The sequence below is a fragment of the Parasteatoda tepidariorum genome, chromosome 2, assembly GCF_982258835.1.
Source record: "Parasteatoda tepidariorum strain Cologne lab strain chromosome 2, Ptep-v5.0, whole genome shotgun sequence".
Classification (NCBI taxonomy): Eukaryota; Metazoa; Arthropoda; class Arachnida; order Araneae; family Theridiidae; genus Parasteatoda; species Parasteatoda tepidariorum.
Window position 1 is genome coordinate 91,014,703 of NC_141756.1, and position 72,089 is coordinate 91,086,791.

The window sequence follows — 72,089 nt, forward strand, 5'->3', positions numbered from 1 at the left end:
GGAATTGAACATTAGTTGTCGTAAACACAAAAAAAATTGGGTCGGGTGTTCAACGACGGTTATTAAATAAAATATAAAAGCCTGAGCAAAAAAGTTTTTTTTTGCTGCATTTTTACAGGAATTCATTGAATTTGTTCCTAAATTTTTACAATAATGCTTCGACAACACCAGCACGTCTATCCCTTTCTCCATTGTACCTAGAAATTCTAGTATTCTACAAGATGGAGTACATTATCCTTACTCTTTAAGTATCACACTTTATAGTATTCTACAAGTATATATACTAGTTTTCCACAAGTATAAAGTATCGCTCCTATTCAGTATCACACTTTATATATTAAACATATTCAACAACGTTTTCTTTAAACTATCAGCTTTAACTCGTATAAAATAAAAAAATAAAGGCTGTTTTATCAGCTCTGGATAAGAAAAATCTTCCCTAACTATTAGCGGAGTTTTTTAAACCGTGTTTTTTATTCTAGTAGACTTGATTCCGATTTCATTCGATTTACTTCGAAATTCCGATTATCCGCTCCGTTCGGTTACTCCGATTTCATTCGAAAATATTATACCAAGTATGCCATTAATAAATTTTCCGCTCTAGTTTTTTTATCAATCTTATTTTTTGATTATTTTTTTTAAATGTGAAATTCAATTATTTCATCGTAAATTAAAAAAAATTTATTTAAGTTTAGTGGTCCATTATTTTCAGAACATCCCGCATTATTATAAATCATATAATATAAATCATATTATTATAAAGCCTATTCGAATTAATTGACAGATAATGGTTTTGGTCACCAATTAATATTTGAGCCAAAACTTCATTTAAAATTGACGAATTCTTATCAAGGAAGGTGAGATAAATTGAACAATCGAAACCTGTTTGATTGTTAGAGTAACATGAAGGGCGATAATTAGCCAATTGTGGTCGTATTTCGATGATATTGTCGATCAAAAGCAGATGGCTGCCACAAAGGGTTAAAATCACTTTTAAGTTTTATACCACAATGATTCTGAATGCGTTTAATCTTGTTTTTTATGCATATTGACTCATCAAAAAAGCACATAGTAAAATCTTGAACATATTCAGTGTCATGAAATGCAAATGTTAGTAAGGAAAAAAACTATTAGTTAATGCGAGATTGCTTTTATTTTAACATAATCTAATTGTAACATCAGTACGATTAGAGGGTATTATTTTTATTCAATATCAAAAAATGTCCAGAAAAGGTAATCTAAACGATTGCCATAACATAAGTCAATTTATCAAATCTGTTTTTCAGTGATTTCTGTTATTGTCATTTAACTCGGTTTTACTTCTGAATAAATGACTATTGCTGTCACTGAGGACATAAAAAAAACATGAGAAATAGATTATGTTTTCCCTATTGTTTCTCGCAGGTCTCCGAGGAGACGAATTTTCTAATAACCTTGCTTTTTTTCGTTCCCAAAATCGAACATACTTTAGAGAGATAAAAGGAAACAGGCTTGCAATGCTCCTATCTTAAATACTACGGTTTCTTATTATTTCATATAAGATGTATTGTAGTATACCTTAAAAAATAATCAAGTAAGACATTTATGAAAAATGATTTACAGCTGTAGATATTATAAAAGTTTGAAGAGTGATCTGATTACTATTGTTAAACGTTATAATAACGATAATATATAAGTATGCAGTAAGTGAAGTATTATATATTAAAGCGAAGTTTCCACAAACATCTGAGTCAAATGCATTAAAAAGTTAAAATGTACATGAAATATGTTATAAAAATGTTTAATAAAAAAATGTATATGGCCAAATGAAAGTAAAAAAGCAAATATATTAGAAATTCCGTCTCTGAGAAAATGGAATTTTTAATATCCTTGCTTTTTTCGTTGTCAAAATCGAACATTTTTTTAGAGAGATAAAAAGGAAACAATCTGATATCTTAAAAAAGACTACGTTTCTTATTATTTCTTATCAGATGTATTACACATTTCAAAAAATAAGCATTTATAAAAAATTATTTTCAGCTGTAGATTTTACAGAAATTTGAAGAGATTACTAATGTTAAACATTATAATAACGTTAATGTTATAGTATACAGTACTCGAAGTAACGTTTCCATAAATTTCTAAGTCAATTGCATAGAAAAAAGCTAAAATGTATATAAAATAATCAAAAAATGTGCAATAAGAAATATATATTAATTTGAAAATATTGTTTTTTTTTCTCTATTTTAAACAGGAGTTTGACATTATACCCTGTATAGCAAGTCTGCATGACTATTCTTTTATTTTATGTGTTCGCACACACATATCATCTAGCAATTATTTTTAAGGTTCTAAGTTATGTGAGATGCGTACAATATTTGACGCACTGTGTGATCCACCAAAGGGACCTAGGTTCCAAACTCATAGGTTCGTGGGCTTACAATTGATTTATGATATGGTAATCGCTTAAATAGCTTAATATCTAATAGCTTAAAAGTTCTTAATTGAAATACGAAGTGTTGTGGCTGTTCTCGTAACCCAGGGTCTTTTCCCTTAGTGGACATCCCCTCGTAGGCCCGAGTGACCATCAGATTAATGGCGTGGAATGAGGCAGAAGTAATCACAGGTTATACCGCACTAGAGAAGCACAATGTGCTATTGGTCTCCGATGGTCTGCGAAACATCCTTGAGGATGATCGAAAGATATGCCATCACAATTTTGACTTTCTGAAGAACTGGCAGGATGGCTTCCCCACTTTGGTAGCCCGATGGCCAGCACGTGAAGTCGAGCTCTTTACGGTCGAACATTTAAAAGGGCCATTCATGCTGCAGGTGAAAAGAATCGCGCATGTGAATCCGGAGATGCAAACGAGAGCGTGATTGGCGAATTTTTAGCAGGTAAATGTATTTAACTAATCAAGTTCTCGCTTTCATCTCAGAATGCATTGTGAGTGACCTTCGATATCGCACACCATTGGTCCCGCAGTGGACTGATCGTTAAGACACGGTTCCCAGCAGATCACCGAAGTCAAGCATCACTGACTGCGGTCAGTGTGCGGGTGGGTGACCACTTGGATCAGTCTCCGTAGGGACCGAGGGTGTGCGGTATTGGTCCTCGTTAAAATGTGTTACCGTAAAGTGCTCGACTTCGCGCGCAGGTCGTCGGGCTACCGAAGCGGGGGTGCCATCCCCTCCGCAGAGGATCAAAAATTGTGATGGCATGTCTTCGGATCATCCTCCGGGATGTTTCCCAGACCGTCGCCAATAGCCCATTGTGAAGTTCTAGTGCGACGTAAATTAACAACAACAACAACAACACACACCATTGGTCCCTTCGCAGACAGATCAAAGTGGTCACCCAAACGCTCACTGGCCGGTGACAGTGATGTTTCACTTCGGGGATCTACTGTGAACCTTGAGTTAAGATCTGACCACACGAGACATTCGTTCTCCGAAGTTATTGAAAAACTTTTCCAATTACAAGTTAATTGTATTTGAGCTTTACGAAATAAGACATCAACACTCCTTAAAAGCTAAATTTAAATTGTTGAGAAAACTAAGTACTTGCTCGTTTCATTTATTCTTCGTTGATTTCGAGGCAGGAATCGAAGAACTTCGTTCTTGCAGCTCAAGACGTTAATCTCTCGACCACACAGACCCATTCTCATCATATAATCATTCTCATACATGTGTGTGTATATACATGTATATACATATCTTGTGTGCTCAGTAGAAGGAACGATACAGAAACCCCTGTCGCGTGGAGAGACAGACAAATGTCACAAATAAGGAAAAAACAGGTCTAACTATGGCAGGATTTTAACCCGCAACCTCCACTCCAACAGCCTTGGTGGAAGCACGATATTCTTTAATCGTGAAGGACCATATTTAACAAAACAATTAGAGTGCAAAAATAATAATAATAGTAAATTAAAAATAAATTAATGAATCTGCGAAATTCCACTCATGTAACAACAGGCACACGATCTGTCCATGCATGCTCTAACCTACAACCTTACATCTTCTTTATACTCAACGCTTTCAAAACCAAGCTTTCAAAAGGATACGCTTAAAACTCAACGCTTTCAAAAGGATAAAAGTGAGAAGCATAAGATGCTACTACAACTTCAACATCGAAAATAAAACGATTCAACTCTGTTGCTGTCTTTGCTTACCAAGGTTTGTTGGATCATGGTAAGGATAAAAGTTCTAGTTTTGTTAACGTAATTCTTATTTGGTCTTCATTTGAATTTCAACTTTATCATCAGTAACTACCTTTTATTTATTTCCTGAAACTAAAGATTCTTATAGTTCCTTTAATTGAATTAAGCTTTCTTATCGTTTAAACATCTATTTCGTGAAATTAAATATTTTCATTCTTTTTTTTTTCTTTATTAGAGTTAAGCTTCTTATTAAGCAATTTATAAGAAATTTAAGTATTTTTAAATAAATTTTGACTTAATTTTAAACTTATTAACCCACATTCTGATATATTTGTGATGCTTCGAGTGCAATAATAATTTTATATTCTCATTATAGATGGGTACTGTGATTTGGTTATTGGTGGCTTTCTTTGCTGTAGGTAAGAAGAAATTTTGAAGTTTATTTGATAACCAAGATCTGTGGAAAAAAATAGTCTTAAAATATACTCTAAATATATAGTAGCACTGTGTTTTGTTTTGACTTCTGTGTTTATCTTTAAAATTGATGACATCATTAAATTAAGAACTGATCACAACTTCATGATTCTAAGTCGTAAGACATTTTGTCTTATAGAGAGCTGATTCTAATAATTTTTGTCGTAAATGCTGTGTTTTTTAAGCTATTAAAAGTGCTTTTTGAGAAGTATTTTGATACAAAAACTCAGGGAACAGTAGGATCTTCTAACTGATAAATGTTAAATCTTTCTAAATGTGAAAGTGATTTCTTTATGGTGATTGCCGCAGAATTTTGATACATTTATAACTTAATTTTATTAAACTAAAATTTTACAGAATCTGTGTAGTTAAATAAAAACTTCGTTTAAATTGTCAAACTATGTTTTTTAAACGAAATAAAAATCTAACGTGCATAATGTCAGTTTCTTTGTAATCTCTGTTTGAAAAATTATCATTTTATCACTGAAATGAATAAATTATTCTCTAGATCTTTTGACTAAAAGAACTTTCCCATGTCTTTAAATTAAAAATTTTTCCAATTTCTTGAATCAAATTTACAAGTCTAATTTCATGAATATTTTTATTTACCTAGAAGGAAAAGTGAAATTTATACCTTTTCAGAAAAAGCTAAAATATGAACTTTTATTTAAGTATGTGAATATCAAATTCTAAACAGTGAAGCGATCCTTTAATTTATAGACTAGTAGATTGGAGCTCTAGGACCACGAAGTGCCTTTAAATTTTTATGTTTTTCTCTCTTGCTGGTTTATTACATTTGGGTTTTAATATGAAAATTATCTAAACTTATGTTAGCTTTTACATAATTTTATTGTTTCTTGTTTGAAGCAATTTAGCTGCATCTAGTTAGTGCCACTGAAATTTTTTTTTACGTGGTGTAACTTTTCATGCGGTTTCAATTTGCATTTAAAAATTAATTATCCTTGCTACCATAATTTAATTCTGCATTAAATGTTTCAACTTTGTACTCTGAAATAGCAGAGTTAATGGAGAGGCATCAAATCATCAATTTTAGCTAAATCTGCTCTTTGTAGCTAGATTTTATTAAGCCTTCAACACTTGAACTTTGCCACAGTACCATTAACATTACTTCTGAGAGATCATATTTACAAATTACTAATGTTAACTTTTGCCTTATAGATGCAGTCGACATGTTTGGTAAAGATAATCTACCAAACTCTGAGTTGCCACCTGTTCGTCCTGAATCAATCGAAGCTTTCAAAAGCTTGCTACGCAAGGCTTTGAGTACGGAAGGAACTTATCACAGAGATCTATTAATAACAGCGGATATACTTAAAGCTCCTCCCGGTTACGTAATTCCCAAAGATGGTGGATCTGGTATACCTCAAGAAATACCGCTTTCTCCTGAAATGCGGGAGTATTTTAATGGGCAAATAACTCATGTATTAACATCGTTAGAAAAATTAGACTATGCTTTAAATAGACTTTTTGGAGAACGGTTATTAACAAGTCATTTTATGGAATCAAAAGATTCCTTGGATCCAAAACTTATGGAACATTTGAATTCTTATAAATCTAAAAACAAAGAATCAGTGGAATTTTCGTCAAATATTTCAAAAGGTAAACCTGATCTTCCCAAACAGGACTCTACTGATACCGACTGTGACGTAGAAGTAAATAGTCGTAGTGCGGCATGCAAAGAGAGCTCACCATCTATTCCGGAATTGCAGAGTCTTCCCACAGTTGATTTCGTAACGGCATCAGAGTCGGAATTTGCATCTGAAAAGGAAAGTGCCACATCAGCTTCAGTAGTGGATGAAATTGCCACTGAGTACATTAAGGCTTTCTCAGAAATGCCAGAACCTTCAACAGTTTCATCTAATCTTCATGAGGTTTCCCTTTCAGAACAAGCTGATGGTGCTGTTAGTTTTACAGCACTTGATGATGAATTCATAATGCACCTAATGTCAACCTCCATTTCTCATATCTCAAATAAACCTAGCTTTGACCCAGATGAGTCAAAAGCTCATTTTGAAAAAGAAGCAAAATATCAGACTTCAACAACAGACGCTGCAACAGATTCAAGCGAATCTGAAGCAACAACAGAAACTAAATCTGATTCAATGCCTCCATCGCGCAAATCTCGAAGAGTGTTGACTTTCGAGGAGGTTCAAATATTAGATAAATCACTAACTCTAAAACCCGAACTAAAGTATCACGTTATAAGTACGTTTCAGGAAGACCTTAACCCATTATCAGATATTTATTTCACCTCAAATGATGAAATCGATGACGAAACATCCAGTTCAAAATCTGTGGAGAAAAAAAGAATTAATCCACGTGGCATTTCTCTTGAAGATCCTATATTTTACCAAGCTCCTACACCACAAAAAATGTTTCTACGATATTATAGAGATATACCAGATACATCCTTTACATGCGAAAACAAGCCAATACCAGGTTTCTATGCAGATCAAGAGACTGATTGCCAGGTAAGATCTTAAGTATTTTTTCTATTTAACTAGAGGGATAAGGACTTTGTTAGCTGCCACTGACCAACCCCAATGATTGCTTCGCAACAATTGTTTCATAACATAAACAAGTAGAAATTACTCCATTAAAATATAAGTACTATCAAGAATTTTGTTTTCTTAAACTTGTTCTCGCAATTCCCACGTCTAACATTAATTTCTCTAAATTAAATACTAATTTTGAATCAAATTTGATTGAAAAATAGTATGAAACTCGTATACTATTTCCTTTAAGATTTAATTAAGATCTAATTGTAAACAGAAATAATTTTGCTTAATTATCATTTTCTTAAAATTCAATTTCAGATTAAAAGTATATTGTTATAAAAAATTCGGCGATTTGACGACTGCATACAACCAAGAAAGCTGATACATTAAACAAAATTTGTGCATGCATCATATTGTGTATGAAGCCGATGGTTAAGTCCTAACTGTTCTAATTCGAGAGAATACGAAATTTTGCACTGAGGGTTTTTTCAAAAAATTTTAAGAATGACCATTCGCAAATTCAAGCGTTAAAACACATGAACGTATTTATTATTCATATTTGTACATTACTGTATACTAGATCTTTCGGAGTTTTCAAACTCACAAAAAAAAAATTCTAAAAAGAGCTCGATTCTGTTATTAAATGAACAAAACCAAATATGCTAGTTTTAATGAATACAAATATCATTATAGTCTTTGTAAATAGAATAGGCAGTTACTGTATATTCATCACATTTTCTCCCTCCGTAACAGTGTCATCCCTAAATCTCACTTTTCCCAATCCAGTACAATATATTATTACAATAATAAACAGTATATTATATTCCTTAACAGCCTGTGAATAAAAAGTAGCATTACAGCCTGTCACATCGTTGCCAATAAGAAGCCTATTTTAATTACAAGGAGTATAGTAAACTATACTGTTTGTGAGTGGAATGTACGTGACAAGGTTACTATAGTTTGTCTACAAAAAGAACTCCCCTCGCCTGGAAGTCTAAGGCAGTCAGCTGCATTGGAAGCAAGAAGTAGCGCATTTCAAAGAGAGGACCTCTTTCTCCCTTGATTCCCTTTCTCTCTTACCGGAGCCAAAACCTGTTTCAACTTATGATCAACCAGCCATAGTTGAAATAGTTAAACACCGCAACTATAGTCACCGACACTACTCCAGACTAATGGCTTGGGGAGTTCTTCACATAGAAAAATTAGACTTCCTCGTTTAATACTAACCCTCTTTTTACCCCGGGTTTAGGAAAATCTTGATTTTTCTCTCAAGTCAATATATTCAAACTTCTGACTGAAACTTACTGCCGCAAGGAAAATGCTTAGCTACATGCTTTGCTTTCAGCAAGATTTGCTGAAACTATGATAACTGAGAAGGGGAAACCTTGATATGGCTATTCTATTAACACAGAGCATAATTTTATTTTTTTATTAGGTGTTTCATGTGTGTTGGCCTGGGCGAAGAGAAAGTTTCTTGTGTCCTGTAGGATCTTTGTTTAACCAACAAGTTCTGTCTTGTGATAATTTCAACAACACAAACTGCTCCCTCTCTCACGCATATTTTGACGTGAACACTGCCTTCCAAGAGTTCGATGATGCTCATGCTCAAAATGTCACTCCAATACCAGATCCAATGATGAAACCTCTTCAGAACGATTCTGGGACAACAGCCATTGTTACGAATAGAGCGGATATCGTAGAGTTATTCGAAGCTGACCTGCACTTTTCGGATATGGTCAACAAAACCAATATCACTGAGTTGTGGGACTATTTGCCGGTTAAAGCTAAAGTCTTTGTTTATCCGGAGCCCTCGGATCTTAAGACATTCCTGGCTCAGCACCGCCATCACAAGGTTAGGAAGTCGAAGGATGTGAGAGAACAGGAAAGTTCGACTGACTCTGAGGACTTTGAAGCTGGTGAACCGGATGATGTTCTCGAAAAACGGAGAAGAATAGAGGCCAATATTATAAGAGTGCTTAAAAAGTTATCGAGAAAGCATCGCAATTAAAATGAAGGACTTTTTTTTTAAATTTTGTAGAAGAATTTTATGTTTTAAAATGTAAAGTGATGTTATTGATTAAACTATCTGTGTTCACTTATTTAAATTCTTATTATTTCTAAACTTCATACGTGTATTTCATGCCGCAGCAAATAAGTTTCGAGTTTTATCTCGGCATTAGGTAAAAGAATGACTTTTTTTTCATCATCACATAAATGAAACGTTTCGAGCAGAAAGTGGTAGTTGCAACTACGAAATTCAACGAGACTGAAAATTTCTGTAATGTACAAAAACCTAACAATAATTTCAATTAAAATAAGTAGATTACTTTGTTGGTTTATAAGACTTTAAAGCTTAATTTCAACATTAAGAAACTCGCAAAAATTTTAAAACTCCAACTCTTGTTTTGAGCTCGTCACAGTTAATAAATTCGAAAAGTTACATATCTAGTGTTTACACTTGTTTATTAGATTAAAGTTGTTTATTCGAAAATTGTTTCCAAAATTCGAAGTTTACAGAACTTCCTTAAACATGGTTTTTCGTACTTTTTTTAAAAGCATATCGCGAAATTATTGAATAACCGAAGTCGCACAAAGCATAACTGAACAGACTCAAACAATTGAAATCGAAATTATTGAATAACCGAAGTCGCACAAAGCATAACTGAACAGACTCAAACAATTGAAATTCTTGCAAGTAATCTTATTTTACGATTACAATTATGACCGTGAATATAAGCAATCCTATCTTATGATTGCAATCATAATTGAAAATATTCCTTAGTTATTGCTACAATTCAGACTCAAATTGGATATTATTAGCACCTAATCTTCACTACAATTGCTTATTATCACAATTGAAGACTGCGGAATAGAGATGAACTCTTTAATTTTTATCTCTGCGTTCTTAAACTGGTAGTTGAGCTCTATTAAAAATGAGTTTCAAAGACATTTTTCATCAAAAGAATTATTTTACATTAACCGACTTTAAATTAATGAAAAGTATAAATATTTGAAAATTTATCACTTTACGTTATTTGAAAAAAAATTTTCAGGAGAAAAAGTATACTAGGTTGGATTTAAAGTTGAACTTCTCTATTTTCATTAGGGTAAACTTTTTCAGATATATCTGTTTTGACTGTATGTTTAACACTAAACATACCAACACTTTACAAAACAATACAGCATACGAAACCGGTCTTTTGACGTTTATACGTTATGACGTATTGAAACTGCATACGTTTTTAGGCTTGTGTGCTCAATAAACCTTTTGCAGTAGAAGGATATCACATCCAGGGTTATGGCGGCATTGAAACCCGCCACCTCCACGCTTCGCACAGCGTTTGATGGTGTATATTATATAAAAAGAAGGAAGTATTGTATCTCAAATGATTGAAATGTAGTATGTGGTCATGTTTCAGTAGTTATAAGGGGCTCGTTCAAAAGCAAATTAAGAAGCTAATATTTATTATAATTAGGTTCTTAAATAAAAAGCATAAAGTGTACATACTCCTTAAGAACGCTGTCAAAGTACAACAGCATCTAAATGACATTAATTGAATCTACCTTTAATACAAGAAAAGTATTAAAAGAATTTAAAATTTCAATTTTTTTTTTAAGAAGAAACTGTTGAAATAAAGCCTTTTGTGTATCAAGTAAAGTCCCCTAGACATATTCAACTAAGTAAGGTAATACGTGTACCTAAGTAAAATATCAGATCTGCATAAGTATCAGTTACGCAGTGTGGATTGAGGCACACATTCTGTATGCAGCAAACTTTGTTTTTAGCATATTTTGATAATATTAGACTTATATTATTGGACCGAGATATTGTCTGATAGACTTTGGTAATATTTCAGAATAGTTACTTTCTATACCCTAGGGAAAAAGGGGTGGCGGCATTTAACTATTCACACACCGGCTAGCGAGCTTTATACTAATAACCTAATCCTTGTCAAATAGAACAAGAGGTGCTACAAATTGAGGAAGGGCGGCGGCAGTAGGATAAAACCAGGATTTCGATGGGATTCGAACCTGATACCTTCGGGCTTAGGTTGTTGTTGTTGTATTTCATCTACGTCGCACTAGAGCTGCACAATGGGCTATTGGCGATGGTCGGGGAAACATCCCTGAGGATGATCCGAAGACATGCCATCGCAATTTTGATCCTCTGCAGAGGGGATGGCACCTCCGCTTCGGTAGAATTTATCCTGCACGCGAAGTCGAGGGTTTCACGGTAGAACAGTTTTTCGAGGACCAATACCACACACCCTCGGTTCCTACGCAGACTAATCCAAATGGTCACCCTCCCGCACACTGACCGCAGTCAGTGATGCTTGACTTCGATGATCTGCTGGGAACCGTGTCTTAACGATCAGTATACCGCGGGACTCTAGGCTTAAGAGTTATGGGGGAAAGAGCTATACTCTTTGACCATGGTGATCCCAAGTGTAATGATAATAGGAATGCAGGCTTGTAATACCAAGGTATCGATAGAAATAATAGTTGTGGTTAGAGAGAAATTATCTTACTCTTTCTTTGTCATCTGTGTAACAGCTTCATTCACAAAAGATAGGGCTGAAAGTCAATTTTAAAGTATTTTGCTTTGAGTGCTCCCCACTAAATGTACAAGTGGGGAGCACTCAAAGCAAAATAGAGCAACTAACAGAGGTCTGGGAAATCGACGGGTATTCTCTGTTCGCAAAGTGTTTTGAAACTAGAAGTAGCTGATTAATTTTAGCAGTAACTTTAAGTGTTTTAATCAATTTTTTACTGTTCTTACGGTTTATTTTCCGTAATGGTGTTTTCCATAAGACAATGGCGTACAAAAAGGATTTTCAACTCAGGTTATAATCCAGAAAATTCGATTTCATTACCGTCGTTGAACAGGCGATCTGATTTTTGAGTTTACGACTACTAATGTTCAACTCCATAGCCTTGTAATTTGAACCCAATCCAGAAAACAAGGGAACTCCAAGATCAAGTATTGGGAGAAATTTTACCTTCGTGGAGGACTTTTTGAGGGAACTCACCCGCAGTTGCGTTATATGGAGAGGAAAACTACGAGAACCCCCTACTGTTAGCCTGACGGCAAAGGGACTCTAACCCATCATCCGTCTACCACTAAGGATATTTAACGTCGGCACTATGGTTGCTGCAAGCCGGATGCGGATTCGCATCGACCAGCCATCCCTGGGATTCTAATCCGGTTCACCTCATTGGAAGATGAACGCTCTATCTACTAAGCTGTCGATGATCATTCCAGAAGATTCATATAGATTTTCATCCCCTCTGCAGAGGATCAAAAGTTTGATGACATGTCTTCGGATCATTCTCAGAGATGTTTCCCAGACCGTCGCCAATAGCCCATTGTGCTGCTATAGCGCGACGTAAATGAACTACAACAACAACAACAACTCAGTTATTCTATTTAAACTATTTGTATTGGACATCAGAATACAAGTCTACAGATTAATGCTTTCTTTATTATTCACATATAAAGTTGCCTGGTTGTGTGTTTATATGGCTCATAAGTACTCGTAGAATTGAATAAATATAGCACTAATTATCGGCAGGCATCACGAAGCGAAAAATAAAATAGCACCAATGGTTACAGAGGTAATCGAACGTATTGGTTCTGCGCTACAGACATTAAAGTGTTGGTTCTTGATTTGATTTGCTCCTCGTTAAGCTGTTCTACCGTAAAGTGCTCGACTTCGCTTGCAGGTCATCGGGCTACGGAAGCAGGGAAGCCATCTCCTCTGCAGAGGATCAAAATTGTGATGGCATGTCTTCGAATCTTCCTCAGGGATGTTTCCCAGACCGTCGCCAATAGCCCATTGTGCAGCTCTAGTGCTACGCAAATAAACTACAACTACAACAACTTGATTTGATTATTAACGTCATGCTGGACTAGAATTATACTAATGGTTGTATTGGTGACAATACGAGGATAATTCTTTTTGATGATTTGAAAACTGTAATGGCACGTGCCTGCCCAATACATGATCCCACTGTAGATCATAAAATGGTGACAATCTCACGAATTTCATGCCCCACTTTGCGAAGATATTAGTTTGTGCTTCAATTAAGAGCAAGTCATTGCTTTTCACTTGCAAGCGCTAAAGTACTTCATTGAGTTTGAGTCTTTCAATTTAAAACCTTGTGTCTTGGACACATTGATGTCTTCATGAAGAATACAATTCCTATTTATTTATTTATTTATAAACATGATTAGGCTTCTGTATTGAATACAAGTAGAAGAGTAACACAAAAGCACAAATATACATTCAGTGTTACAGTGGGAATCGAACCCACTACATTCAATTAATGACCGAGATGCAAGCATACATGCTCTTACAAATTATGGGGGTTTTTTGTTGCAAGCTTCGATTGGTGAACATTTATTTACGTCACTCAGTTTTCGAATTGCTTAGCATGTAATATAGATAAAAAGAACAGCTAGATCGTATTTGCTGCTTTTTCTGCTAAGTGTAAACATGCTGCTTTCACAAGCAATAGTAAGGGTTTGTAGAAATTCTATTTTTTTCCCACCTTCCAAAAATACTGTATTACAAGTTACTTAGTTTAGAAAAATTTAGCTTTTAAAATAAAGATAATTTTTTAATATTCTTTTTTTAAAAAAGGAGCCTTAGAGAGTATTATTAATCAAACCTCTTAACTTCTTTAAATTTACTTTTAACGCTAACATGAACTCAGAATTTTAAGTGAAAGTTTTATAATATAGGAACAGTTAGTTGACTTTAATTTGTTTTTCATTTCTAGGTTTCTGTTCTGGGATTTCTTGTTATTGTCGGCATTTCAAGTAAGTTAAAACACTTATTTAGGCTAATTTTTGCCGATAGTAGTTATAGAAATTTTAAATATTTCGTTTTGAAAATTTCTTCATGGTTTGAAACATTTTTGTCAGTTATTGAAACTTTTACCACACAATTGATAGACATATAAATCATATATTTCATATTGATACCAGTAAATGCATAATAATCATAACAAATAGTATTTGTAAAAGTTTCAGTGAGTGTAAGAGTAATATATAACTTGATGCTTCAATATGTTAAAAGTTGTTTAATAGTTTTCATTTTCATAAATAAAGTCTTTGCTGAATGCTAAGACTATCAATTCAAAGCTTTTAGTTTTTTTCAGATGTCTTTTGCATACTTATAAAATCAAATTCAAAAATTAAAAATTACGAAATAAGTTATAAACCATATTTAATTTTACATCGCAATTTTTTAGTTAAAATTACGAATATTTTCTATATTTTTTTACAGTATTTTATTTAAAAGTATTTTAAAATAACCTTGAATTAAAAGGGTTCAAAATTAATTTATCAACAAATAAATGTATTTTAAGAGATATGCATTTCATTATACATCATATTTGTGTATATAAATGCATTAATCAGAGTGGGGGGGAGGAGGGTAATCTTTAAATGTTAAAGACTATTTTTAATCATTAGGTGCTGAAGTGTTTGAAACTCCTGATGAAATTGCTGAAACTCGGTTAGGTGTTAAAACCGCTTTTGCTAAACATGTAATGGAAATATCTGATTTGCTTCATATGTTCATTGCTTTAATTAATAGAGCAGACGAGACAGAGGGTCGAGAACTTGGTTTACCAGAAATAACTACAACCGATCCAGCGAAATTAGAATCTGCAAGTTTAGAAGAGTTGTTCGATAGATTCGAAACTGCTGCTCAATCTTTCCGAACCAGATTCTTAAAGTATCTCAAAACTACGGAAACTCCTTACTTGAGGGTTACGCCTACAATTTCTACTATAGTTGAGCTTAATAAAGGGGAAGATTTGACAAAGTATGTTTATGAACATGAAAATGTCGACACAGATGGAACTGTTTTAAACTCTGAAACAGATAATGCATACGGTGCTTCAACAGTAAGTCCAGTTGGGAGTGATTCCACAAGTGAAAAGGCCACGTTATCGTTTATTTTATCAGATGAGGGGGTATCAGATTCAGAAATGGAACCTGACTATAGCACATCAACTATAGTTCCAGATGTAAGAGATAATGATCCTGAAATTGATGAAACTTCCGTTGCATTTATTCTGTCAAATGAAGAGGCTACAGATTCTGAAATGGAGACCGAATATCGGGCTTCCCAAGTAGTTCCAGATGATACTGATTCATCTGAGGATAAGTCCTTGGAATTTATACTATCGAATGAGGAAGATCAAGAAACTGATGAATCTACCCGTACTGTTGATGAAACCTCTGATGTAACTTTAACATTTGTACCAATTACAGAACAAAATGCAGAATCTTTTATTGATGAAACAACTTTTGAATCTTTTCTTAGTGGAAATTTTGAAAATCCCAAGCTATACGCGACAGAAGAAACGTTTGATCCTGAAGAGGAAGCTGATTTGAGTGAAAAGCAAATATTTACACAAACATCTGACAAATTTTTCAATGGAGAAGCTACTTTAATGTTTCAACCAACAACTGAAGATGAAGAGGCTGAAATAAAGACTGTAACTTTCCCATCAGCATACTCTGCCGAAGAAGTTACGCTGGTACCATTGACAACCATAGATGATACGCCTGAAGAATACACTCAGGCTCCATTTTCAACTACAAGAGACTATAATTCTGATGGAGAAACTATGGGTGTTCTGCCTACCACAGAAGATGATGATTCAAACGAAGAAACTATGGATGTTCTATCTACCACAGAAGATGATGATTCAAACGAAGAAACTATGGGTGTTCTATCTACCACAGAAGATGATGATTCACACGAAGAAACTATGGGTATTCTATCAACCACAGAAGGCGATGATTCCAACGATGAAACTATGGGTATTCTATCAACCATAGAAGACGATGATTCGAGTGAAGAAACTATGGATATTCTATCAACCACAGAGGACGATGATTCAAACGAAGAAACTATGGATACTCTATCAACCACAGAAGACGAGGATTCAAACGAGGAAACTGATGAAAAAACTATGGATACTCACTCAATCACAGAAGATGATTCTGACGACATTATAGTAGAAGAAAACTATGAATCTGACAAGGAAGCTACTTCGCGGTTTACAAAAAAGGATGAATCGTCAATAGAAGAAATGACTGAATTGGTCAAAATTCTTCGTGAAGCTGCTGAGAAATATGACAACGAAGAATCTGCCAAGAGTTCCAAGCTCGAGGATATTATCTCTAGGGACACTGAAAGTTTTCTTGATTTGGAACATTTTGAAAACAATGCTAAGCATACTCTGAAAGTTCCAGAAGCTTCCCTAGAACAAGTGATTGCTGCAATTTCTTCCAAAAGCGAGAAGACAGTTGCCACTGATCCTGTTTTTTTAAGGGATTCGTACTCTAAATTGATCTCTGAAGATGCTCAAAATCGAGAGAATATTTCTGAAAGAATTGGACTGATGCAAACCACACCTGCGAATTCATACTTGGATCATGTGATTGGCTTACCAGGAGAGGATTATCCAAATTATACAACTATTGCATCAACCTCTTTTACATGTGAAGGCAAGGAAAATCCTGGACTCTACGCTGATATTGAAACTCGATGCCAGGTATGTACATTTAAATTTGGAATGATTTTAAAAAATGTTTGTCTGTTCACTCTGGAGAAACATTTTTATTGTAGATAAATTGTAAAAAATTAATGAAATATGCTGAAAAAGTATTAATTTCCTATAATGCGTTAAATGGGGAATTAAAGCGTAAAGTTCGTAAAACAGATAGCTTTGTATTTATTTGAAATTTGTTAAAAAGAAATATTAGTCTGGCTAATCTTGAGTTAAACATAAAAATCCTTTTCCACGAACGAACTTTAATATGCATGAAACTTTTTACATTTTATAAACTGGTTTTATTATTTTGGAGTTAAAGGAGGGTTTTAAATTCATTGCGGGTTTAGTTTCGCTACTTTTGCATGCCATGTTTATTTTCATATTTCCGAAATTCGTTCTGATAGTTCTAAATCCTGTTAAAATGTTAAACACTTTAGAAGTTATTTCTAAAATGCTTCCGGTTGAATAATAGTGAAAAAAAATCTTTTGATAAAATATTTATTAATTACTATTAAGCATCAGACTTAAAGCATATGTATTTGCAATACTAGTAAATATATTAAATGTTACTTTTAATAAATTATGTTGAAAGCATTGTAACTTGTAAAGTTAAATAATTAACAGAATACTAAGTATAGAGAGCAAGTATTCTTTTTGACAGAGCTGTGCTAAATTTAGGGAATTTTATATTTAATAGCAAGATAAGAGTTTAATATTTAGAATGCAGTTTTATTTTTAAACAAATATTTAGAATGATTGTCAAATATTTTATTTTAAGTTTCAAATTGCTTTCAATCTAGTATTAGTTATTGCAAATGTTCCTACTTTAGATGTAAATTTATATTAAGGTGAAGTTTAAGCGGAGGTTTGACTTTGATACTTTAACTTATCCATAGTTTAAATGCTAATAAATTTGTTAGATCTTAAAAAATTTAACAAGAAATGCAATAGAAAATTACACGAAAATATTTAATATTTTACTCATTTTGGGAATTAGCTTCAAATTTACAGATTAATTTTTTTTTAAATAATAAAAGCGTTCTTAGACTAACTGTTAACACTTTTTCACTTGTATAATTGTCAGTTTTGCAAATATTTTGCTTAAAAAGTGTCGAGCAAAACAAATCTGAAAGGATAGTTTCTCTTATAAATAACTTTATTCCGCTTATTGTAAATGATATTCGCAAATATAAACTAGGATAAGTATAGGAATTCAAATTATTAAAAAATAAAATAGTTTTTTTTTAAGGTGTGCCTACTTTTTCCAAATTATCACTAATCAAGACAGAATTTCCTGCTACCTTTCTGTACCAATACTTTCACATCCAAATAAACATTGTTTCAAACTTTTGGTTTTGAATAAATACAGTACTAAATTTAAAATTATACTCTCGTTAAAATAGGAACTTATGTAGTCTTATACGTGAGTTCCATAAGCATATATTTATATAGTAAGTTTAATAATTTTTATAGGAATCTAACAAAACTAATGTGAGATGTTTTATTTCAACTCCTTTGCTTACAAGAAACTTTCATGCTTTCCCACAGAGCATAAGCTTATGTACGAGAAACATAGATCATCAGGATCAACAGGAAAAATTGAAATCTTAACTTGTTAATGTTGCATTAGTTTATAATAAAATACCAAATATAGTTTTATTTTTAAAATTAGTTCATTAAATAATAGTTATATTTGTTTTAAATATCCAAGCAAATATCTAGCGTTAAAAATATTTTCCCTAAAAGCCCATATTAACTCAGTGTAGAGTTTGAAAATAAAAATTTCTTTCTCTGCAAACACTGGAAGAATAAAGCAGATTCTGTAAGAATTATGGCTTTTCTCAAACTCCCGCATACTTATTTTACGCAAACAACGTCCTGTCTAGAAATAGCTCCAGGCAAAGTCTTACCGCTACTTTTGCAGCTCTGTGCGAAAGTACATAGAGGTTTTCTCAGCATTTGAGCATTTGGTATTTAATGCGAGCAGAGTGACCATTTCTGGGAAAGGCTACGTTTAAACCCTATTAAATAACAAAAGTCACCCTCTCGCGGTCAGCCCTTTGCTTGGAGACCCCATATTGAGTTGTGAAAGTGCACAAACTAGAATAAATATAGGAATTCGAATTATTAAAAAATAAAAATTCTTTTAAGGTGTGTCTACTTTTCCCAATTATCACTAATCAAGACAGAATTTCCTTCTACCTTTCTGTTGCAATACTTTCATATCCAAATAAACACTGTTTCAAACTTTTGGTTTTGAATAAATACAGTACTAAATTGTTAAGGATGACTTCTTACACTTGGGACTATTAATTTTGTTACACTTTAAGTTTTTACTACAAAACAAATTTATATTTTTAATTTTAGGTATTCCATGCGTGTTGGCCACAACGAACAGAAAGCTATCTTTGTCCAGTTGGCAGTACATTTAACCAGCAAATACTATCATGTGACTATTGGTTCAACTCGACATGCTCTCTTTCTCAAGATTATTATGATATAAACTACCTTCTGCAAGGTTATCAAGCACCAGTCGAAGATGGGTTAAATGAGTACTTGGAGGAAAATGTCATCTATCCGTATAATTTTCGATTAGAGCACTCCCACCCAATCTTTGAAGAAATGAAATTTCTACCATTCCTGTACAAGATAATCAATTATTCCACCAAAAGACGAGGACTAGAATCTGGTACAGAAATAGACTATAACAAAGCTGTAGAGATAGAATTCGATAAAAATTCACCCTTGCCGACTTTTGAAGATCTAGCTCAGCAAGAGACCACTACCGATTTGATTGATTCTGTGAAAGACAGATTCAGAGAGCTTGTAAGATCTTTCGTTGCATCAGAGGTTTCTAAAGGCGGTGAGTCTTCTGATGATGATTCTTCACTTTATAAAACGAAACTTCAAGAAAGGAAATCTGTTTACGAGAAAATGTCTAGACCTAAAATTGAAAGGTCTGGAATTTTACCGGAGGTCAAAATTCAGGAGAGCGTAGATGAAGAAACCACGTCATCAAAACCAGACGTGAAGCAAGATATATTGTATAAAAGCGCGCCATCCAAAACTGGTAAAGAGCAAATAGCACCTGCAATTGTATTCAAAGTGCTTGAAACTGCTGAAAATGTTGTAAGTAAAGGAATTCTGCCCATGACCAGAGAACTGTTAGCTGCCAACTATGTTAAGCTATACAAAAGAAAGAAATTGTAAATAGTTTTAAGCAGTTTGTTTTTTACATAGTTTATATAAATTTTATTGTTTGCAACTTATGTCATTAATAAACCCCACTTTCTTTATCTGTTTACGATTCTGTCATAGAGTTTACATTGTTACCGAATTTCCTATAATTTTTGATACACGAACATTTTTATCAAATTTCTCTGTTAAAAATGAGGAAATATTTTTGAATAAGTTTTAATTTTAAGAAAAGAAATATTAATCTGAGCCATAAATTTTGACTTGTAATCCCTTTTTTGCTTCTTGAAGTGAAACTTTTTAATGTCCAGCCACGTAGTGTGTCTGAAAATTTAACTCACTTTTCAGCCTCGTTGTTTTTCTAATTTTGATTTTTTTTAAATCTAGTTGCAGCTGCAGGAAATCAATATTTTTCTTTATTTGAATACTGATTTCATGTATCAATTTCTTTATATCAATATTTTTCTATATTTTTATTTATTCTTGAAATAAGTTTTTATTTCGGAAAATATCGAAAAATAAAACACGTAATAAGAGTTCAGAATTGGGAAGAAAAATATTTATTTTAGAATGGAACTGATGAGTAATTACCATTTTTAAAAGGACGCGTAAGAATCAATCAGAACTGAATAGTTATAATTAATAGCAAAATTATTAAACTTGATAGTCTTATAGTTAAGATATTTGAGTAGAAGAAATTGGAAATTCATAGTTACTCACTTATTCATATTTCCCCTTCGACCTGAATTATGAATTCAGCAGATAAAAAAAATCAATGACTGGCTCGAAACATTCATTATACGTATCTTTAATATGAAATATAATGTACCACTAATATTCCTAGTTTCCGGTTTCTTAACTGCGAATTATGCCAATTCTCTAATAAAAATCGTAAAAATGAGGAGTATAAAATGTAAGGTTGGTGGGTACTTTATTTACGAACTTTAATTACGTCGCACAAGAGCTGCATAAAAGGCTATTTGCGACGAACTGGGAAACATCCCTGAGGATGATCCGAAGGTATGCAATCGCAAATTTGATCCTCTGGTGAGGTGATGGGTCCCCTGCTTTGGTAGCCCGACGACCTGCTCTCGAAGTCAAGCAATTTACGGTAGAACAGTTTAACGAGGACCGATACCGCACACCCTTGGTCTCTAAGTAGGCTGATCAAACTGGTCACCCACCCGTTTACTGACCGCAGTCAGTGATGCTTAACTTCGGTGTTCTACTGGGAACCGTGTCTTTACGATCAGTCCAATGCGGAATTTAGTGCTCGACTTCGCTTGCAGGTCGTCGGACTACCGAAGCGGAGGGGAGCATCCCCTATGCCGAGGATCAAAATTGTGATGGCATGTCTTCGGATCATCCTCAGGGATGTTTCCCAGATCGTCGCCAATAGCCCATTGTGCAGCTATAGTGCGACGTAAATGAACTACAAAAACATTAAAGCTATTAAAAATAGGTAGGTACGTATTTTATTTACGTCGCACTACAGCTTCACAATGGCCTATTGGCGTGGTCTTGGAAACATCCATGAGAATTATCCGAAGACATGCCATCTCAATTTCTATACTTTCCAGAGGGGATGACTCCCCTGCTTTGGTAGCTCGATAACTTGCGTGCAAAGCTGAGCAGTTTAACGAGGACCGATACCGCGCTTCCTCGGTCCCTGTGCAGACTGATCAAAGTTATCATCCCCCCGCCACTGCCAGTGATGCTTGACTTCGGTGTTCTAATGGGAACCGTGTCTTTACGATCAGTCCACTACAGGAAAGAGCTATTAAAAAATTATAAACAACAATTCAATTGTTTAAAACTAGCTTTCTCCAGTGAAAAGTTGGTCCATCTTTTTTAATTCGTTAAACGACAGCTACAGGGGTTAGACAACACTTTTTTACTAACTCAATACAAGCAATCTTTCTTTTAGCAGCAATGGTTTTTGAAATTTTTAAAAGGCAAAACTGTTGCATAATTTGAAAGATCTTACTTAAAACTTAACAACTGCTGCAGGGGTCGAACAACACTTTTATACTAACTCAATGCAAACAATCTTTTTTTCAGTAGCAAATGTTTTTGAAGATTTTACAAGGCAAAACTGTTAGAACAATTTGAAAGATCATACTTAAAGCTTTTGGAAACGGTGTTCTTTTCACTCATGTAAAATTTGCATCGACTGAAATTTGCTTAGAAAATTAAAAACTTCTTTCCTTTTCAATACCACTATAATTAATAAAGCTCCGACCGGCCTGTGTAGGGGTTAGGGAACTGCCCTTGCATCAGAAAGGTTTTTGGGTTCGAATCCCGGGCAAAGCATGGATGTTCTTTCATTCTCTGAACTGTTTGTCGTTACTGTGGGAGCAACGTTGGCTCACCTGATATGGTGCCCCTGAAAGAGAGGACAACAAAATTGCCCTGTAAATGCCTGAATTGACGAAATGTTAACACAAGTGGGGATTAGAAAAAAAATTAAAGAAGCTTTCTGAAATAATATTGCAATCTTATAGAATACTTTCAAAATTGCTGGTATTAAAACTAGAAAAAATTAATTAATTCCCCCCCCCCTTCAATTTGGTAGATTTAAATTTGAAATGGCATTTGGTAGAACCGAATTTCACATACCATTTCTAAACTCTTCAATTATGATCTTTAGAATTGTTCCAAGATTTTTTTCTTGCAAAATATTCCAAAAAAATGTGTTGCTAAAAATATTGTTTACATAAAGGTCGAATATTAATTTTCCCATTGTCCAAATTCTGTAACTCTAAATTCGAGAGAAAAAAAAGGTTTAGATTGCAATAAAGCCATATTTATTATTATTTTTTTTAAATAATATCTTACTAATCAGTGGTAATGACTTTTTTCAAAATAGCAAATGAAATTTTCCTCTTCAAATAGATTAGCTTATTCATTGCTACATATTTCTTTAGCATTACCAAACCACTCGTTTCCTTTACATGCATATTTATTTACATAGTTTTTTTACAATTACTGCAACTAAAAACTAAATTAGTTTGATAGTGTTTATTTGAAAGATTAAAAAAATACTATTAAAAGTATTTATAATCAGTTTATTGAAGCCAGTCACCACAAATATTAGCATTTTCCACCTAACTGGTATTAATTCGCCCTTGTTATAAAATTAACATAAACTTAAATGTTAAAGGAGTGTTAATTAACAACTTGACTAAAAACTTAACTGCATGAAATTTTATTTTTGAAAAAACCTACAGGGGTTTGTTTTATGTCAAAAATATTTAAAAAAACGCGTTAAATTTTTTTCCAGGTGTTTTTTTTCTTCATTTTTTTTTTAGAAAAAAATAAAACATTGACGTATTTCTACATTATTATGAATAATCCCACTTTGATTTCTACTTACATATTGCTTACAATACTGTAATATTTCAAACAAAATTTTTTCTATAAATAATTGTTCGCAAGCATAAATACTTTTCATATAAATAATCCAGGCCGGGATAGCCTGGTCGGTAGGGAGCTGGACCCATGTCCGAGAATTCGTGGGTTCGAACCCCACCGGCAGAAGACTCCACGTGTAGTAAAGTGACTGATGCACGTTAAATCTGTCGAGTCGTAAAAATCCTCCATGTTCCCATAACAAATCAATACCTCTAGGAGTACTGGATTGGAGATCGATCGTTCTCTGATTCAGGTCAAAATTACGATCTGTGGATGAATGTGTGAATGGGGCCGCCCTATAAACGGGTGCGCCGTATGGTATTGCAGAAGTCGAATTCTTGGTCATAGATGGCGCCATTGGAAAGCAAGAAAAATCGCACCCCCTCTGCCTGAACAGGCATACGTCAACAATAACAATATATAAATAATCTTAATTCCTATTAACTATCCAAATGAAGTAGTAGTCAGATAGCATGCCAACAATGACAATTCTCACAAATAGAAAAAAATGTTCAAAAGTCTAGTCGCGTTTGGAAACGATAAACTAGTTGTAGCACAATTAAAGTTTTAAAAAAATCACTAATATGCAAAGGTTGCTTTATAGAAAGACATGAGATTTAAACGTACTGTGCACTCTACATCGCTTCGCATTTAAGGGTTAAGTCTATATCTTAAATAAGTGTATAACAAATTAGTTTTCATACATTGAGGTTTAATCATTAAGTAGTTTTATATGTTGAGATAAGATCGATATGTATTTCATTCCTATAACAACTGATCAAAATTATTTCTGTTATAGCTTTTCGAAACTTCTATCAAAATACCGAGCCAAGCCATTAAATATATTTTTAGGTGGAAAAGAATTCGCCAACGATGATCTCAGAAGAAGTGACATATTCGCTCAAATATTTAGCAGTCGAAGACATTGGAATGGAAAAATTGGTTTTATGTTTCAATATGTTTCTTGACAGCTATGGTCGCCATATTGAAAAACAGAGAAAAGAGCTATATAAAAAAATTTGGCGAATAGTTACCAGCATGTTTGGTGTTGCGTTAAACTAAATTTTTTTACGGTACGTGTAGTCACGTATTTTATTTACTTTTTCACTGTTATAGTTTTATTTATTTTTTGTTTACTAACGTAGCATTAATGACTTCATTGCAAGAACGTTACGTTTAAAAAAACAGCCACATTTATAGGAATATATTCGAATTAATTCTTTTAAACTATTATTATTCTTTAGCACAATCAGCAAGTTATATAAAAAAAGGCTTCTGTTTCATTACTTTAAACTCGAATCAACACTAAAATTTAAAACTATATACAAGGTGTTCCGTAAAGATATCCCTTAATATTCATTTTTAGAATCCATATTGAAAATTAAAATAAAGGAATAGCCACACATTGGGGGTCGCAAATTTATACCTAAAAGGGGAAAAATAAAAGCGCTATCGAAATGTGGTAATAAGCATCAAAACAAGTTTAATTGGAGGTTGAAAATTGAAAGTATTTATAATAATTGACGTTCAACTTCTCTCTGTATACTTCTATAACTAAACCTGTATTGCCTGTATTAATTATTCCAATATTCCTGTGCATTGATTTGTCAGATTTCAAAAGTTTTATTGTAAATCATTGTTTGCGACACTCAATAGGTATACTCTAGTTTTATTTTTCCATTTTTGATAAGCATTTTAAAAATTTATATATAAAAAAATATTTATAATAATTGTCAAAAACTTCACAAAAATACTATTTTGTTTCAAAAAATTATCTAAATTTCAAAACGGGCGAATTGATTAAATATTTTTGAGAAAAAGTTAAATTTCTTTTAAAAGTTACCAGTTTGGAGAAATTCTGCACCCAGATAAAAAAATAATTTAAATCTATAAAATACTAAAATTTGGATAAAATATTTCAATATTAAAAAAAATTTTAGTATTGAAAGTTTTATTTACACGAAACTTTTCCTCATACTGTCATTTCGTGACATTCATTTATTTGCACTTGCTTAAGTTTGGCACTATGCCTGACAAACATGAAGAACTATTTAAAAAAAACACAACAAGCATTATTTCAATCAACAATATAGCTCTAGAAAAACAGCTGAATGTCAAGTAAACTCAAGCTATAACAGAGGAAAAAGGATATTTATTCATACTTTATTGTCACTATATCATACTTTATTGTCACTATATCTACATGGTATGGTATATACTAGCATTCTAGACAACAATCTCTTTAGATTACATTAGACTATTTTTTTCTGTTTAGGTATCTCTAGAAAATTCTGCTATCATTAATTTCTGGCAGATCAAGATTATCAAAAATATCCATGGCTGCCTCAGATGTTGAATTTGAGTCTTCTCTCTTTCCTTTAATCAGATCTAACAAAAGAACATGAATAATTTTGATGTAACAAAAGAATAATTTTGATGTAAGAAAAATAGATCGTACAGCTTGATTATAATTTTATTTTATTTTACGACCATCGTTGAACAGCTGACCCAATTTTGAGTTTTCAAATACTAATGTTCACCTCCATAGCCTTGTAGTTTTGAACCCAATCCAGAAGGCAAGGGAATTTATGGATCAAATATTGGGATAAATTTTGCCTTCGTGTGGGACTTTTTGATGTAACTAACCCGCATTTGCATTACATGGAGAGGAAAACCACGAAGAGGGTATTTACCGCAGAGGGTATTTCTCGCAGGCACTATGGTAAATACGAGCCAGATGTGGAATTTATATTGACTAGCCATTGATGGGATTCGAACCTTGGTCACATCAGCTTAATTATAACTGTAACAAGTCAAAATATACATTATTAAGCCAAATTTTAAAACTAACAGTTCTTTTGAATTCCCAGGACTGCAAAAAGGACTGCATTTCCCCATGGTCAGGAATCTGAAAGTCCTACACTTCGAGATTTTTTTTTCCATCTGTGATTTTTATTTTACTTTTGCTTCATTTATTTAATGACATTGTGCTATTGCTTCATCGGAACGTTTAATTAATTTATTTATTTTTTAAGGAACAGTTTTTTTCATCTACGCTGTGTTTTATAGGTAATATTAGATTAAAAGATAAATTTTTAAAGCGTAGAGCCTAAGTCAATACTTAGGGGCCATTAAGTCACTGTCTATTTTGACGGGATAATGCATATTATAAAAGTTTTTTTTATAATGTGTAATATAATACTTTTTAAATAACGTCATTGGCTTCAAAAATATGCATGTGGAAATAAAAGGCGATAATGTTTCAAGCGCACAAAATTCGGCCCCCATTTTCAAGACTTGAAAGGCGTGATTGAAAAGAAACAAAAGTGATTTTAAATATAAAACGTAAAGTGGCTAACGAAAAATGTAAACTTGTAAAAACCTCATGAGCCGATAGTGAAACAATCGAACCATCATAAAACGCATTTTCCAGCGCTATGGTGAGGTGGCGAGAAACTAATGTTATTAACAAGGAAATTAGTATTCATAGGAATGAAACAAGATTCCAACGTATCAAGATGAGCTGATGTCACTGGGCTTGTTAATGTATCGTTGGAAACTTTGCGTTTTATATTTCATATCACTTTTGTCTCTTCTCATTTCAACCTGGTAAATCTTAAGAATAAACGTCTATTTTTAAGAGTGCCTGAGAGTCTTAAGAGTCGACTTTTATTTCCGTCTGCATACTTTTAAAAGAAATGAAATTTTTTATTAAATAGGTAATATCTTACTGCTGCAGTTTTTGGGGATTATTTATTTAATGCGTAAATGTGTTTTGAATAGCATTAAAGACTTTATTAAATTCATAAAACCGAAGCACACATAAATAATGTGCGCTACTATAAAATGCAAACATGATCGAAAGAAATCTTCGAGAATTCTTTTTAAATGATGAAAAATTGGATTGGATTTCAGAAACGAAAGGCAAGATGCCAAGCATGTTTCAAAATTTAAAATCAAGTGAAATTCAAACGAAAAGAAAAAAAAACAGGCAGATAGAAAATATAGGAGTAGTAAAACGTCACGTTCATCAATGTTTAACTAAGTTAACCAGACTGAGAAAAATGAAACGTGCTTCTGATAAAAAAAATCACTTCGAAATAAAAAAATTTTGTCAAAAATGTACTTTATGTTGCCAAATGCAAACACTTTTGATTTTTTAAATTGTTTCAATGTCTGGAATGAATTATCCATCAGAGTTTTTCTTGTCAGTGTTGTGAACTCCTGAATTGACGTGAACTTATGGTGTCAATGTTGAGTTTTAAGACACCAGCTAAGAAAATATAGGAGTAGTAAAGCGTCGGGCTCATTAAGGATTAACCAAGTTAACCAGGCTGAGAAAAATTAAATGAAACGTGCTTCTGATAAAAATTTTAAAAAATTCACTTTGAAATTATTTTTTTTTGTCCAAAATGTACTTCAAGTTGCCAAACGCAAAAACTTTTGATTTTTTAAATTATTTCATTGTCTGGAATGAATTATCATCAGATTTTTTCTTGTCAGTGTTGTGTCAATTTCATTGCCTGAAATGACGTGAACTTGTGGTGTCAACGTTGAGTTTTAAGACACCAGCTAAGGATATTTTTTGTAAAGGTTTTTAATAACGTGATAATATAATAATTTAACTCAATATCACTATAACATAAAAAAAAATTTGTTTCGGGTAAAACAACATCTCAACTTTTTTAACAACTTTATCTACCAGGGTGAAATCACAATTTAAGACATTTCTGCTACGCTTTGAGCCATTAAACTTTGACATCAGAACGACTTTTGTTGTTTAACAATTAAGTGTTTTTTAGCATAAATTGCACAATGATAATGAATTTTAATCGCAATTTTGTCTTTCTGAGGTCATTATATGCGTCTTTCAAAATTGTAATGCAGGAAAATAATAAAAAATTATCTATATTAGAGTAAATATAATTTTTTACCCGGCACATTTTTCTGGTCTGTGTGTATTTCAGCCTGTTTTAAACTCATTTCAATCAATTTTTCCCCTGATTCCCTTGTGTTTGAAACGGGCTCTAAACCTTCTAGGCCAATCGCAGTTCCTTTCGAATTCTCAGAATACTTTGCATCTTTTAAAATATTCTTCAGAAGATGGTTTAAATTTTCTCCTATAATCTGTGATTCATACGGAGCTTGGCGTTTCGCACCATTTGAACTCCTTTTTTGATTACGGACTAAGCCATCTGCAAGCGTTTCGTTTGATCCTAACTTGGAATTACGACGAGACTGCTGATGCTGCTTTAATCCTGTGCTATTTGAGTTGAATGGAAGCTTTATGTTGTGCAAATCTTCAAGATGACGCTTATTAACTGTCTTGGTTTCATTCTTGTCCACGTGCTTCATTCCTTTTGCTTTACCATTCCTTTCTCTCGATGTATCTTTTAGAGATCTGTTGGCTTTAAGACGTTTCGATTTGTGGTCGGAACGAGTACTGCTCTCCTTCTGTTTTCTGCCATTAGCTTTGTTTGAAGCATGTACACGAAGTTGTGGTTTCTTGCAATGAAAAGTGCCTTCCGATATAGAAACAGGATAGAAAGGTGGTTCTTCATAAATATGTTCCTAAAGTTATAAATGACACAAAGTTTATTTTAAGCTGAAACAGTTTGAAACAGTAAAAAATGTATAAAAATTTACGCGACGAACAAAATAAAAAAAAATAATAAAAAAGGTCCATGCAACTGCATAACAAATAGATTAGCCTGTTAATTAAGATATATTAGTATTAACTTTCAATAAACCTTGTAATCTGACATACTGTGGCGTTTGCGGATAATTTCTGCTAAAATGTTATATTTATCAAATATCTCTCATCTACAAGATAAATGAAGATAGTTCAATAAATTTCCTACGGCAATATCGAATTCTTTACTACGGTTGCTAAGCAACGGACAGATTTGCCTGAAAAATATTCCCTGGACATCGACTAATGTTCCCTTGTAAGTTCCACCATGATGAACATTTTTATAATCTTAAATTAAACATGAATATATTGGTATCATTATACTAGGAAATAACAAATGTCTCGGAAATTTAAATCCATTTAACCAACTATCTCAATAAGCTTTATTCTAATTCCATAAAAATGTAAAAGTTATCTATCATCCTTAACTAGAAAAATGAAATAAGATTGTAATATGAGATGTCAGCTTAAAATCATGTGCATTACTCTATCCCCCAGTCTTAAGGCTGTTTTTTGAGGGCTTTGCAGTCGCATGAGACAATGCTTCTTTGCAAAAATACGCTATTTTCATAACTGATATGAGTTTGTAACAGTTACTGGTGGCCGTTAGGTCAAGTTTGGTCCATCTGTAGGCAGAACTCTTTGTGCTTATTCTGAAAATAATGCAAAATGCCAATATGGAGAAGAGCTACAGTTTTGAGAAAATAAAAAGCGTTTGTGGTATAATTTTTCAATATTTTGAAATTTACTGTAATGCTGCATTATCTGGGCTTATAAAAATTTGCAAAATTAGGGAATAGGGTGTTGATTTTGCTAATTTTCATCTCGGAGGGAAAATGTCACCTAATTGGCGATTATTCTAAAAAGTTAAATAACTTTTTAAATACTTTAGTCATTTGTCCGTTCTAAAAACCAGCTGTTTCTTTGCCGAAAGATGGCATATGCAGTTTAAAATTATATTTTCACTTCAAATAAGGCACTTAAACTGTAGCTTTTTATTTTCTTTGGCGAAAAAGCTTCGAAAATCCTTGTTAACCTCAACCGTTATCCTGATTCCACGCTGAGAGCTTTAGAATTGATTTCAGTTTTGTAGTCAATCTTTTTTTTATATTTAGTTTGAATTTAAAGTTCTAGTGACAGATCTAGTTGAATGCAGAAGCCCTTAAAGGGTGAGCAAATTTAACTTCGCATGTTTAGAAGAATGAACATTTTTCAATCTGTTAAATTTTCGAGAAATTGTTTCAAAAATTAAATTACTTTTCTACGTTACTAAACAATGGAGTGTAAATAATGTAAAATTTAAGTCTAGAACGAAGAGAGTTCTAAATGACATTTCAGTTAATTAAAGTCAGTTAAAGAGTTCATTCATCCAGCTCAGTTAATTAAACATTTTAAAGCCCCTTTAAAATGTATACATTATGATTAGGAAATAAAGATTATGCTTCTTTATATTTTTGCTCATCAGCTAAATTTAATTTGACGAAATCTAAAATTTCGTAATGCCCATTCTAGTTGTTCACGTCGAAGCATTTGCTTTCTTGACGTTTAAATTTGCTGAAAGGTTTTCAAAGGTTTACTTGTCAAATATTTGTTACCAAATGAACTTGTAACCTTCATCCACTCGAAAAACACCCGATTATTACTTATGATTATCATTTAATAAAATCTTTAAAACTTAAGGATTTTGACAAAATAAATCAATGGTGATGTTAAAAAAAGGACAAAAAAAATATCGTTCTCAGACATGTGTCAATTTATTTATAAGAGGCACTTAAATCCTTCAACCTACCACCAAGCTTTTCATCTATGACGTAGGACATATTTTCACTGAAAAACAACTTTTTTTTAAAAATATTATTAAAAAAATAAAATTTGCTTCCTAATTTAGGATATGATGAGGTACTGCGTCCCGCAACTATTTCCATTTCTACTCTTTAATCATCGAGTTATATTCTTTACAGGACATGATCAACTATGACAAATATAAGAACATTTCTACTTTAAAAATAAATGACTATTTATTGTTCCAGACCTCATAAGTTCATGAAAATCTTTTTTTTCCTTCAGAAATAAAAAAAGTTCCATGTTCCCGACTATTGAGGCAAATTTTATTAATGAAAAACATTTATATGAAACATTTTATCGATAAGAAAGTAACTAAGATCTATTAAAAAAAATCTCATGGAGCGAAAAAATTTTTTTTCCCCAGTGTTATCTATAAAATGTCACTAGTTAACGAGATTTTTTTTAAAGACAGAAAATGATGTATAAAATTTACTTTGTCTATTTCGAAATAATTATCAAGTTGTAAATTATAAATAATTTTTACCTTAAGTCGCCAAGTTCTATTTGCCCCGCAAATGAAGTGTTGTGTAGACTGCAAAGGGTTGCTTCAATTTAAGACTTTTTCTTTTTAATGTGAAAGTGTTTTTAAGAAACTGAAACTTAAAGATAAAATTTTATAACTCGAATAAAAATTCTATTTTTTTGGGGGGGGGGGGGATTCCAAATGCTCTTGCATAAATCTGCATTTTACAAATATTAATTAAGACAACTTATTTTTAGCTGTATTAGAGCTTGTAACTAGAAGCCGTTTAAGGTTTATATGCTAAACAAACATTTACTGTATAATTCTTAAATATCTCAATAGGTATTCTCCCAACTGTTTTCCTACATCACTAATATTGTGACTTTTCCGTAATTGACTACTTGCACTTCAAGAAGATCAAAGATACCCACACATGTGGTCCTATGACGTCAGCTGACTGTTTATAAGCAAAATGACGTGTTAAAGTTGAGTTAGGTTTCTGCACGCAAGTTGGAATGTTAATTAACGTGAAATTAATTAGATGCAGCGCCATAACACGCATTAAATTTGTTGAAATATAATTTTTCTTTGCCTACGTCTTTTACTTTACTTAGATTTATTTTTAGATAGATAACCTTGTAATAAATGATTGTAAAATATTGATAGATAAATGATTGTAACCTTGATACATGCTTGTTTTGTTCTTTTGTGTTTTGTTTTGTGCATCTTCGATGCATAATTATCTTGTTTATGTTCAACATAGTTTCATGCCTGTCTCTGTGTCAAGCAAGAAATATAGAGTGAAAGAATTGAAATATTTGTGAAAAAATATAGAATGTGCCACTTAAGAAAATTGTCACTTGACGAACTTGATTTATTCGAAATAGAATGGAAAGAACAGTTGCTATTGTTAACAGATGCCACGTTTTAACAACCAATCAGGATCGAGGTACTCCCATTACGTCACTTTCATGTATCCCATGGACCTGTAATTTACGTCATCGTAGGTGAATCGTGGCATTTGTTGATTCAGAAATCAATCAGGTTCGACAAACACGCCTAGCGTCACTTACAAATATCCTATTAAATCTGATTTAAATCACATGGTTAGGAATAATCCCTTCACTTCTCGAGTTGCAAGTACCCACTTCCTTACAATTTTTCTTAATTTTGTTGCCCTAACTTCTATGCTCGAAAACGTATAACTCCAGACCCATAAAAAAATAGACAAATAATTACTTAAATTGTTTCTAATTCTAAAAGAAAAAGTGTAGAAAAAATTAAGCCTAATTTAAGAATGACATTTTGGGCACTTTTATCGTTAGCCTTTTTTTTCCCTTCCTTTTTTTTTCTTTTGATATTATTGTCGATTATTTTTGCTCTACAAATATTTCAGGTATGTTTCTGTATTTTCTTATGAATATCTCATTGAAAAGACTGAATTGCACCTCACATATTTTAGCTCATTAATAAAAAAAAATAAAACGAGAAATTAATTTGTAAGAAACTATGGATTTCACAGTGGATTCTTGACTTACTGAATCCACCAATTTTGTATAGATTGGCTGTTGTTTCAATTTAATAGGGTCTAAATAATCATCAGAATCATATTGAAATTCATCAATTTCCGCATAAATATGTTCATCACTGTCCGATCCCTGGCGATAAAATGGCTGACTATCCTTCATAAATAATGGACCCTGATCTATCTGCAAAAGATAAATACTTCAATTTTAAAATAAAAGAGCTGAAACAAATTTGTTGATAAGTCTTAACATTTTTTAAAATAATTCGTAACATCTATTTAAAATATCTTCTACATTTTTTAATAACACTTTTCACTTTCTTTAACTAACTTTCCTCATTCCGTTTTATAATTTTCAACATTTCTTTCAATCAAGTAATAGCTATCATTTAAAATAACAATGGGTAAAGAAAAATGGTATTGATCATTTTTTAAATCAACTATTCTGAAAAATCTATCTTTAACATCTAGGCAGTCTTATACTTTGTAATTGACATAAAATACAAACTTGACAATTAATTCAATCATAGATTTTTACACCAAATATTCTTAAAAAAAAGAAAGGCATTTTAAATATTTTATATGAAATTTAAAATAAAACATGTTATAAACTGACTAAATAATTTTTTATAACTATATATAGTATAAATAAAAAAAATTAACGTACATTTTCAAGCCAATTGAGAAAAAATATAGAGTACACTGTACAGTTGCAGAAAAATGACATCTGACCTTGAATACGTTTTGTTCTAACAATCGAATCATTATGGCTTAAAGAGTTTACCTTAAAAAGACCCATTAATTGATGCAAACTACTAAATTACAAAATCATTTACAAACATCCAAACGCTTTGAAAAAAGGTACGTTTGCTTAAAGAAGAAATGTTTTTCCGTCGAATTTCTTAACTTAGTTAATATAAGGTAATTCAAAACGAATATAGCGATTACAAAAAGCTATGGCTATTTAATGAAAAATAATTTATCGTTAAGATTTACATAGAATGTTGATGGAACTTCAAAATTTTGTTTTGCGTAATACGCAGACACAGTGAAGCGGAATCCTGCTCATGTGCGAGTTCATTAGTGAGAATGGCGAGTCCCGAGCAGAAAGCATTCTGCGTGTCACCAGATCTCCGGACTTGACACCCTGCAATTTCTTTCTATAGGGTTATGCGAAAGACAGGGTGTATGGGCTCCCCATGCCCAAAACAATTGAAGACTTCAAGGAACACATTTGTTATGCGCTTGTGTCAGTGACTGCAAAAGTTTTTCAAGAATGTACCGCGTGAAATGGTCTACCGCCCTAGATGTTGTCCGTGTGACCAAGGGAAGTCACATTTAAAATCTGTGATGCATGTATACACTATTCTGAAGTTCCGTCTACATTCTGTGTAAATTTTATTGATAAATTCTTTTTCATTAAATAGTTATAGCTGTTTGTAATCGCTATATTAATTTTCAATTACTCTGTAGTTAGCACTTACTAATTAGACTATTTAAGGTCAACACTTTAAACCATTAAAGTTCATACGTACAACAGGAAAATTCGGTCATCAACCACAAAAGTTATTTTACACTACTGGCTATTAAAATTGCTATACCAGGAAGGAATGCAAATAACAGAATGATTTATTGGCACATACATTATAGTTGGAAGAACAAGAGATTAAAATTTCAAGATATTTGGATGTATAGATCCTGAGGAATCAGTACCCAGAGCAGCCTCCCCTAGCAGCAATAACTGCAGTTATTCTCCGGACCATCGAGTCGAACAGAGATTGGATACCATGGACGGGTACAACATTTCATGCAGCTTCAACAGTATGCCACAATTCGTTGACCGTAGTGACTGACGAGTGGTGGCGTGCCAGTCATTCGGCAACCATTGACCAGACGTTCTCAATTGGTGAGAGATCAGGAGAAAGTGCTGGCCCGGGCAACAAGCGAACATATTATGCGTCAAGGAAGGTCAGAACAGTGCGAGCAACATGCGGTCGTACATTGTATGCTGAAACGTAACGTTATGGAGGCCTCGAAGATAAGACAGTGCAACTGGCTCTAACACATAAAAAACAAAACGGTTGCTGTTCAAAGTGCCGGCAATGCGAACAAGAGGTGATCAAGACGAGTATCCAATGACACCCCATACCATTACTCCAGGTGATGGGCAAGTATGATGATGTCGAATGCAAGCTTCCAATGGGCGCTCTCTACCATGTCGCCAAACATGGATGCGGCCATCATGATGCTGTATACAGAACCTAAATTCGTCTGAAAAGGCGAAGTCATGCCATTTCTCCGTCCAGGTTTGTCGTTGATCGCACCATTGGAGGCGCAACTGTCTGTGATGCAGCGTCAAGGGTAGCCGATGCAATGGTCGCCGTGCTGACTATCCATGCTGCTGCAAACGCCGTCAAGCTGCTTGTGCAGACACTTATTGTCTTACAAATGACCCCATTTGTTGACTCAGGGTTCGTGATGTAGCAGTGCGATCCCTTAAGACTATGTGGATAACATGTCTGCCTCCTCGGCTGTTAGTAATGGGGTGCCGCTGAGATCCAGCACGGCGGTCAATATGACCATAATGAACCAATCGGATTCATATTTTGTTAACAGTCATGGGATCTCGACCAGCACGAGCAGCAATACTTCGGTATGATAAGCCACAATCCCGGTAGGCCATAATCCGACCTCGATCAAACTCAGACACGTGATTGGTAGGCATTTCTCCTTCTTACACGAGGCGTAACTGAAACTTTTTTATCCAAGAACAACGCTCAAATTCAATTTTTGTATGAGAAAATTACTGTCAAATCTCTTCTTTTATACGCATTGTAGGTATCGCTACCACCGCGTGCTTTGCATGAATGCGCTGATAAGCTTATAATTTGCATATCGCAACATGCTTTATCCGTCCTGCAAATTTCACGTTAGTGGTGTGTTGCCTTCCTGGTGTAGCAATTTCAATAACCAGTAGTGTATAAAACACATATAGTACAGTAAAAGGAATTTAACTGAGAACATTTTTGTACATAAAATAGCGAAATTTATGTACATTGATTAAAAATTAAGATAAAAAAAGAATAACGAGCTATTAGTATAATCAATTTATTGAAAATAAGCAATCATAATAAGAAAAGAATTTCAAAGGCGATATTAGATTTTAGTTAAAAACTTACTCTGATAATCTCTGGCCTGGCTTTACGCAGTTTAGGCTTTTTTGGCTTCGTTCTTTTTCTCAATACAAAGAACCAAACAATAAATCCAATACTAAAAAGTAACGCAGCAACATTTTACATGATTAAAATCATATGACCAAAACTCTATAACGAACATTTAGTTAGGTACTTGCGATTCAAGAATAAGAAGATCATTTATACATAGACACTTGGCAACTCGGACGCTTTGCGCATGCTCACGGTTGAAAGTGTAAACGGAATTTTCTCCATATCAATTCGTGATATCATACAATTCCTTACTTGTGGTATTATATAATTCCCTAGAAGGGAATTTTCCCTACTAGTAAGTAATTTTATAATGTCACAAACTAAGGAAAATTCCGTTTACACTTTCATCCATGAGCATGCGCAAAGCACCCGATACACACACTACGTCACTTGCAGGCATCCAATCACCCTGAGATGAAATAAAAAACATTAAACGTAATTCAGCTATTAAAATGTTAGTCAACGAAGATTTCGGGAAAATTAGTGAAAACGCATAAGCAAATAAAACGGTTCATTAGAAAAAATTTGTGCATTTTTGTGCAATATTTTTACACGAATTGTAATAATTTAAATTTTAATGAATTATTTGTAGATAAACTTATCGAACATGCGGGTGAAAGAATATTAAAGATTATTCTAGAAATAATAAAAATAATAAAAATGAAATAGAAGTTTTAAAAATTATGTTTTTTAAGTTGACTAAAAATGAGAAATACTTTTGTTTTGTCACATTAAGTATAAAGCATCACTATCAAAGGACGTAGGGAAGAATTTTCGGTGGCGATAGAAATTAATTACTAAAGCATAGAACCTTGAATGGGGACGAAAACAAAAAAGCGAAATATTAAAAATTAATAAAAAAAAATCTCATCCAAATTAAAACAATATTTTTTTTAATGATTTATATGAATTATATATATTTTTTAAATCTTTGATCACTTAACACTGAAAATATTTTCATATAGTGAAATTTTTCATTACACATAGAATTTTTACACACAGCTGCTTTGTTTGGGTCAAAAATAACAAAAGAAAAATAATTAAAAAGAAATTGGGATCGCTTTTCAACAGTCACTTGGTTACCAATTGGTCAAATGCTTTTTTTTCTGGTTTGACTCCGATAAACGCCACAACATTTAAAATCATGGGTTGAAAAAACTGTTTCAATTGATATTTATAGTCGAATAAGTTTTCAAAACCAGGCTATAAACGTGTTTCAAAACGTCACAAAATACTTTTCCTTTTTTAGTATTCATATTTATATTAAAATCACCACCAAGACAGTAATTATAAGCTAACAACAAAAAAATATAAAATACTTTAAATTATTATTATTAAATTTATCAAACAGCAGCGGTAACCAAAGCAACGCATGCAATGACTATGCATGCTCACTGTTTACTGTTACTCTTGAACACATATGAAAAGTGTGATGACGTCCAAATAAAGTGCGCACGCCATAAAACCCAAAACAAGACCTATTTTACCACTGGGTAAAAATGTCTCAAAATTCCCATTCTACAAGCAATTTTTTCCCTGATAATCGTTTTCCATTTTAAAAATCTCAATGAAAGATTCTTAATAATGACGCCACATTTGTTTAAAGCTAACTACGACATCTGAATCCTTTTTTTTTACATATAAAAATGCTCTCTACGAAGCAGCACACCAAGATAGACATTTAAAATTAAGGGGAAAAAAACTCCAACTTACATCACAAGTAACACAAATATAGACACGCAAGATATGATGACAATAACTTTGGTAGATATTCGAGGCAGAGGCTTTCCATCAACGTCAACATCTGCCAATGATAATAAAAATATTAATAATTTTACGTCAAAAGTTATATACAATTTTAGAACCTTTTGCCATGATTCCATAAAATAAAACTGGATTTCTACAGTGTTCAATTAAGAAAAAAAGAATATCTGAATAACTTATTAATTATGCTATTTTATTATTTTTTTATTTTATTATACCTATTTATTTGTTTTCAAATTTGTTTGGAAGGAAATACAGACACTGTATAAGGCAAGTACAATATGCAAAACCAACGATAAATAAATAAGCGAATTGAATATATAAATAATTAAGCAAGAGCTACCAACTACTACTTTTGCATTTACTTTTTTAGTTGTAGGAAAACTTAAAAGTTTTTAACAAACAAGAATCATAAGCTTTAGTTCTTTCAGAATCAGTAAAAACATTTAAATTAATTCGAGTGTACTGATGAGATTTTTCTTTCTTATTCTTTTTGTGAATTTTTAGAAAATAGATCGATCTTGTTTTGGAACAAGAGACCTCGATTACAGAGACTTTAAAAAAGAAAGATAAAGAAAACAATAAAAAACTAAACAAAAGTTAAGAATATTGATTTGGGACATTCTAAGCCTCCGATACCTATAAATATTAACTTTTACTAATCACTGGCGAATTTAAAGTAGATGTTTTAAGTTCTTATGCAATAGTTAACTTTAATATAACTTCCAGTTGATGATTGTGTTAAGAATAAAGTGTAGGACTCAATTATTCTACAGTGACAAAAAAATGTTTCTTTTCTCAAATTATCTTGATAACTTGCACTCGACCTAGATAATCTGCACAGTACCTATCAGGTACTGGTTTAAGAAAAACGATTTTTACTGGAACAAAGGCAATGTTTCACTGCGCATAAATTAACATAATGACATTTATTTATTTTTCGCTATCTAAAAATTCATGTTACTACAATGAAACAATCAAAATATTAAGTGATAGGATCAACAGCTTTCAAAATTATAATACAGAAAATCAAATGGTTTAAAATATTATTAAAATTAAGGAAATCAATTTAGATTAATTTATATACTTTTCAATATCTAAAAGAATCAGGTCAATAAACACAAGCAAGCAACCAACAAATTAGTTGATATAACAAGGGAAACTTTTGAGCTTTAATTATAATTGAACCGCCAATATGCACATCTGTACTCTAATCAATGAAAGTAAACAAAGCCTCTGGACACTTGGCATTACCTTTGGCTGATTGATGCCAAATTTATGCTAAGCAGCAGTAATCTGAACAATGATAAATAAGAAAAGAACCGTTATTTTAGGGAGATACAGGGAGATGTAGGTAATGTTGGCAACAAACAAACCTTTTAGTTTACTTTCACTATCAGTTCTCACTAAGCAAAGTATAAGCAAATTGCAGAAAACACTTGATTCCGCCCTTTAAACCTTTCGAGCTTACGTGTCAGCATTAAACGTTCCTAAACAGGGTAAAAAGATAAAACTGGGAGCTCGTTTTTATTTCTTTACCAGTTTATCTGTGGGTGGAGTAATAATAGTTTGATTTATTCAAATCATCACTATTTAGTTCAAAATGAAAATTATATAGTTACACTCTAAACTAACATCGAATTATTTTGAGATTAGACTAACACATATTAAAATATAAATAAAGTAAGTCTATCAAATTAGCCACTCCCACATTTGAACCACCACCTTTTAATTTTTTCCATCCCGATTTTGTACAAATACATTACTGATTCACCCGTCCTAAAAAGGTTAACAGATTACCCTAGTTCATCTGCATTTCAAATCAGTAATAAGCATGTCCATTGATTTCGACCTTTTTTAGAAAAGTTTAGTAGGGTTAGAATGACGTAACATACAGTAAAGGTGTTTTTGATAATTTGGGTATGTGGCGTCATCTTGACGCAACTTATCACTGAGAATCGTTACGTAACATTCATATAAGATAAAAATCAGTGATAGATGGTCAGCATAAGGAAGTAACACAGTTAAAATTACTCTTTAATGAGTGTGACGTCATCTTTGAGACATTTTATCAATTTCATTGTATCATAAAATCAGAGAAAAAGAATTATGAAAAACCATACTTAAATAACGAAACAAAAAGTAACTTACAGATGCAATCCTGTTCGTTATCAGATCCTTCGGAAAATGTTATTGATCCCTTTGGGCAAGCATAGCAGGAATCTTGTGCAGGCAAAGGACCATAGTAATTTTTTGGGCAAGGCAAACATTTAGATGATACTCCACTGCCATAAGTTCCAGGGTGACAGGGAACTAAAATAAGTAATAATTAAATCAAAAATAGTGAAATGTTTTCTATGTTCTTCTTTGGCACTAGTGTAATCACTTTGCTAAAGGAATTATTGACCCAAACAATTTGGTTTACAGCAAACTTTGGCTTGCAAAAGTATTGATTTAAATATTACATGAATACTTCACTATATTTTTCATAGAAACGTTGAAAAATATGAAAAGGTTTATGTCTTTGGTGTTTAACTTATAATAGCAATCGATGTCATAGAGCAGCAGTTTCCAAATGGCGTTCCACAGAACCCTGGAGTTACCCCATGAAAAGAACACAGGGGTTCCGAGACTCAGAACTTGTTTTCGATATGCAAGACGCAGATATGAAAAGCCCTCTAATGGATACATATGACAGGAACAACATTCCTGTTAGTTAATAGGATTATTCAAGCTAGTAAATCACACACGATTGCAAAAAGATTTATTATATCGCTCATGGGCTGCATTTGCGTTAAAACTCAAAAAATCATGTTTTGAGATAAGAGGGTCTAAAGTTTTCATTGCTAAGGAAAATGCATAAGAAGCTCTAGTTTGCTGAAACGAAGATTACCTTCAAGTTGAATTATGAGTTGTGTTAGTATTGCTGTTGAAAAGAATGTGTATTTTCATATTTACACCTGTTCTTAGTCCAAAACGCGTGCTTTTTTAATTGTGCCACTATTGCAGCCTAAGAGCGATATTATGTATGACAGAAATAGTTTGCTGCGAAGTCAAAAATTCTGTGAAGAAATGTGTTTCTGAATTATAGAATGGCTAATTTCTAGATCCGCTGATTTATGCTAAACTATGTTGCATGATAATCACTTGCATTTTTTTTCTTTGCAATAAAGTCAATCCGGGGTTCCACCGAAAGGAGGCTTCCCGTAGTCAGGGAAAAATGTGAACAGCTGCCGTAGAGTATGCCAATAATAATAATTACCCAAATAAATGAGGTTGGAAAAATCAATAACTCAAATAAATTAGCTAAGAAAGTCAAATTAGATGCCTTCAAGTTAAGTCATCGTAGATAAGTCCAGAGGCGGTAAATCATGGTATTTGTCGATTTAGAAGCTAATCAGACTCGACAAATCAGATTATGTGAATGTCTCCAATAAAAATTATCCGCAAAAATACTCTAAATGTTCTATAATTTCTAAAAATTATTTACAAAAAACTTACAACATCTGTCATACGAAGCGAGACTATATCCAGATCGGCACACTCCAAATTCTGCAGGAATTGATGCTAAATATAAGGTAATAAAAAATTATATGAGAAAGAAGATACACAAAAACATATAGAAAGAAAGACAAAGTGATCACCTCAAAATCTGGAGACTTACGATGCTTTTTCAAACATCAAAGTCATTAATAAACGTACCATTTGTACAATTATGTTTCATTTAAAAATTGTTTCGATTAAAGACGCACGATTTTTGTTTAGCTGCAAAGTGGTCACTCAATTAACCAAATTAAGCATCGATAAAATAATATTCATTAAATTAAGTTTTATGATTAATTAAGTATATTCTTTTTGTTTTCAAATAATTTTTCGACCATAAAGAATAAATAATTATTACATGAATAATTAAGAATAAATAATTAGAACATGAATTGTATAGCTTCGAAGAATAATAACAAATGTTGCTATTTTGCAAAATTTTTAAAGAAAACGTCCCAGAAGTAGTACGCCAGGCACAAGTAGTTTAAATACTTATCATCATCAGCATCAGTAATGTGACAGCCCAGGGTATGCCTTAAGAAAACACTAAACTATTATGCATAACCATATATGGAAGTACTTTTACTTTCGTTACTTGTACCGCCGGTCGTACTTTTACTTGTACTTCGTTACTTTTTAAATTTAGTACTTTTACTTGTACTTTCGTTACTTTTTTAAGGAAAAAGTACAAGTATTTGTAACAGAAATATCGAATGAAATCGTTACTTTTTTCTAAAACTCGGTAAGCTTTCTAAAAGAAAAAAAAATTAAATTTGAAAAAAATGCTTACATTTTTTTAATTTATAAAATTAATGTGCAATATATATGCATTCCCAGCTAACTTCGTGTTTAAATACCTTCTGTTTCAACTTATACTGCACATTCAATTATTTTTTACTAGCTCAAAGATCACAAAGCTATCTGAAAACCCGTGTTTGCTTTGTTTATGTTTGTGCTTTTAAAACGCGTTTCTAAAGAGTAAAACAATTTTACATCAATGGTATTTAAATAAATAAAAATTATAAACCAAAAATTAAAATCAATAGATAAAATTTCTTTTTCGTGCAAATCCATAAAAAGTTTGATATTAAAATTATATTTGATTTTAAAATTATATTATACGATTATATTATAATATTCTTCCGAATTTAAAAATAAATTAATATCCATAACTTTCAAAATTAAAAATAATTAAATAAATAACAACAGTTTTGCAAAAACATTAAAGAACATAAGAATATTATTCAATAAAATTTTAAGTTACTTTGAATTTTTGATTTCCTAGAAATGTACTTTTAAATCGTTACTTTCTTTGTTTAGTACTTGTACTTTTTACTCGTTACTTTTTAAAATAAGAACTTTTTACTTTTTACTCGTTACTTTTTCTAAAAAATACTTGTACTTTTACTCGTTACTTTTTAAAAGTAACGTTGCCATATATGTGCATAACTAGTTATGCATAATTAATTTTGGTGATAGTTACTACAAGTATTCTGGCAATAAGTAAATGGTACTTATAGTGAGTAAGCATCAGTGGCGTCGATAATTCAGTTATTTTTTCCCCATCTACTTTAAAATGGAGAAGTAAATTAAAAAATAAATAACTACAGTAGTTTGTAGTGAGTCTTCTTTATATATAATTAGAAATAACTATAATTCCGGTCTTGGATGACATTGTCAGTAGATTTACTGCTGGCATTGCAATGTCTCCAAGCTAAAGTGTCATCCATGCCTACTCGCAGCCAAATCCTAGTGGTGCCCCCTATTATGTAAAATTCTCTTCGAGTTTATTTGGAAATATAAATAAATTACCTTTTAATTCTCGTTTCACTCTAGTTTTCACCTGATTATAATAAATGCGGGGTAGCGGAGTGACTAAGTTACACTTGTATCGTTCTGTCGAGTTAACTTTTATATCTGATATAAGAAATTTTCCGTATTTCAAAGTGATCGGCTTCTTTCTTCGTTCTAAATCATCTGATAATGTAATATCATCAATCGTTTCATTCTGATTTAGTTTATTTGCTGTGGTCTCTTTACATGAAACGACGATTTGAATTATTTTCGGAAAAGTTCCTTCAGTAATGTGCAAATTAAAATAGATTCTAAGTCCACTGCCAAAGTTAAAAATCCCTGTCAATAAAACCAGAGAAGAGAAAAAGTTCATAATTAGCTTTGTTAACTATTTATTGTGGGTAAAGGCATTTTTTCTATTAATGTAGCTTAGAAATTAAGCGGTTCGTAAATTTTTTAGAATTCAATGAATTGTTGATTCAATGTATTTTTTACCATCTTTCGTTTATGTTGCTTATCAGCTTAAAGCTCTAATATATTCAAAAAAATATTCTTAATTTCAATAAGTACGCATTTTATAATTGAAATACCGGGGTAAATAAATAAATTCAACCTCTTAGTTAACAAATGAAATATTAGGTTTAATGCAATTTCCAAAATACGCAAAATGTGCAGTTTTGACTCCAATAACTAATTAAAAATTGTTTATATGGCGATGATCCATCACCATAGAATAGTTGTTTACAATTTTGTTAATAGAGGTGGAAATAAGCAAATACAGTTTCAATGGAGATTTTCACAGCAGAGATAGAGCTACATCCTTGAGTAAAATAAATCAAGCAATTTTCGTAATTTTGTGGTTGTGAATAGCAACTAGCTGTTTGCACAATTTCTATTGGACAATACGTATTCTCATTCCAATAGAAATGTATTTATTAAGAGACTCTACCAGAAAGCGCAATATTCTGCAGTTCTCTACAAGAAAACTAATTTCTAACTAAAAAAACAATTATTCTGACTCCATTTTACAAAAAACAAAAAACATAACACTTTTATTTTACAAAAAAAAAGTTTTTCTATATCACCATAGCAACCGATGATACAAAATCTGGCCTACAACTTACATGTATTCAAATAACAAATAAATAAAACCTAGCTTGCAACTTACACATATCCAAATAACAAATAAATGAAATCTAGTATTTTTAAAAGTATCCCTATTGGTTGCTATCATCGATGGATAACCAGTGAGCAGGTAATTGAAGTGACCTCTTAAGGTCTGGTTTCTTAGGACAAGCACCTTATCTGGGCGTCAGCGGAAAGTTGACGTAGATCTGACGCCAAAAAAATACTTTTTTGTTAGCTCAGCATGAGCAGTCGGTCAAACGCAGACATTATCTCTCATTGCGCATGCGTTAATAACGTAAACAAATATTTATTTTGAATTTGCATTGATTTTGTTATTGTCGACCAGTGTTTTAGAGAACAAATAATGACTTTGTCCAAGAAAAAACACATTATAGCTGAGCTAAATAAAGAGTGCTAAGTTTAATGAAGAAGTTATGTTTAATGTCAAAATCAAAATCTTGGCTGATTTCAATGAGCTGTTGGATGTTGTCCGCCATTGCTTCTGTGGTTAACGTCACGTTGTAATCCAACTGCAGTTGAGTTGGACGGTAATTGTAGTTCAAGATGAGCGTACGATGACGTATACTATCAAACTCACAAATGGACCAATCAGAGGTTAGCGCTGATTTCCAGCTGACGGCGTCCTGTCCTAAGAAACCAGGCCTTAAGAAACCAGGCCTTTAGATGTCCTTATTGATAAGAATAGCAGTAATTATCACAAATTTGATCAGAACATGAAAATTTTTTAAATTTATATTCTGAAAAAATCTTAGGCGCACTTGTTAAAATGAAAGAAAAACCAGCTTGGGTTACTTTATCACGTCAGTTCCGGATATTTTTATTGTAATTTTTCTGCGTAAGTTGTATTACTTTTATTGTACTCATTTCTGTTTCTTTGTTCATTAAAGAAAATGTAAAAATGAAAAAAGATTTTGATAAGTTATTCATAAATATATAATGGTTTTTATTGTGAATTTTAATTTTTTAAACATTATTTATACATAAATGTTGGGTTATACGATATTTTGAGTCACTCCTTTAATTATAGTAATGTTGGTCACCAGGATACGCAATGTTGTTTTATTTAAGGTAACACGCATAGATAAGGTAAGGTAAGAAATCTCTAAATAAGGTAAGTAAATACTTCCTTTTTTACTATGAATACCAGGAATATATATTTACTTTTTAAAGTAATTTCTTTGCTCTATTTTGATATAAAATACATTTTATTTGGTGCATAATTTTTTTTTTTTAAATTCTAATTATGTTTTGTCATTGGCGCCACATTAGGCAACCACTTATATTTGTCATTTTACTTAAACATAATTGGAGTGGAAAGGAGAGCTTTGCCTAGGGCACTCTTAAATAAAGCTTTACATTATCTTGTAGCAGATAATAAACGCAAAATGATTTCCATTATTAAAGAATGATTTAATGAAGAATCATTTTCATTAAATTTAACCTAAAATGGCGAGGATAAAGACCTTTCAAAAAAAAATTTTAAGTGATAAAACTGAACTAAATGCTGTCCAATATTGGACGGAGGACTCAATTTTAATTCGATGTATATTAAAAGTTTTGATTTGAATCACAAAGGAAGGAAGAGCGACGATAAAGAAAATTTTTTTTCATCATTTAAGCACTTTTTTGCACAAAAACTTTAGATTGATTTCAGAAATTGTTTGAAAATTGAAATAAGGAATCTGTTTCGTCTAAAAGTCCCAGTTTCGGTAGTTTGTGGAGTTTAATTGGAGCTATTTAATCACTGATAATGTTAAAGGCTCAGAAACTATTAATGTGGGAATTGCACAAGAAAAAAATTCTATTGAATAACTGTAAAAAGAAGTTGTTTTGATATATAACCCCCTAAAGATGTCACAAAGTAGTATATACAATATTGTGCTCTTAAATTTGATTACGAATAAAACTATTTTCCCGATAGGTGCAGCGTTTGTTTACAGTGGTATTAAAAAGCTATAATTATCGACTATGTAAATCTTCATCTAAATTGATATTTAATATTTGTAGTTATGCCACATTACTCATTTCCAGAATTTTACATGTTATAGAAATTAGATGAACGAATTCTACTAGTTGATTAATGCTGTTAATTTATTTATTTTTCACTCATTATATTACTTTTCTGTAACTATTTTCTTTTTTTTTCTTATATCTTTGTTTATTTATTTCATTTCTTTTGTTATTGGTCAGGAGAATTTCATTTATTTTACCGGATTTTTGAGAGCAATTCAATTGTTCAATGCGAACCATCCCTCGATGTTGCCGAGTTCACACCACGTCCGGAGGTCATCAATAAGAAGACATAATTATCAACTGGGTAAACCTTCATCTATCAGAAGGTACCTCTAGATGGATTCAAATCAATGTGTCTAATATACTAGGGAATGGGTATTTAATATTTGTAGTGGTAGGTAAGTTACATCACGGTACAAAAAAACTCCGTGTTGATAATTCAGAGCTCTATTCCGAACTGTTTAAGTAATATAAACTGGACTTTCATTATACAGTAGTGAACGAAGCATAGGTCTACCTCTACGAATCAAATAGGTACTCAACTAAATGGAGAACAAAAGCAAAAACTCAATACTCGCCTCGGGAAGTTTAGTTACACTTCTTTTTGTATATCCCAGAAACTACATTCATTGAATACTTTAAAAAAGAAGTCCTTGAGGGCAAATATAATAGTCCTTGATGTATAAATCAATTGAAGGATGAAACCAAGAAGAAATGGCTCTATATTACAAGAAGAAGGTGATCTTTCATCACACTCCTGGGAGAAAAATACTCCAGAAAAGATAAGAGAATGTATATACTCACAAAAGTTTATTCCTGGGGAAGAGGTTTGACGCAAATAATGAAGTCATATCAGAAATGGAATCAGTTTTTATGAGTCTTGATAATTTCTTCTTTAAGAATGGCATCGAAATGCAGGATAAACTTTACAATGAATGTATTATTCTTAGAGGAGATGATGTTGATGAATAGCGTCGTATTTTGCAAAAGTCGAAAAAGAAAGGAAAATTTAGTAGCTTGCCTCGGGATATTTTGACCGACATGAACAGCAATGCAGCTTCAATTTAAATAATAAGTCATATTTAGCTCTGATAAAAGTAATTTTCTTCTCCTTTGTAGTCAACTTGAGAGACGGGGTTTTTAAAATGCATATTTCATTATTTTCCTCATTTTAGTTTTTGTGAATGTTAGCTTGCTTACACCGGAAATTGATCATAATTTTAATTTTTCATAAATTCTGCTTGTAGTGACCAGGAAAACTGACTCTTCAATATTTCTCAAACACAGAGCTCAGATGGAGTTTCAAACCCTATCAATACCAAATACTTTTCTCTTTCCTCAATGGTGCCCAGTGTGGTCCTTCCTCAGAATTCAATTCAAATCTGCCAGCCTTGGCTATTGATCTGGCTACTTTGAGGACGCTCGAATCTCTTCCAAGACCGCTTTCTCGAGTGCCTGTAGATATAAGAAATTTTTTTTTCGTGGTTGTAGCATCAGGAATCAACAGCCAATCATCAATATTTATGTTTAATAAATTAGAAAATGATTGGGAGTTTGATTAACAATAAATTTTATTTGGCAATGAAAAAAAACTAATAGTTTTCAGAAATCGGTATAAATTTCCAAGGCCGTCATTACACTGTCAAATAAATTGAGTCAATGCTAAATTGCAATATTGATACCTCAAATCGTGATTAAATTAAATTGCATTTATAATATGGCATTCATAACATGGCTGAACTGAAACACGTAAATTTTAGTACGTTCATTAATAAGATTCAACCTCGCAACATGTTAAAATAGTACCAAGTTGAAGCAATAATATGGTTTAATCAAGCTTTATATTATAGTTGTAACTAGTTTGAACAATATTATGGCTCAACTTAACTCCATATTAAAGTTGTATCGAATTTAAATAATATTATGACTCAACCTAAAACTAAATTAAGGTTATAATGAGTTTAAACGATATTATATTTGAAAAAGCTCCAAAATTTTTAACCGAGATATTTTTTAATTGAAATCTAACATTTATATATTGGGTAAGTTAATACACCACTTGAAAATTTAATATTTCCATCAATATATATATATCCAATTAAATCCAACATTAAAAAAAATTCCAAAACTTTATATTTATGCATAGTTGTTTCAATGTTGCAATCCTTTCGAATATTTGAAAGACAGACACTTACAAATTAATCATTTCAATAAGAAATAAAAAACCTGGATACGCTAGTTTCTTAGGTTATTACAATATGCATTCTTTAAAAATTTTAGAATGTGATTTCAATCTTTTATCAGTAAGAAATGCCTTAAAACGTTTTTTGTTTTGTAATACTGACTTGCTTTAAGTTTAGGAATTGTGCTAAAATTGCTGGAAAATATGCTGGATAACATTTTGTCACAGTCATTTGTTATATTTGACGAACTATTGCAGAAGCAAATAGCATTTTAGGACGACTAATTATCTCATAAGCTAAAAAACAAAGAGAATAAATAATATGGAATTAAGATGGTTTAATGAAAGAAATTTTAAGAGCAGCTGATATGCAAAAGGGTTTTGTTCTTTAAACAATATTTAATCGGACCTTGTAAATATTTGAAGAATATGCATCACCCAGTCATTTTTGTTAGGTTTGAAAGCTTTTACAAGAATCGTGTAGTGGTTACAAGTTGTTTTAAGAAACACATTTTTCAATTAAAGTTAAGATTCTAATTTGGCTTCTAGCTTTTTTGGAATTAAATATTTTAGGAAAAAAGTATCAGTATTCTTCTGGAATAATTTCATTTATGGCATAAAGAAGTTAACGAAAACTAAGGGGTTAAGCGCTTGTAAGAGTATTTTTTGGCTAATTTTTATTTCGGTAATATTTAGGTTGAGCAAATTTGTTTCCTACCCAAATTTAGAAAGAAAAAAAAAGTTAAAAAATAATTTTAGTTTCAATTTAGTTAAAAAAATATGTATGTTCTTACATTATACTCGTAAAAGAAAAATTTAGACAACTTTTCACGTAATTTTCACAAGCATATTGTTTTAAATACAAGCAAAGTTTACCAAAGATAAGACTCAACAATATTTAGAAAGATGAACATTTCAGAAATCTAACATGCTTTGGTATGTGTTTGAATCAAATTTTAAATTCTATTTTTGTTAAATACTCAAATAAATTTTGTATTTGTCTCGAATATAAATATTTTTGTCTTGCTCTAAAAAGTTATTTTTTCAATCTAGTTTTTCAGAAAAGTATTAATTTATGAAGTATCAATTTTTGAATAAGTGAATAGTAAAATTTAGTTTTGAAGAAAAGTTGAAAACCTGCATGGAGTTAAATTATCGTAGAGTAGGGCAACGTAGATGCTACACTTTATTTCCTTGCTAGCAAGATATTGTGTTTTGATTCATCAAACTTATAATTTTATAATCAGCGAAGAAAGCTCGTTAACTAATTACTTCATAAAACTCTGAATTTGTTTTCGTTCACGAATTTTGTTTTTCTATTAATATTTAAGATAAATTTTTGATCATATGATCACTTGGAGAACTAGGAGAACTATAGAACTTTTAAAAGACGTCAGAAATAGGTTAAATAGTTAGAGCAAGAATAAAAGCTAACTTAGAACTTGAAATCTTGTTCATACTGTCAGTCCGAGAAGTACTACAATTTGAAGAGACTTAAAAATCCAGCAATGACAGCCATAAAGAATTCATCAAGTCTGAAAGAGTCAGAGCAGAGCTAAGAGTAAGAGCTAAATTCAAAAAGAGAGAGTTGGAAGTTTGCTTCCAGGAATTTTGAAAGAAAGAGAGTCTAGTCTTGTTTTTTCAGTAAACCAAAAAGTTCTTGCGTGTTGAAAGGAGAGTGTTTGCTTGCAAATGCTCAATTTTAATTGAACATACTATGATTAAACAGTTTTACCTCGAATTTGTTACATACGCTCACATCTCTCCCAATGGTCCAGGCGTGAACTATTTTTTTAAAATAAAACTGTTCCATTCTATGGATCGGTGCAAACTTTTTTCTCCTTACTGAAATTTTAATTACCTATCTGCTTTTAAGCGCGCAATAACAATGCAAGAGGAAATTCTCGTAAGAAACATATCTAATGTGAGGAAAACTGTTATCAACTTCTTAACTTCATTTATCTTTAGCTTCACAAATTGGTGGAGAGTCTAGCTTGACTTGTATTGAGCCTTTCAATTTTATTTTTACCATAATTCTAGAATTAGTACGAATTTGAAGCACATTTAGTTACTTGCATGTATTTTAAGAACATTTTAATTCTACATTCTCTTGTACGTTGCTAATTGACAATGTAAAATATTAAGTTAAAATATGTACATAAGTATTCAATTTAAATAAATTTAATAATCCAGTTTAAATAGAATAATTAAAAATATTAAAGTACCTAAAAAATTTTAGTTCCTAAGCACTTCAGTCAATCAGTTTTTGTTAAGTAGAACAAAATTTTAATCTTCCATTTCACACAACTACTAAAACGTTAGCAGTAAAAAAAAGAAACTTCAGTTAATGAACAAGAGACAAATTTGTTGACTGATAAGTTTAATGTAAAACAAAACTTACAAATACAAAAATCAACCCATTATGGCAAATTTCTTTGCTTTAAGCAACTTCAAATAGCCTAGAGCCAGAGCTTTTTTAGTTAAAGGAGAAATCATTGCTGCCTTTTTGGCTTTTGCAGCAGCTAACAACTTCGCGTCAATGGCGGCCATTTTTACAAGGGGCAATGTTTTTGCAGCAACTTTTGCCTTCAATATCGGTCCAGCTGCTGCAGAAATTACTTTAGATTTCACAAGAGGTGTAGCAGCAGCCGCTGCTGCAATTTTAGTTTTTGCAACTGGAACTGCAGCTGCTAGTACTTTAGCCTTGACAACTGGAGCTGCTGCAGCAGCGGTGACAAGCTTTGCTTTGACAGCGCCAACTGCCTTCATTTTGGCAACTGGAACAACTTTAGTCTTTATGGCCTTTTCCACCTTCATCTTTACGGCATCTTCAATTTTAGCTTTAAGAATAGGAGCAACTTTAGCTGCAACTTTCATTGCTGGAATAGCAACTGCAGCTTTGACGAACTTTGGTTCAAGAACTGGTAGAGGTTTGGGAGCCGGTTTCTCTGGAAACTCCACAACTTTAGCTTTAACGGGCAAGAACTTTAAGATTTGATCGAGATCTGCATCTATTTTTACACTATCTTTGCTTTTTACCACAATACGAGGAATGGTAGTTTTTTCTTGCTCAATAATAGTCGTAATAAGCTCCTCTACGTGATCTTTTTCTGGTTCGGATATGTGAACCTCATCTTCCTCTACATTGACATCGTAATAGTGTTCGGAAAGTGAGCAATTAGAACTGTACCAATAGTCACAGGCCAATATGGGTTGATTAAATAGAGTACCGGTAGGACAAAGGAAACTTTCTCGTCGATGCTCATAACAAACATGGAAAACCTAAAATAGAAGTCAGAAATTAGGAAAAGCCGGAAGCAAACAGTTTTTCAAAAACTTGACACAAAACTAACTAAATTGACCATTTAGAAGAGTTTGTCACGCATGTTTAGATACAGTGCACAAAATAAAAAGCGCTACACTAACTTTCCATGCAATGATCTTATCTTAAAAGTCTAGGATCTAATCTTAATGTTTTGAGGGGGGCGACTTTCAATATATTAACCAATACAGACTATAGTTAAAGTTATGATTACAAAAACTTACTTTCTCTGAATAAACTTTTTCTGACCGATTAATATTTTCGACCTCCAAAATATAAGGACGTAGCAAACTAGGAAATATGATCCTCAGTGCTCGGTCAAGAGAACTGTCCAAAGTTTGAACCCCTTACATTTAAATTACGTATCTTACCATCTCGAAATTTCTGAATCAAAAAATTTGAACGGTGAACATGGAATCTTTGGATAACTTCATTTATCCAAAGATAATTCCATGCAAAATGTAACTTAAATATTTGTCTTTATATTTTAATAGTCAAAAATATACTTTAAATTTCATTTTTATTAGACTATTAAATAAAATAAATTTTTACTGGGAGTTATTTTGCTGGGAATGTTTTGGATAAATAAATTTTGTAATTGCCTGCAACAGTTTTTAAATTTGTTTAAAAAATTCGCGATCTGGGGAAATGCGCAAAAGACCGTTAAGGGGTCTAAACTTAGGACTACTCCCCTCCCCAAACAATGGGGACAATTTCTGAATGTGGCTATTCCTTAAATTTAGGGTGACAAATCTCAATCTGAAAAAAAAGACATGTTTATTCAGAGACAGCTTGTGTGATTTCACTGTACAGGCATTTTACTTCAACGAAAACAGCTTACGGGAAATTTAATTAGCCATTTTGGAGCAACATTTGAAAATATTAATTTGTGGTACAATGGACACACATTTGTTTCGTATTGAAAAATTCCTCGATAAATTATATTTCACGATTACAAATTTTTAAATTATCTGCTCAAAAATAGGAGATTATTTAAAACTATTCCTCTACAGATTTCGAGCCTTAAAATACAAATTTTACTAGACACCAATTCACTACCTCTTAAAATTCCGAAATTTCTCTGTAAAAGCGAAATAAAATACTGACAATACAAAACAGGTGCACATTTTTATACTACTGTATAACCAAATTTTATGCAGCGGCTCGAAGAGTAATGAGATAATTTTTTCTGATCAATTTTAAACAAGTTTCCTTTGGATACTTAAAATTAAGAATGAAATTAACTTAAATTCAAAAATACTAAAACTTTTCTGCCGTATTGCATGAAGAGATCAAAACTAAAAAGGGACAATAATATACTTCTCAAGACGTTGGGCCTACTTTAGGACTTCATTTAGCCTCGTATCTATTCTTCAATGCTTTATGTTTAATTTATATTTACCGCAAACATTAAACTCTATTATATTTTTAAATTTTAAATTAAAGAAATTCCCTGCAAGGAAGATTTGAGAGTAATATTAAGCAATAACTGGTGGAAAATTCTTTACGAAACGCAATGAATTCGATCCTATATTAAAATCCGGATATCCCTATCCGGATATCTTTATATTAAGTTACACTATAGAACAAGTATACAAAAGGTCTTAGAAAAATATCATAATTAACACCATTTTAGTAATATATCAAAAACTAGGTTTCAAACTGACAGAATACTTATTTCATTACTTTAAAATATTTATTTTACTTTGCTAGTTGGAGAATTAAGTTTGACTTCCTCGTTGTACAGTACTGAAATTAGAGTCACTAATTTCATGTCTTTTGAAACAGCTTATTAATAATCATTTAAAAGTTTTATATAGCATAAATTCCAATTAGTTAAACAGAGTTTAATGCAAACTGAAAAATACCATATGTTAAAATTTGCTAAATTGCTTACCTGGCACCCAGTTTCCAAGTCAGCATAAAATCCAGGGATGTATTTCTTGTCGCTGCACGAGAACGAAGTAATGGGCACTTCAGTATAATTTGGATAGTTAACTCCAGGAATACCTCTGACTGATCCAACAAATGGCGGATACACAACTTCTTCAGCGATGATCTCTTCAACAGGAGGGACTGAAACTACTGGAACGTGTCTCACTGGACACTCTCCGATCTTTTTCTGCAACATCTGGAGCAGTTTAATAAGCTCGGAGAGAATGTCTAACGCGATGTTCTTTCTCTTGTGAGGATTCCTTTCGTATTCGGCCATGGAACTGAAGAAATAGGTGTACAGCTTGGACTTCAGAGCCTTCAGTTTCGGGTACTTGCCATCGATATCATGCAATCCATGGGAAATATCTTTGCAAAACTCGTTGTAAGATGGTACGGTTGTGCTTCTGACCACTTCAGGCTCAAGAGTGATTTCAATACCTTCAGGCTCGTGGGTGCTTTTTGCATATTTAGGCTCTGGAGTACTTGCGAAGTGTTCGTACATTCCAGATGAGCCAGGAAAATACTGTAGGATTTCTTCAAAGAAATCCTCAGTTATCTGGAGGGGAAAATAAATCAGATATTAGCCTAAAATATTCATTTAAGAACGATACTGATAGAAATAGATTGTCCGATTCAATCTAAGTTTAAACAAATTTTTAAAATAAAAAAGCAAATTTGAACGTATGGTACGGTTCAGAATCTTAACTTTAAAGAATGGAAAGCTGGTGTTTTACTTTATAGATTAGATTATTTCTGCTTAAATGATATTCTAATATGAAACTAATTTGTTTACATTATCTTAGAAAATATCACTAAACGAAATAAATTGAAAATGATCCAGAAGTTAAAATTTTAAATAGATTTCAAATTGGACAATATTTTACAGAGTATAATTTCGTTACTTGGAATGCATTTATTATTAGCTCATAATATTTATCAAAAATATTAAGACCCAGTTTAAGATGTTTAATTAAGCGTTTGCATCAAGTGTTCTCACCACAAAGAGAGTTATTCAAGACTTATAAAAAGGATGAAATCAGTTGTGATTTTAAAATTTAATATTCAGTCAAAGATAAATTCAAAAACTAGATAAATATCCAGTATATGTACAACGCAAAAGTGTAAAATTGCAAAACAAAACAATTTTACCTATTTTAATAAGTTTTCTAAGACGCTGACAAATATTTCAAAAACAAATATCCGTAAGGTTTTGCATTGAGTGATAAAAATCTATACTGATGAAACTGAAAAGTCAGTTTTTAATTTGATCAATAGCAAAAAGGTTTCTTTAGTTTCTAAACTGACTTTTGCAGCCAATTTTGAAAAAAAAAGTCTAGCGTTTAAATTTAATGTCCTAGTATACTGAATTTATCTAAAACAGGAAAATGTTCACTTGTTAAATATATTAGCTTTGAAAAGTATAGTTTTAATGTTAGAAATAAACATTTTTACCTCTGGAACTTCAATATTAAGCTCATCAGAAGTAACTGGTTTCTGCGCTTTTCCATTGGCCAACAAGCCTAACGAGAAAGTGAACAATTATGTTAAACATATTTCAATACACAGTACGTTTGGAGAAGAGTAGTAAAGAATTTAAAAAAGTTAAAATGAAAAGTAAAAACTGGAGTTGAGTAACAGAAGATTTAGCTTATTACAATAGTTATTCAATAGATTGTTATATAGTACAATATTCGATGCATTATTTATTTTCGAAAATGTAAATACAAATACCATAACTACTTTTAATGTTTAGGATTAAGAATCCTTGTAAAGCAGTTTTTATACAGAAGCTAACACTTAAAATTTATGTACGAAAAACTTGTACACAAGTTTGTTTACATGTTAAGGAAAAGCAAATTAAGGAAAATTAAAAGAGGCTAGGGAAAAAAATTATTTTGAAAAATTATATTTTTTTACCTAATAATACAGTCACTATAAGGAAGTCCATCGCTTTACACCTAAAAGAAATAATCTGTGTTGAAATAAATATTTTTTTTTGTAATTTTTTTCCGTGAAGATAATCAAATTTGTTTCAAATATTTTAAGTAAAAAAAAATGTTTTAAAATTACTACACAATTAAATTTTTTATAATTACTTAAAACAGAATTTACATCGCCAAATCTATTATTTTTATGATTAACAAATAAAAGCTACTCACCTGCTATGAATGCTCCAACTGAAGACTGACTGCAGCATGAAAATTTCCATTTTTATAGATAAGTAGATTGAAGTGGTTGTGGTAAGAGGATCTATGTTGCACGCTTTTAACCTCTATAGCAGAAGATCATAGGTAGACATTGAAGATAGGTAGAATTAACAAGATCTATGCTACTTGAAGCTACAAACCTTTCTCATAAAGTTTTTAAAGAGTTAATCAAAACACATTTTACGCAACTCATGTTTAAAGAAGCTGTGGTTGAGAAGCTGTTCAAGAAGCTGAGGTTGGTCTACATATGCATTTTCTCCAGTAAAGATTGCGGGTTTTGAGTTATTGGGATCACGAACCTACGATCATTTTCGTCGAAGTCCGTAAGCATAACTTTTCGCTCATCCTCGATTTGAAAGACTGGTCGAGGGACTGATGCTACATACTGTGACAAAGAGGGTCACAGACTTTTACCTTTTGTCCCCTAATCACTGAAGCACCAAGACACAGTCAAACAGTGTATTAAATTGACAAGCGAAAAACCTGAAGGCATTAAATTATAATATCTAGGATATAAAAACTGTGGTCTCGGTATGCGTCAAAGAATATCTCAGATACATGTCGAAGCCATTGAAGAACATTAGTGATTACAAATGAATACAAAGATTTAACTGAAATAGAAGGGCCTCGCTGGGTTAGCGGTATTGCTTACCAACCACTCTGTTGCCAGTTCGAACCCCACCGTCAATCTCGATATATCTTAGCGTTACCCTTCTTTGAATTGTACCATTTGTCATTCTATTTAACAAAGGCTTATAAGGCTTTGTTTAACGTATACACTGTACTAATGTACGCTGTACCAATAAACTGAAATAGATACAATTTTGCATATAAGTTTCAAAGGGGACTCCGTGGCCGACTGGTATCACCAAACGCTGAGCGTGATGTATTTCCGTGCTGTCGTTCTCTGTATTGTGCTATTTGAACATATACTTGATAGAGAGACGCAATGACTCAGGGGATAGAGCATTCGCCTTCCAATGAGGTGAACCAGGTTCGATCCCGGCGATGGCTGGTCGATACGAATTTCTCATCTGGCTTGCACCGACCACAGTGCTGACGTGAAATATCCTCTGTGGTAAACGGATCATGGGTTAGAGTCCCCTTGCCATCAGGCAAAACGTGGGAGGTTCTCGTGGTCTTCCTGTAACGTCAATGCGGGTTAGTTCCATCAGAAAGTCCTCCACGAAGGCAAATTTCTCCCACAACTTGATCCAGGAGTTTCCTTGTCTTCTGGATTGGGTTCAAAATTACAAGGCTACGGAGTTGAAAATTAGTGGTCGTAAACTCAGAAATTAGGTCGGCTGTTCAACGACGGTAAAATAAAATAAAATATACTTGATAAAGGCTTATAAGCCTTGAGTGAGCGAATGAGCCTGCAAATCTATGTTATACCAATACATAAGTAAATAAAAAAGTAGCCTTCCTATCCGAGCGGTATTATCCGCCAATTGTTTACGAAGCATTGAGGTAGTTGGTTCGAATCCCGCTGTTACCCTGGATGTATCTCCGTACTGTCCTTCTCAGTATTGTGTTATCTGTCCTTCTTTACAAAGGTTTATTAGTCTTAATTTCTCACACAAGCCTTCAAATGCATTTTGTACTTATAAATAAAAATAAATAAATAAATTTTAAAAATCCTCATCCTAGACAAGTGCCAAAAGTTTAAGACCTAAAGTTTCCTGGCTCTTGTCCCAAGTTTGTTTGAAAGAAAATTCTTTTAAAAGCACATGTTTACAAAAGAAATTCCACGTGAAGTTACCTTATTTGAATAAATATTTATAAGCATCGAGATTTTTCATGGCGCGAACTTGCGAACTACCAAAATCCATTCTCGTATTTTTCTTGTATGCTTTCGGCATTTTTCTACTTGTCAACTGTTTAATGTGCTTTCCTTCAGCTTAATGAAGGCTTATTAATTACTTTTTAATCAAATAGTTGAAGGTGGATTCCGGGTCTCTGGATACCGGGTAGCCCAGTGGTCTTAGAATCAAGCTCCGATCCGGGTTTTTGATGACTTCATCGAGGTTCACCGAGTACAATCGATATACGGGTCATAAAACCTATACAATCGAAAGTCTTGAGCATGAGTGCACAATCAATGCAATCAAAGCAAGCGACAAAAAATTCAAAATTGAGATTTATATATGTATTAGGCATCTTCATATGGTAAGCTACATTTACAAGAATTTTTTTTTTCTAATGAATTTTGCTTTATCGGTTTTTTGAAATTCCATTTTAGTTGTTGTTGTTGTTGTTGTAGTTCATTTATGTCACACTAGAGCTGCGCAATGGGCTATTGGCGACGATCTGGGAAGCATCCCTGAGGATGATCCGAAGACATGCCATCACAATTTTGATCCTCTGCAGAAGGAATGGTACCCCCGCTTCGATAGATCGACGACCTGCACGCGAAGTCTAGAACTTCACGGTAGAACAGCTTAACGAGGACACATACCGCACACTCTCGGTCCCTACGCAGACTGATCCAAGTGGTCACCCACGTGCACACTGACCGCAGCCAATGTTGCTTGACTTCGGTGATCTGCTGGGAACCGTGTCTTAACGATCAATCCACTGCGGGACAAATTCAAAATTGAGATTTATATATACATTTGGCATCTTCGTATGGTAAGCTACATATTGCAAGAATTTTTATTTTAAATAAATTTTGTTTTAGCTGTCTTTTTGAAATTCTTTTTTAGCGTTCATAGCGTTAGAGATTGAAGAAAAATAGTTGCCAAGCCACTTTTTCCGGAATCAATCGTGAAACATTTACGTTGTTTTTTCGAATTACACGACAGTACAAGGATGTAGAGAAAATTTCCACCCTCTTCAGATCTATGTCTAAGCCGGCCAGGTGGCCGAGTGGTCAGCGTGCCTGACTGCGAAGCCATAGGCTGCGGGTTCGAATCCCGCTCTGGGCATGGATGTTTTTCTCTATCTTTGTGCTGTCCTCTGTTGTGTGTGTATGATGTGTGAATGTGGCCCACCTTATAAACGGGTTTGTGGCAGTGTGTCGTGGGCAATGTTGCTCACCTCCGTGACTTTGGTTCACAGGTGCCCATTGGGTAACGCGAAATGAGCAACAATTCTGGCATAGTATAGGCAAAGATTCAAATTAAGTGCCTGCCATTGGAAAAAAAAGGATCTATGTCTAAAGTGACCTTACGAATGAGTGGTGCAGGTATTTACTACGTGGGGCTCTGCACTAAGACATACTTTCACTCTTGCGGTGCTCTCTTGTCAAACGACAGGAGCACCTTCCTGACTTAAAGCGCAAGAGGCCCAAGTATCAGTAGAAACAACAGTAGCTAGATTCCGTAACCAAAGGATTTTTTTCTCCAAAAACAGCTTAAGGTCTGTTTTCTTAGGACAAGCGCCTTATCTGGGCGGCAGCGGGATGTCAACGTCACGCTGACGCCAACAAAATACTGGTTTGTTAGCTCAAGGCCTGGTTTCTTAGAACTAGCGCCTTATCTGGGCGTCAGCGGAAAGTTGACGTAGAGCTGACGCCAAAGAAATACTTTTTTGTTAGCTCAGCATGAGCAATCGGTTCAACGCAGACATTATCTCTCATTGTGCATGCGTTAATAACGTAAACAAATATTTATTTTGAATTTGTATTGATTTTGTTATTGTCGACCAGTGTTTTAGAGAACAAATAATGACTTTGTCCAAGAAAAAACACATTATAGCTGAGCTAAATGAAGAGTGCTATGTTTAATGAAGAAGCTATGTTTAATGTCAAAATCAAAATCTTGGCTGATTTCAATGTGCTGTTGGATGTTGTCCGCCATTGCCACTGTGGTTAGCGTCACGTTGTAATCCAACTGCAGTTGAGTTGGACGGCAATTGTAGTTCAAGATACTAGCCCTTGATTCCCACATTGACTCTGATTGAGACTGGATCATTCCATTTATTTCAAAGGTGGGAAAAGTAGAAATTGCTGCGCATCATTTCGGCGCACGTGCTATACAGTAAATCCGATTGCAATATCTTCTTTGAAGACACATCTCCTATTCTTTCTGTAAGCAGATTTTTAAAATTAAAATGACGGCGCCATTTACCAATTTCGGACTTAAATATATATTAACTTATACATTTCTGATAAGTTTTAAATTAATCTGATGTTTTTAAATATCATATTTTTTACACTCTGATTACATTTTTTAAAATCGTAACTAATTTTATATAGTGTCTGAAATATTATTTTATATATCTTCTTGTATTTTTATGAAGTTGAGGTAAGAAAATCTAAGTAAAATATAGAAAGAGCTTAATGAAATTAAAGATTCATCATAATATAGAATTTTTTAAAAATAAAGATGATAAAAACGCATGGGCGGAAATTATTTTATTTTATAAGCATATTTGTATATTTCTCTGTTTGCAAAAGATGTATTTTATTTTTTTATATATATTCCAATCTCTATGAATGGATAATCGTGACTATTCTACAAAAAATAAATAAATAATCAAAATTTATTCTTTAAAATTTAATTTCTTATGCAATTAACAGATATATTTAATTACATAAAAATGCTAAATTAAACGTTATTTCTATCTTCATTTTGTTCAGAAGAAGTTTTAAATACATATTATTGCATTGCCATGTGCTAATAATGTAGAGAACCACCAACAGGAATAAGATGAATAAAACATGAAATCCCATTATCCTTATGCGCATACAAAGTGTAAAGCCCAAAAGTGATTTTGGTACTAATTGATTTTAGGAACTATGTTGGCGACTTTTTTTTCACATATCTTCGTCTATATGAACATTGATATATATATATATATATATATATATATATATATATATATATATATATATATATATATATATATATATATATATATATATATATATATATATATATATATATATATATATATATATATGGCTACAGGGGAATGGCTACATACGGAACATGGCTACATGGTCCCTTTAATTGATAAGTACCTTTATAAAATAATAATTTTATCTTATGAAAGAAATTATACTTTTATATTATAATTTTATTTTATGAAAGAAAAATATCAAAAGAGTTCAAATACATTTATTTAGTGAGATTACCTCAAGAAAATGAAAATAACGCCACAAAAGTTTATAAATGGATAATTTTCACCAACAATCTGAAATGATATAGTAAATATGAAGAATATTATAATTTTCCAATAGAAACAATAAGTAATTTGTTTGACACACAGATTAAAGATGGCGCTATCACATTAAATTATGAATTTGAAGCGTAAGTAAAATAAATATTTTTACTTGTAACTAAAATACATAACATATACCTTTCTTATCTAAGTTTTAAAATTTGAAGTTTTCACTTAATTATTCTAATGCACCAAGTTTTGAAAAAAAAGATCAGGAAAAAAAATCATCACCATTCATGGAATATCTGAGTTTTAAAACCTATTAAAATTATTTCACCAGCAGCAAAAAAGAGCCATAATTACTTTTATGCATTATCCGCCGCCGATTTTCGCCAATTTAAAAAAATAATTTTGTCTGTCGTTCAAATTTAAATATTTTCTCATTTTTTGTATGAATAAGTTATATTTGTATTTTCTTTATGATCAATTACTATGAAAAATAAATTTGAAAGTTACCAAATAACTTAACGAAATAATGGCGAATAAGTATCTTTTTTTGGCAGAATTTCCGCAATAGCACTGATACTAAAATGGCTGGCTGTTTCCTATTGTCAACAGCTGAACCGTGTCATGTTAGAAACTAAAAAAATAATCACAAAAATTGGTTAACTTAAAGCCTACAAGGAGGAAACAGCTATTTTTTATTTTTAAATTAATTGCCAGTACAAAAACCGTGCACTTTCGCTTGGTTATTGGCCAATTTCACTGACTTACTGAAATAGATACTGAAATTATATATTTCATATTATATGAATGAAAATCATAAATACCGAAATGAGAATATTCTCATCTTTTGTTTGAAAGATGAAAGTAATAGGCTATGTGCTAAATGAAAAAAAAATGTATTGCAAGAAATAAGCCAAGAATAAAAAAGATTAAGCATGAATGCTACTTTAAATTTGCATAAAAAATTTCGAACCAAAATATTTACTTCAAAAATTGAGAAATTTGTGTAATGATTTCATTTCTTTTTACTATCATAAGAAAATAGCCTATTTGCAGAAAATTCGGGGAGAGTTTCATCAGGATACAAGCTTGAAGAAATTAAGGTTTAAGATTAAGGTCATACAGTTGTTTAATGATGAGTATTATAAAAGTAGTTTAAATGTATGCAAATAAAATTAAGCATATAGTAGAAAGGAATTGCGTTAAAAATATTGAATTCTGAGTTCATTTATCCTTTTATCTATTTTTTTTGTTGTTGTTTTCTTTTGGGAATTTTGAATTTCCTTTGAGGATATATTTTTTTATTGGAAGGAATAGCTTTCCATTCTTCAGAAGTGGGCAATTCTGAATTGTTAAACGCTTGCATTAGAGCACGAATATTTTTTAAACCATCTTCAATTTGCTGTAAATTTTCAAATGACTGAATGGATTGGGCATCACTAGATATATCCTTGCAATATTGTTCTATAGCTAATTTTTTCTCATTCATGTCTTTCCGAGGTTTTTTATTCATCTGCTTTAAAATAATGTTCTTTTCAGTATTCTTAGAAATTTCGTCATCGTCAATAACCAGCATATTCTCCTGGGATGTACTAGGGCAAATATCCTCTTCGACTTTTTTACACACGTTTTTAAATTTTTGGCATACAAAGTGAATATGCTTGCAGATTACGTATCTTATACTAAAGTCTACACAGCTGCACGACATGGTGTGAATGCATATATTGCAATCTATGCATGCAGTAGTGCAACTACAGCTACTGCTCTCTTTTTCGACTTCATATGTAAAAATTTTTCCATCTTCCTCTTTTGATACGATATACTGTCCCTCATTCATCTGCATAGCTGAATACATACTGGCATCCATTTTAGTGCTTTCCAAATGGCGTTTCATTATAAGTTTGACGCGATTCGTCAGCTTACCGCGTTCAATGGCGATAACCCTATTGAGAAGTTTTTTTGCCATTGCTTTCATTACTGTCTGTAAGGATTTGTCCAGTCTTTTCATAACTACACCGCCAGATTCCTCATATTTGATTTGGCGGTGCCACCGTTCTAACTTCATATTCGTATTTATTTTTAAACCCTTTCTGAAGCAATATGCCCATTTTTCTGCTCTGGACATGTAATACTCCTGAAAATAGCTGAGAAAAGATTCTTCCTCTTTGTATTGTACAAAGAAGTTTTCAGCTAGCTTTGAAAAAGTAATTTCATCCAATTCATGTATTATCAGCTTCATGTCTTTTTTCATGTTTTCTCGAACCACTTCATTTTTTACTTTGGAGTTGAGGTTTTTATTTAAACTTTTCATAACATGCCAGGAACATAGCAAATGACGCGGTTCGTTTTTAAAAGATTTCACCCAGGCATTCAAAAATGTTGTTGTGTCATCGGTCATCATGACACGGGTTACAAAACTTGACAATCTTTATTTAATAGCATCAAAAAATGGTTCTAAACTCTCAGAAGCAATTCTCTTAGAGAAGAAAATTGCTACTGGCAAACCCTCGTGGTTTTCATCATGGACTAAAATTGTAGTTAGGTGAAACCCATACTGGTTAGTGCCATGGGTGTCATCTAACATGATGCACTCTTTTCCATAAAAATCCATTAACTCAATTTGAGATTCAGTGGCTATTCCTAGCAAAAATTCTTCTTCTTCAATTCCTGGATATTGATTTAGTTTTTCACCGATCGGCTTGTATATTAGAACAGGATTACTTTCTTCCTGCATCATTTTCTTCACAGTTATATCAACTGCCATAGCATCATCGTTATGCATAATATTGCTAACATTAAAACCTTGAGCAACATTGTAAATATCCTGACGTGTAGTAAGTCCTAATCGCTTCGTTGGCGAGAACTTGGCTTGAATTTTGTCCATCACAACACTTATTGGCATCCCAACACCAAGCATATTAGCCAACGTTGCACGGTCTTCTTTTTGCAAGGGAAGTTTTCCTACTTCGCATTTATGACCTGCATGAGTTGATTGATATTGCACAGTAATTTGAGTAGCTTCGTGAACAGTTTCTTTAGTAGCAGTGATCATTGCTGGACAAGTGATGCTAGTTTTTATAGATCCTGTATATTTCGAACGTCTTTTCCTTTCTATTTCACAAGGTTTGTAAATACCACTTCTGTGACATCTGTAATACCGAGTTTCTGAATTTTCCTTTAGTAATGAGTTTTTTAAGATAAAAGAAGAGACAGTTTGCTGCTCGATGTCACTTTTCCACTGTTCAAAATCAGATTGACAAAAAAATACCTTATCATGAAAAGTTAATTTAATTTCAGGATGTTCCGTTTTTATATGATTATGGAGATCTATAATTGTTCGGGTTTTTAAACTGCATAGACCGCAAACTTGGTTGCAAGTTGCATTGTTTATAGAGTGAACATTTCTTTCATGCCGGCGTAGATTACTGTTTTTGGAAAAAGTTTGAACACAATGTGCACAGGAAAATTTATTCACTTTTTGCGAGTTCATGTTGTCAATATTATTTTCGGAAGGCAATATTTTATCCTTATCCATGTGATCATTAACCAAGTTCTGTTCCGAGTCGTCAACATTATTTTCCAAAATCAATACTTTATCCGTATCCATAAATTCATTACCTAAGTTCTGTTCCGTGTCGTCAACATAGTTTTCCGAAGGTGGCCCTAAAAAGAGCCTTTTTGTTTTAAAATCATTGGACATAGCACAATGTTAGCAATCAAACCAACGCGTTATGTATAAACTTGATAGCCAAGGATGAGAACATGAGAGTCAGGGTTGCCAGACTTTGAAATTAAAAAGTACTACAACTTTATCTGAAAAAATACCATAAAATACTACATATTTTTGAACGCCATCTGCTGCAGTAATTTGGAAGTATAAATAATATTAAAAGGATAAAATGCTATTAAATGGATAATAATACTATTAGAAAGATAAAATAAAAGGATATATTACTAAGAATAAAATAATTTTAAAATAGAAAAACAATTATATTTTCCCTTTTGTGCACTTTAACTTCAGGTGAACGCGTAGTAACAAAGATTCAAATCAACAATTTTGTCTAAAAAGAATTGTGTGTATCATAAATGTCTCTTGTGCATTGTAAATGATTTATAACAAATTTATAGAAAATCAAACATTAAAAAAAAAATCCCATTTTCATAACATATTCTACATAGGAAGAAAAAGCGTAAAGTCTGTTTTGGTAGCACAAAAAGCAAGTTATATTACATTCTAATCTACAAACTAGGAATAAATCAACTTTTATTTCTTACAATCATCACTAGATAAAGTGACTAGTACAAAACGAACGGTTAGTGGTACAGCTTGATTTCCACGGCGACTGCTATTTAAAACATCGCCAGGCTTGAATAATTTGCATTTAGTTTGTGGCTTCCATATCTAACAGTTTATCATGGTCACTGTAAAAATCGAGATGTATCCAGTAGTCTTATTTCAAAAATCGCTTTTTACTTCAAAAAACTAGAGTGGCACTTCTCTTTGATATAAAAATTAATTAAAAAAAAAAACATTTGTACAACACTTTTTAAAAAAAATACTATATAGAAATGTTATTTTATATTTTATTATTAAAATTATTTATCTTTAATTTTTAGTGACACAATACTTACCATACGTATTATTGAAAATACTACTTATGGCAACCCTGGTGAGAGTAAATCCGGCGCATGCGCAGTAATTTCTACTTTTCCCACCTTTGAAATAAATGGAATGATCCAGTCTCAATCAGAGTCAATGTGGGAATCAAGGGCTAGTGTTCAAGATGAGCGTACGATGACGCATACTATTAAACTCACAAATGGACCAATCAGAGGTTAGCGCTGATTTCCAGCTGACGGCGTCCTGTCCTAAGAAACCAGGCCTTTAGAAGTAGGGAGTTATTAGGTTTTATTCTCGTTTTAACTCTGAATACTTCTTCTTTCTTTCGGTGACTTTATGTAGTTTGGACTTTCTAGTCTTTAATTTCATAAGGGCCGATAAGTTCATCGAATATCACAAGCCTACTGTGTTGCAGATATAAATGAATAAAAAATAAAGAAGAGCGAGAATACAATTCAGAATACCGTATCAAATAAATAAAAACTATAACACTATCAAAAAAAAATGTAGTGGGGTGTCAATGTAAGGGCTGACTGGCCTATAGACTAAGTACCCGAACTGCAAAGTAGACATTTTTAGGGTTATGCTTTGAATGTTCAAAATTCTGAACAGCTGGGAATACGAAGTTACTGAAAATAAGAAGTGTAGGGGAGAGTGGGGTCAATTGTAACATTTTTTACTTAACTATTTTTAACTAGCAAAAAATCCAATATATTATTAGTATTAATTGACAGACGAGTAAAGTAGACTATCCTCTACTAGGAAAAAAAAATAAATACCTTATTTTAAATGTTATTATATTAGTTATTAACAATTTTTGACAGTCGCGCACTTGTTACAATTGTCCCCACATACCGGGTCAATTGTAACAGTTCTTAATTTCAACTAAAACATAGTTAATTATACATATTATCATAGTTGTGATATATTTTTTTATTTATCAAAATAGTAGTGATATTTTAGGAATAAAAATAATAATGAGCAGAGACCTAAAGGGTTAAACTTTTAACTTTAAGGGGTTAAAAGTTTTAATTTATGCTGTGAAAAGTGACAAATAAAATAATGCACATGCAACATAAAATAAATGGTATTGGAAACTATTGGTGGTTCTTAAAGAGTTAAGTAATGGTTTGTAAACATAAGATTATTTATTTTCAGCTGTTACAATCGTCCCTTTACTTATTGTTACAATTGTCCCCAAGACGCCATTTCAGCTTCATTTGTTAAAAACAATGCTAGCTAATTAACAAAACTAATATTTTTTTGAACTGTTAATTAAGGTGTCCTCTTAGATATTCGGTTAATAATTTTTATTTGTTTAAACAAAATTACTTTGCTACAATATAATATTCTAATACCAAAAATAGTACTTACGTAGCGTGAAAATATCTTTTGTGATGTAACTCTTTCAAAAGTACATAAAAATGGTTGCCAGCAGGGGTGTACATGTAGATTTATTATATACACCTTGTGCGCCACCTGGGAACCAAATCTAAAACCCGACACTCGAAATTTTTGCTCTGTTACAATCGTACCCTGTTACAATTGACCCCATTCTCCCCTATATAGTGCAGGGCTTTGTGAACTTTGCAAAAAAACGTTTCTGAAACTGTGAAAAGTCGGCATTTTTCTTATTAACACTAATGACATCAAATAAACGACCAACTTCCCATCTGCTTGCTTCTTTCTTCAAAAAGTGTAGGAAGCAGATTGAAAAAGTATAAAAAAATAAAAAGTTGATGTTTTTCCGATTAACCGATAAAAAGTTGATGTTTATCCGATTAACACAAATGACAGCAATTAAACCATTGACTTTTCATCTGCTTGCTTCTTTCTGAAAAAAGTTTAGGCAGCAAATGAAAAGTCGTTGTTCTTCCAATTAGCACTAATGACATTAAATAAATCACCGACATTTCATCTGTTTTTTTTTTTAAAAAATTATAAGGCATTTTCGCAACACATTTTAAGATAAACTTCATGTAAAATTAACATATTTTCTGAAAAATTGACTGAAATTGTATCAACTTTATTCTCATAGGCTACACCCAAATATTTTAATTTTTATTAAGCATAAGAGTTTTATTTATTTCATTTTTTAATTTTCAAATCACTCTTGAGTTTTTGATAGTTATGTGTATTGATGAAATTATGTGTGTTGCTATATTTACCATAATTTAATATCTATTTTTATCCATACACTATAATCAGTATATCAAGGATTATGCTATGATGCCTAAATCATATTTTAAACTCTTTCCTAATACAAATCGTAATTATGAAATGTGTACTCAGACAATATTTTTTTTCTTATGTACTCAAATAATATTTAACCTCAATCTTATAAACTTTTTCAATTGTATAAGAATTATTTAAACAGCATGTAGCAAAAAGAAATTGGATTTTTTGCAATGAAGTTAATTTTGTAAGCAAAAAAATGTTAAACAACACCAGCATACATTAAATTATATTTTTATTGCATTTACAAACAACTAATTTAATAATATATTTTAAATTGAAAATCATATACAGAATTTTTCATTAATGCATCACATTCAATACAAAAGTAATTATGCAATAGTTGGCAAGCATTCTGTTGCATAGACTAAATATCATATCATTTTCTTTCCTAGCGTATAAGTTTTATCACTTACATGAAACAATTTATGCAGCACTTATTAAAAAAAATTTAAAATTTTGCTATGAAGTTAATTTTATACAAGTAAGGAAATGTTGAAAAAAAAACTCTGAAATACTTTAAACCAACTAATTTATTACAACGTATAATTCAAATAGAAAGTCATACAATAAATATTGCATCATAGGATCACACACTATACAAAAAAGACTAAGCAAATGTTGGCAAGAAGCATTTCGTTGCATGGACCAAACACCAAATCTTTATATTTTCTTTCCTAACTTATAAGCTCTATCACTTACATAAAACAATCTATGCAGCATTTATGAAAAAAAATGAGGAATTTGCAATGAAATTAATTTTATACTAACAAGGAAATGTTAACGATACTAAAAATACCAAGAAACACTAACTAATTTTTCTATAATAACAAACAACTAATAATAATTTTCAAAATTAAAAATAACTCAACAAAAATCGAAAATTCATTTCGTACATACTATGCAAAGCTGAATAAGACCAGAAATCAGAATTTAATAAATTTAGAATAATTACAAATCCTGTAAAATAAATTAAATGAAAACATGTGTTAATGTATCCCATTAGAACAGGTTTCAGAAAATACACAGAACCTCTGAATTAGTAATTAAATAAAAACAATTTAATTACATAAAACTTTACTTATACTCTAAATAAGCTAAACTTACTACCTGTATTCCCTTCTAAAAATAAACAAAAAAAAATTTTTTTTTAAAGTTAAAAACTGGAATTTAAAGTCATGTTTGTTTAAAATATACGTAATATAATTTTCTTTAAACATAAATGGATCATTAAACTATTAATTTAAATGTACAGTTTATATTTTAAATATATATTACTGTGAAAAATTTTCTGTTTTATTCATTATCAAATAAAATTTACATTTCTGTACTAAAATTATTATTCCATAAATTATTCATTTTGGGACATTATTTGCCTTATTTTAGAGATGAGAATTAAATGTTTAATTCAACGAAAGTTAGGTTTTCCTTACATAAACATAATTTACACCCTACCCAAGTATATGTTTTTTATTAATTTCAGGTACTAAAATATGGATAAAACTTTTTCTTCCCAATTATGTTTTACCAAATATAGAATTGTAATGCATTTAGAGGTATTTTTATATTACATTTTAGGACTCTGAAATTACAAGGAACGAGTGTAGTGAAAGATTTGGCCATTTTAACATGCTTGATGTAATGCATAAATTATATAGATTTAAACGTATATGTTATTTATATAGCTTGCATAAGTAATCTATGGCACATAAAACTATTAATCTTCAACTATGCAATATTACTAGCTCTATTATTAAACACCTCAATGTAGTAATTATAAGAGGATGCTATATTGCAGAAACAATCCTTAACCCTTTCAAGATTAGCTTTTTTTTCCAAAAAAATCAAAAACAAAATACGATCAATAAGGCAAAAAGATCAAATAAGGCAACAACAAAAAAATATCCCGCCAATATGAAATAAAAAAATCAACAATTTAGCCAATTGGTGGGTGGGGGCTGAGACATATGCCTCATACCAGGTTTTTTAGATGGGACACATATGTCCCAGTGATGTTTTCGTCTGTGGGACATATATGTCCCGGTGTGACTAAAAAGGTTAATAACAAATTCTCTTTTATCTACATAAATAATTTAAAGGTACAGAAAAAGTAGTAATACAGTAAACCATGAGGTTTCGAATGCTGAAAATTCTTCACATCAAAATGCAAGCAAATTATACAAGAATTACTGAGGATTACGCAGTGTGGTAGTAATCCTGCAATAATTTGGTTGCGTTTTGATATTTTGAGAGTTTTTTCACCATTTCAAACTTCATGCCTTACTCAAGGGTTTCCTGAACTCACTTTTCATGGCAATTCTGTTTCCCTTCTATTGATATTTCAATATTCTAAGTTTTAAAAAAATTTTGTAGTACCTCTTATCCTCTGAGCACATTTTGAAAACTATTACAGTCTATATCGTAAAGCATATAGTGATTTCAATAAGTACGTGTATACATTCAATAAATACGTGTATATTTATTATAGTTTTTTTAAGATTATTCTCTGTAGATATATTGCTGAGAAAAATAGTAATAAGCCCAGTGTTTGTAAATGTTTTGCTGCTTATATCACTCTCATATCAATGTAGCACAATGAAGCTCGTTAAGTTATACAAGTAAACCTACGTTTTAGTAATAATCGAAGGAACCTTGAATATTTTCTGCGCTTTGTATATAGCACAAGATGCTGCTTTTAACTCGCTAAATCCTTTTTTTTTTTTATTTCCTATCGGCTCAGTGTTCGTAAAAGTGACTAGGTATATTTAAGTTGATGTATGTGCTACCTAACGAGCCGCATATTCTGAAACTGAGCAGTTATTATTTCTATCGCACAAAGATTGTGAGAAAGAGGCAAAAACTGAATTACTGAGTCTTAGAAGGTCAGCGAAATGAAACCTTCTGATATAAATGCTGAGAACATAACACCGCATATGCGAGTTCGTTTGCGCGCGATTTTTCACTTCATATCTAAACAATCTTTAATATGAGCGAGAAAAAACAATTATGTATCACGAAATACTTTTACTTTTGATGTTCTCTTAAGCAATTCTATTTTTAGCATGAACGACCACAACATGTTTTATTCAAAATTGGTAGTTTTCTAAAACTTTTTAATTCACCTTTTTTTTAACTTCTAACTCACCAATGTATCAACAGGTGACGCCATAGTCTAAATAAAAAGCACGTATATGCAAACAGCATTTTCCTGTATACAGTTACGTGAAGAGAGAGCCTGAGATGTTAAAATGAAACTGGATAATCTGTTGATAACAAATTATCTTTAACAAACAAATAAACAGATAGAGTATAAAACGATCCGACAGACTAGAGGTAACAAAACAATTACCTTTAGTCAGCTGGACTGGCATCAGTGACAAGTTTTTTAAATCGGACAGGTAGAGTTCAATAGTAAAAGAAAGTTATCATCGTAATAGAAAGTTATCATCGTAATAATTCTTATAATGCTCCTTTAGAAATGGTGTAATTATATTAAAGACCATTTTGTTTTAGATTAAAGATCATATTCTTGTAAAATATCTAAAAAATCCATTGTAACAGGAGTATCAATTAGGTATCAACGCCATTTATATTTATTTAATAAATTGTTAACATTTAAATAATTTTTATCTATGAAATCAAAAAGTTGTCACTTAATAATCAAATTGAAATAAGAATAGTGAATACATTAGAAAACTAAATTTTACAATTGACGCATCTAATTGACAAAACAAGTTGTGAAAATAAATTTGCAACTTAGGAAACAGATTAAAATTTACACTCATTATAATCAATGATATTACATGTAAAAATTATAAATGTATAAAATAACAAATTAATAATGTATTACAAGCATAAGAACATAACAGTATATAATTATAAATCAGTGATATAACAACATTTTAATAAATAAGTGATATGATAAAAACAGAATATAAAATAATTACGAATAACAGCAACAACAAAAATATGACGTAGCATAAAATCACATTAAAGCATGAACTATCTTTAGTTTATGTTTTAATATTAAGAATCTTCGTTTGATTCACGATTTAGAGCAACTATATTTTCTAAATGCTTATTTTTAATAACAAACCCTTGTCGCAAGCTCAATTTCTTTATGAAATCCTCAATTCC

The 72,089-nt window shown here is 31.9% G+C and overlaps 5 protein-coding genes across 8 annotated transcripts; 2 read left to right on the forward strand and 3 right to left on the reverse strand.

The window, feature by feature from the left end:
• Positions 1–3,633: 3,633 nt before the first annotated feature.
• On the forward strand, positions 3,634–9,234 carry LOC107451953 (uncharacterized). 2 transcript variants are annotated; one of them, XM_016068197.4, is made up of 4 exons: positions 3,634–4,173; positions 4,519–4,561; positions 5,796–7,108; positions 8,571–9,234. In XM_016068197.4, exons 1-4 carry the CDS (start codon positions 4,171–4,173, stop codon positions 9,141–9,143), a joined length of 1,932 nt encoding a protein of 643 aa, XP_015923683.3. In that variant the 5' UTR covers positions 3,634–4,170; the 3' UTR covers positions 9,144–9,234. The 2 variants fall into 2 exon arrangements, with proteins under 2 accessions (XP_015923683.3, XP_015923684.3); XM_016068198.4 differs by having other exon boundaries at positions 4,130–4,246.
• Positions 9,235–13,526: 4,292 nt separating this feature from the next.
• On the forward strand, positions 13,527–20,018 carry LOC107451955 (uncharacterized). Of its 3 annotated transcripts, none has more exons than XM_071176974.2 (4): positions 13,527–13,659; positions 13,919–13,958; positions 14,616–16,714; positions 19,082–20,018. In XM_071176974.2, exons 1-4 carry the CDS (start codon positions 13,633–13,635, stop codon positions 19,922–19,924), a joined length of 3,009 nt encoding a protein of 1,002 aa, XP_071033075.2. In that variant the 5' UTR covers positions 13,527–13,632; the 3' UTR covers positions 19,925–20,018. The 3 variants fall into 3 exon arrangements, with proteins under 3 accessions (XP_071033075.2, XP_087013852.1, XP_087013853.1); XM_087157726.1 differs by having other exon boundaries at positions 13,541–13,653; XM_087157727.1 differs by having other exon boundaries at positions 13,598–13,653; positions 14,740–16,714.
• Positions 20,019–25,461: 5,443 nt separating this feature from the next.
• Positions 25,462–43,645, reverse strand: LOC107451949 (uncharacterized). Its single transcript, XM_071177824.2, has 8 exons — positions 43,195–43,645; positions 41,341–41,406; positions 39,991–40,152; positions 37,789–37,879; positions 36,028–36,118; positions 32,862–33,032; positions 28,258–28,894; positions 25,462–25,711 (listed from the first exon to the last, which is right to left on the reverse strand). Exons 1-8 carry the CDS (start codon positions 43,547–43,549, stop codon positions 25,605–25,607), a joined length of 1,680 nt encoding a protein of 559 aa, XP_071033925.2. The 5' UTR covers positions 43,550–43,645; the 3' UTR covers positions 25,462–25,604.
• A 7,238-nt stretch (positions 43,646–50,883) lies between these two features.
• Positions 50,884–56,051, reverse strand: LOC107451948 (uncharacterized). Its single transcript, XM_043051914.3, has 5 exons — positions 55,937–56,051; positions 55,695–55,735; positions 55,230–55,297; positions 53,740–54,333; positions 50,884–51,802 (listed from the first exon to the last, which is right to left on the reverse strand). The coding sequence occupies exons 1-5, from the start codon at positions 55,984–55,986 to the stop codon at positions 50,933–50,935; spliced, it is 1,623 nt and encodes a 540-aa protein (XP_042907848.2). The 5' UTR covers positions 55,987–56,051; the 3' UTR covers positions 50,884–50,932.
• Positions 56,052–63,524: 7,473 nt separating this feature from the next.
• LOC147815904 (uncharacterized) lies at positions 63,525–64,796 on the reverse strand. The gene has a single exon (XM_087156649.1). The coding sequence runs from the start codon at positions 64,794–64,796 to the stop codon at positions 63,525–63,527; it is 1,272 nt and encodes a 423-aa protein (XP_087012775.1).
• Positions 64,797–72,089: the final 7,293 nt, after the last annotated feature.

Bases quoted from the DNA above. Each gene is read 5' to 3' on its own strand.
- LOC107451948 (XM_043051914.3), bottom strand. From the start codon at position 55,986: ATGGAAATTTTCATGCTGCAGTCAGTCTTCAGTTGGAGCATTCATAGC. The intron at 55,736-55,936 runs GTGAGTAGCTTT...TATTTCTTTTAG, and splicing joins AGTTGGAGCATTCATAGCAG to GTGTAAAGCGATGGACTTCC. The intron at 54,334-55,229 runs GTAAAAATGTTT...TTTCCCCTCCAG, and splicing joins TTAATATTGAAGTTCCAGAG to ATAACTGAGGATTTCTTTGA.
- LOC107451953 (XM_016068197.4), top strand. The intron at 4,562-5,795 runs GTAAGAAGAAAT...TTTGCCTTATAG, and splicing joins GGTGGCTTTCTTTGCTGTAG to ATGCAGTCGACATGTTTGGT. The intron at 7,109-8,570 runs GTAAGATCTTAA...TTTTTTTATTAG, and splicing joins ATCAAGAGACTGATTGCCAG to GTGTTTCATGTGTGTTGGCC.
- LOC107451955 (XM_071176974.2), top strand. From the start codon at position 13,633: ATGCTGCTTTCACAAGCAATAGTAAGG. The intron at 13,660-13,918 runs GTTTGTAGAAAT...TTTCATTTCTAG, and splicing joins TTTCACAAGCAATAGTAAGG to GTTTCTGTTCTGGGATTTCT. The intron at 13,959-14,615 runs GTAAGTTAAAAC...TTTAATCATTAG, and splicing joins TGTTATTGTCGGCATTTCAA to GTGCTGAAGTGTTTGAAACT.
- LOC107451949 (XM_071177824.2), bottom strand. From the start codon at position 43,549: ATGAACTTTTTCTCTTCTCTGGTTTTATTGACAGGGATTTTTAACTTT. The intron at 41,407-43,194 runs GTAATTTATTTA...CCTTATATTTAG, and splicing joins AGTGAAACGAGAATTAAAAG to CATCAATTCCTGCAGAATTT. The intron at 25,712-28,257 runs GTAAAAAATTAT...TTCTTTTGTTAG, and splicing joins AGACCAGAAAAATGTGCCGG to ATCTGATTAAAGGAAAGAGA.
- LOC147815904 (XM_087156649.1), bottom strand. From the start codon at position 64,796: ATGTCCAATGATTTTAAAACAAAAAGGCTCTTTTTAGGGCCACCTTCG.